At 50.9% G+C, this 60948-nt stretch overlaps 2 protein-coding genes across 2 annotated transcripts; both read left to right on the top strand.

Moving 5' to 3' along the window:
* The first annotated feature begins 16120 nt into the window (after positions 1–16120).
* Positions 16121–27664, top strand: LOC144730686 (putative G-protein coupled receptor 153). Its single transcript, XM_078611364.1, has 5 exons — positions 16121–17879; positions 20115–20295; positions 20845–21092; positions 22321–22673; positions 23617–27664. The coding sequence occupies exons 1-5, from the start codon at positions 17022–17024 to the stop codon at positions 23738–23740; spliced, it is 1764 nt and encodes a 587-aa protein (XP_078467490.1). The 5' UTR covers positions 16121–17021; the 3' UTR covers positions 23741–27664.
* Positions 27665–30694: 3030 nt separating this feature from the next.
* On the top strand, positions 30695–52714 carry LOC144730687 (serrate RNA effector molecule homolog). Its single transcript, XM_078611365.1, has 20 exons — positions 30695–30801; positions 33162–33341; positions 34191–34328; positions 35739–35867; positions 36570–36761; positions 39358–39527; positions 40077–40279; positions 41923–42027; positions 42737–42887; positions 43005–43642; positions 44350–44411; positions 45424–45502; positions 45899–46081; positions 47019–47225; positions 48500–48650; positions 49100–49293; positions 49911–50064; positions 51370–51441; positions 51796–51919; positions 52144–52714. The coding sequence occupies exons 2-20, from the start codon at positions 33223–33225 to the stop codon at positions 52205–52207; spliced, it is 3135 nt and encodes a 1044-aa protein (XP_078467491.1). The 5' UTR covers positions 30695–30801; positions 33162–33222; the 3' UTR covers positions 52208–52714.
* Positions 52715–60948: the final 8234 nt, after the last annotated feature.

Here is a 60948-nt window from a genome sequence, read left to right as displayed (position 1 = left end):
TATCGATGCATCAGTAACAATCATAATAAAACATGCACTTGATTTAAACCGAGTTTGAAGATGTTTTTTTCTGTAGAATCCTTACATTATAATTGTGATATTTGGACAATTCCATTCAATTAATGTTTGGCTTCATATGGGAGGAAATCGGAGTACCCGGAGAAAACACAGTCATTTGTCACGCGACCGAAAGAGGGTGTTTTTTGCCGTTCCAGTTTAGTTCCAGGTAATTTCCTCACTCGTAAGTGTGTGGCGTGAAGAGAAGTCGCGGCGTCGTTACCGGAGCCCTCCGAAATTAATTATCTCTGCCAGTGTGCGTGCCAGGGAGTGCCAGTTTAAAAGCCAATGTACATCTTTTGTTTCCCCCTTGCATGGACCCACTCCCTGGTGGTGGCTGCGCTGCTGCTGCACGTGGCTGCCTGTAATTCAGCGCTGCGGTGGCAGCTGCAGCGAGGGTTGGTGGATCAGCGCAAGCACGATTGTTGCGAAACTCCCTTCCCGTGGGCGTCGAGGAAGAGCTATACCCCTGGCTCGCCAGCAATAAATGTGTATGGGATAGAGCGTTTCCCCCTCGCGCGCGTGGGTTTTCTCCGGGTGCTCCGGTTAACACCTTCACATATAGAGGACCGCACAGTTTGGGCAATGACTCGCGCCGGATGATCACGTGGCGGCTGCCTTCACGCTTGTCCGAGGTTCCTTCTCGCAGCTCCGAGTCATCCTCGCTGTCTCTCGTTCCACGAGAGCGAGCGAATAGTGCGAGGCGACGACGCAGTGTTACAAGTTGACATCATTATCTGGGATCTGCTCAGGTCAGCCACAGGGGCCGGTCCCACCGGCTCTTCCCCTCCGATTAGCACGGTTGGCTACGTACGGTGCGAAAGAAGGTCAAGCTACATACATGCATTCACGTGCCGTGCCCGCCGTAATAGGGTCCCACTCATGCAGCTGAGGCCCCGCTAATGCGGCCTGGCACACCGGTTGAGGTCAGGCTAACGACGAGGTCCGTGTGGCCTTGGGGAAAAAAAAAACCCGCTCGGAATCGCGGCGCGATGAACGAAGCCCTCCGAGTGGCCGTTTGCATTCCAGGCGCGATGCGACTTGCGTTGTTGTGGCCGTAAGACAAATGTTTGCGTGGGTTTTTTTTAAAACGCTACCTGTTGAGTTCTGGAGCGGTTCACAAATTCCGTTAATGGGAAAAAAACCATCACAAACGCGACTATAACCTGCGTGCTGACAATACGCCTGTTGCTTCATGGCCAAATAAAAAACTGATTTAGTAAAAACAGATCCCTGCAATACAAGTCTCTGGTCGTAGAGACCCCGGCTCTTTACGCTGTTGGCTTACGCGTGCACTTGCACAACCCACACGTTGCTCTTCGTGGTTTCAGTCTGCGTTTTGTCACGGCCTATCAACGAATCGTTCAAACAAATATTCGTTGCCATTTTCGGATTCCATAGTGCGTAATCGAAAGCGAGCACAAGCGACTTCACTTAGCAGAATGTGTTGTTGTTGTTGTTATTGCTGTTGTTGCGGTAAATCTGAGAGCGAAATGTGGGAAGAAGACAAAAATGAAAGCAATGAAGCTCCGGACAGCTCATATATTTCAATTACAGGAATCTCAATTAGTCTTCCGAGTGCACACCTCTCAAAGAGTCTACCGGGCTGCTTTCCATTGGAGTGCGGGGACGACTCGGTTCAGCGTTGCCTGGGTTCGTTCCTTGGTGGCCGTAGCCGTCGGCGCAGGAGAGGCTCGGTGGGTGACGACTTCAAAACTTCTCTCAGCTAACCTCAGGGCTACGCCCGGGCGCTATATTGTACATATTGACAAGTTCAATTAGTGTGGTCTCCTGTGCTACGTTTAGTACCGCTCACGCATTCCACCAACTCCAACTTTTTGAATTGGCTCACTAAATTGGCCTGTGACTAAAATCAAGACAAAAAAAAAATCTCATCGTTTCGCAGAAGCTAAGCAGCCTTTAGCCTGGTTAATTCTTGGATGGGTGGCGGTGCAGTCAGCGTCAGAGATACTTTTTAGGCATAAGCAATAAAAAAAATAACACGTACTATCCAGGGATAAAAATTGTGTTACATAGTGAATTATCATCTATGGGCAATGTAAATACACTTGCAATGTAAAGTGTTATGGGCAATGTTATCGTCTATCTATGTGCCATGTCCTCTCAAATACCTCAGCAATCATCGCCTTCCATCGCACTATATCCATGATATTTACTCAACAGCTTGTTAACAACTTAAGAGCAATGTATGCGTGTGGGTAAGGTTATTCTATCTCGCTTTTTGTCCATGATATGACGTCTTTTATTAGTGTTGCCTATAAGGGGAGTGTGAACAGACACAATGTGGTGTTCATGATCTCGTGTCTTCCACCATTAGAGACACAGCGCATTGGGCGGTTGAATAATGTTATTGAATGTTAGTGAATCGTCTTATCGCGTATAAATAATGACGTGGCAGACGTCAATGTCATCAATCCATCGATTAGTAATGATTGTCAATCTGACGATACATGCATGTAATTAGATGTGTTAAGAATCAATGTGGGTTTTTTTGTCCGGTTATCACGTGGTGTACGTTATGGGTACACGTCACTACTGCAGCCACTAGAGGAGCTATCATTCACTACAATGTAAACAAGCCAATATCGTTGTTGAGTCCAATAGTTGATCCGGATTTGCAACGATGTTTTGTAAACGGGTGCGCGGTATAAATCGTTCCACCCCTAATCACCATAAATTATCAACGTCCACTTTGATTCAAATGATATGTTGGTGATGCTGCTGCTGCGTTGTCAGTAGTACACAAACAATAACAACTTTTCACAAGCACATTGGTGAATAACACGCCGTGCGTGTGAGTGTGACCTTATAAGAGAAAGTATATATATATATAAATAAGCGACGTTTTGGGCAATGGTCCATCTTCATAGCACATTAAAAACAAACGTCCCCCCCCTCCCCCAGTAATAACCAGGGCGGCCGCTGGATTCGAACCTCTGCATTGTCGCAGAGCAGAGCTTACACATTAATAAAATACAAAAACTCGATACAAACGAATGTAAATGATGTCTTTCATTTTTACTCCATGAGATACATGTTTTACAAGCCACGGCAGTAGCAGATGCTCAATGCACAAATGTAAAATAAATAAATATCCGCTCGCGTGCGCTGAATGGTGGTCACCACAAAGAACAGAACCGTGGATGCATATAACACAGGACCCGTGGGCCGATTCATCACAAAATACAAAGGTGGCATCATCATCATCATCACGTGCGCGATGACTCACACACTGCTCTCCTGCTGACGATATCATCTAGCGGCTAGATTCTAGCCTCATCAACAACCTCGATGTCGAATTACAACTGCTGCTCTCAACATCGAAAGGGAAAGACATTGGTAAATAATGTAATTCCTCAATTGAGTGCGTAATTAAATTCCTCACCGTATAAATCCTCTCCACATAATTCGCTTCGAACACTTTTGTTTTCCTAAAACAGCTGTAGGTCAACATCAGTGTAATAGGTGGGGTGGGGGAGGGGTGTGAAACAATCTATGTTTGGAGATGTTTCGCGTGACAAATTTTTTCACTTCCACGAGCGAATTCAACTCCGCAAAAATTGTCCGCGAAACACCACCGAGACATCATCGCAGAAACAAACATTCCACAACCAGAATCCTTCCAATTATAGCCACAACTTTACACTCTACACCCAACACCACCACCCCTGCCCGCTCTCCCGCCGTTTCCCTCTGTGCGCCTGGATGTGCGTGTGTCTACGTGTGTGTGTGTACGTGTGTGTACGTGGGTGTCTACGTGTGTGTCTACGTGTGTGTGTACGTGTATGTGTGTGTGGGGAGCGGTAGTGTAGCGGTTAGCGCGCTGCGCTACGAACCCGCCGGCGTGGCCACCCAATGGCACCAATTAGAATGTCTGTGCGCGTGTCTGGTGGTCCATATACGCTACATTGCAGTAGCTGAGCGTGTCTTTGTGAACAGCGGTACTATTGACAACCGCTCTGGTTGTAAGGATTGGCTGGATCACCGTCATGGCAATGTGGAATTGCCAGCATTGGCTTTGGCGCTGCCCAGCTGATGCCCGAACAGTCCTAAGAGCGCGGTCGCCCGGTGTGTCCCCACGTCACCTGGTGTGTCCCCACGTCGCCCGGTGTGTCCCCACGGTGTGTCCCCACGTCGCCCGGTGTGTCCCCACGGTGTGTCCCCACGTCGCCCGGTGTGTCCCCACGTCGTTCACGATCGATCCTGAGCCACGCGCAGAGAGAGAGCTGAGCGGAGTCGGTCATCGTTATTATTTTTTGAACCCAGGACACCACCACGTCCGTGTGCACGGCAGCCTCGTGGACGCCTCCGTCGTCTTCAATTGCGTGGTTGGTGAATCGTGCAAAGATGGGAGTCTCCTTCCAGGATGATGCGAAGAGGAAAAGGTGCAAAGCCAGCAGTGCTGGTGGAGGAAGAGACGATATGGGGAGATCTCAAGACAGCTGAATTCATCACGCAGCAAACACCAACTGTGATGAAGCATGGTCGAAGCTCCCCCACGACCGACACGGACTGGGGGAGCCTTTATTTCATCCAGCAGCGTACGCATGAACACATCTCATGCAACTATGTGACACACATTCCACAGGGTATGTGTGACAGGGGTAGGGGCAGCCGTGATGGCGTAGATTCACCCCGCCCGCAGGACGGGCTGCTGCTGTCTTCTTGTATCCACTGACATTTATGTAGCGCAGTGTATACACATGTCCGTGAAAGTACACATTCCCACACAGCTATAGAGGCCACACGCATACACACACACACAGCCACACACACACAGCCACACACACACAGCCACACACACACAGCCACACACACAGCCACACACACACAGCCACACACACACACAGCCACACAGCCACACACACACACAGCCACACACACACAGCCACACACACACACACAGCCACACACAGCCACACACACACAGCCACACACACACAGCCACACACACACAGCCACACACAGCCACACACACACAGCCACACACATACAGCCACACACACACAGCCACACACACACAGCCACACACACACAGCCACACACACACAGCCACACACACACAGCCACACACAGCCACACATACAGCCACACACATACAGCCACACACACACACACAGCCACACACAGCCACACACACACAGCCACACACACACAGCCACACACAGCCACACACACACAGCCACACACATACAGCCACACACACATACAGCCACACACATACAGCCACACACACACAGCCACACACACACATACAGCCACACACACACATACAGCCACACACATACAGCCACACATACAGCCACACACATACAGCCACACACATACAGCCACACACATACAGCCACACGTATATGGGCCACACACACATCCACACACACACACAGCCACACACGCGCTCACTCACTGACACGCGCTCACTCACTGACACGCTCATGCAAAGACAAAGATCCCCCATATAGGCTGTATCGACTGCCAGCGAACACGGCGCGCGATGTGGCGGTTTGGCTGAACACCACGCCCGGCCGCCTTTGACTCCCTCGTGGCGATGTTCACACATCGCACCAGGTATTAATTTTACGGCTGGGACGACTTAGGGGAGACCCAGAACCGACTCGGATATTCGTCACCAATTTTGCCTAGGAGCGGGAATCTAACTCTGATTCCCGGTGTTCGTAACGCGGTACGCTAACCACTGCGCCACCGCTCACATATACACAAAACAACAAAAGATCCCTCGTATAGCCTAAACAGACTGTTGGGGCAAGCGCTGTTAGCGAGTAGCACCCTATGACGACCGGAACAGCTCACGACGGGGTGGGTGGCCAGCACCACGCCCGACCGCCTTTGTATCTCCAGTGGCGATGTTTACACACCGCACCTGCAGTTTACTCATTTATGGCTGAGTCCACCTAGGCGCGGTGTAAGGCACAGACCCGGTTCGGCTCTCACCTGCCATTGACTGGTGTTGTCCGTGACCGGGAAGGCGAAGGTCCGCCGCGCGGTGCGCTAACCGCTGCGCCACCGCTCCCCACTCAACCCCCACCCCTCCCCCCACAACCAGCCGCCGTCACCGGCTGCTCTCCTCGTGTGGAGCAGCATCGCGGATGAGCCGGGCTCGGTGCGGCATCCGCAGCTCCATCCCGCCAGTGCTGGCTTGTGTCATCATCATCATCATCCTCCTCCTCCTTCGCTTCCTCCAACTGGTCCACCTCTTTATCAGCAGCAGCAGCAGCGTCTTCCTCCTCCTCTGCTCGCCCATGATCATCGTCACATCTGCGTAGGGAGACGGGACCCTGCTCGCTCGGGAGGCGCTGCGGATGAGAGAGGCTCAAAGGCGGTGGAGAGCGGCGCAGCGCATCGGAGGTGAGCCCGCGGCAACGCACGGCGGGGTGGCACGTGCACTGATACGTGCGTGTACTCGCCTGTACGCAGCACTGACACATGCGCACACAAGTACCGCTGTTTAGGTCACAATGCACCGAGTGCTTTAGCTCATTGGGTACGCGTCCGCTGATACACGCACGTACACACGGCGCCGAATGCCGTCGGAGCGGCATGCATACGCTGAGATGTGTGCTCATCCGTGGCACGTGCATACGCAGCAAGGGTTTGTGAGTGAGCTCGTGACTCAGCTCATAGATAACACGTACACGTGTACACACATGTACACACGCGTGTACACACGCGTGTATGGCATGCACAAAGACAGAGATCGCCTTTATAGGGCAAGTGCTGTACGCGAGCACCTATGAAGGCCAGAATGGCACACGAGAGGGTGGATGGCCAGCACCACGCCCTGCCGCCTTTGTCTCCCCAGTGGCGATGCTTACACACACCGCACCAGCTACTCATTTGATGCCGAGTCGACACGTGTCATTGTATGCCAGCGCAGTGCGCTGGGATACAATGACACGTGTGCACGCACACTGCCACACGCACACTGCCACACGCACACTGCCACACGCACACTGCCACACGCACACTGCCACACGCACACTGCCACACGCACACTGCCACACGCACACTGCCACACGCACACTGCCACACGCACACGGTACAGCTGACATGGTGACTTTGTACCCGCGGGCGGGAGCGTCACTGAGTCTCAAGACCTTCTCAGGAGGGTCGGGCATGGTCGGTCAGACGCGTGTGAGTGCACTGGCAGTGCGCGTGCTTTGTGGAGTGCATGCGGAGTGCATGTGGAGCTCTTCCACTGGCAGAACAAAGCCGATAATGTAACGTGCTTGTTCAGGAGCGCCACACTGAGTCCTTCGACTCTTTTTCAGAAGGCTCCCGCTGCTTTTACATTGGACTTTCATTTATTTTAAGATGATTATTTCCAGCCAATTAAGGACGAGTGCTTCTTATTATCGTCATCATTCACGTGGGCAGGAGGTAACCGGATCGCCCGGTGAAAACCTCACGGCTTGCGCAAGGGGGCAACGCTCGATCCCCCGTACAGATGGAATACATAGAAATTAAGAGGAGGTTCTACCCTTTCTGACAATGAAACAAATCTTCAGATGTTCGAACGGCAAATATATTTACATTTTGCAAGCACGCCTGGTGTATTTCTAGAAGGGGTGAACGCTGTTTTTGTCGTGGAGATGAGTCCACACTTCGCTGTACCGCCGTCTCCTGGCGAGCCGGGGTATGGCAGCCCCTTGACGCACACGGGAAGTTTCCTCTTTGTGTGATCCACCAACCCCTTGCTGCTGCTGCTGCCTGCACGGTGGCAGATCACAGACAGCTCCCACCAGTGTGGCCAGTAGGAGGGGTGTGTAGGCAGCATGTTGTACGCCTCTGGAGGCGGTTGCGTGGCTCTGTGGATCAGTGGGCAAGCTGACAATGGACCGCGAGACTCATTCATTCTGCCGCACTTACATAACGCGGCGCCCCGCTCAATCGAGCCAATCTCAGAGTCTCTCATTCGCAGAAAAGCTCCCACCAGGCAGGCAGGCAGAGCTGTCGCGATTATCTTGACAGGCCGCTACGTCGTTCTCCCCGCACGCGGAGAAAAAACGTCGGGCATCGTCGCCGACCAGAATCATCATCATCTTCATTTGTCCTGGAGAAATCCGATGAGCTAGGAATCTTTTTTTTTTTCACAAAAATGTCCAGTAGGGGCACGGGGTCAGAAAGGCGAGCACGCGGCACCACAACCCCTGAATGGTTCACCGAGAACTACACGAGGCAGGGATTCAACCCCTGTTCGCTGTGCCGAGCAATTCGCGGACATTCCACATTCCTATGGCGGAGGAGATTAAGCGTCGTGCGTGGCGCGATGCTTGCTCGGGTTGACGCCGCAGCGACAGGAGGAGGAAGATTAAATGTCATATTGGCTGCTGATGGCACCGATGCGGCCTTGGGTTAAGGCGCATCGCTGGGAGGGAGCTATGATGGCCGATGGAACGAGATTGGTGACGGAATGTCAGTCGAAGGAGGGGGATAAACACGCCAGAGAGATGGATTGTGAGCGTTGGTGACGACTTGGGGAGGCATTGATCCGGCAGCGGATTGACCCTGGCTCATGATGAGGATGGAGGATTGTGGATGCCAGTGTGAAGACGCACACGCTCACTAACTATTGGCCTGTTACTCATCTAGACTGGGACGCGAGATCACCGGGTGACGCGTGCGTGCGGGGGGAGCGGTGGTGGAGCGGTGAGCGCACTGCGCTACGAACCCGGCGAACAGAGTTCGGTGCCTGCTCACGGCAGACACCGGTGACGATTATCTGAACCGCTCCTGGGCCTCCCCTAGGTCGACTCAGCCCCAAAACGAGTACCTGATGCGGTGTGTAAACATCGCCCGCTTGAGAGACAAAGGCGGCCGGGCGAGGTGCTAGTCACCCATCCCCACCTGTGCCATGCCGGCCTTCATAGGTGCTACTCGCTAACAGCACTTGCCCCAACAGCCTGGTGGGTCTATACGGGGGAGTGGTGTCTTTGTCTTTGTGTCACAAGGTGCATCTGAACCTGCCCGGCTCGTGTCGGAGCTGATTCTGTGCAACCCGGGCGAGAGCTCTCGAGACCAGGAGACGAGTCTCGTCCTGCGAGAGTGGGCATGTGTGGCTTTATGCTGCTGCCATCAGGGGGCTGCGGTTGCCTCAGCCACCGCTGCTGCTGCTGCGTGTGCGCGTGTGCGTGATCCCAAGTGAGTGATTTGCGGTGCAATTTTCCAATTTGGAACGCATTTGGAAACAAATGTGGAGCGTGGCGCCGTCACACGATGCGCATGACTCGAGCGAACGACGCCAGGGGGTCTTTAACGTCCCCACTGTGAAGCAGCAAGCGGCGAACACGTCGCAGCAAGTCCATGTCGCCGGGCTACCGTCGGTCAACTCGGCGTTCAATATGAGTACGTGGTGCAGTGTGTAAACATCAGCGCCGTTGCCGGCCTTCACAGGTGCTACTCGCTAACAGCACTTGCCCCAACAGTCCGTTAAAGGGCGGACACGGGAAGGGGACATTTGTGTTCGTGCGTGCAGAATGAGGACAGCGTTGGAACTGCTCAAAGTGAAAATATAAGGCACAGTTCTGCCATCGAACGAGAGAGGATGCCAGTTTGTATAACCCAGACACGTCCTCTCTCGTGTCAAGACGCACACACTCACTAACGCCATTACAGAGGCAGTGCTGTAATGCTGATGCAGACCCAGACGGGTGACGATTGTCTACCCAGACGGCATTCCGGTCGCCATAGACAGACTGCCAAACTGCATCGAATCAAAGTTGATTTCCTGCTGCAAATGAGCATTTGAGGCGGTGGCTCATCTCCGTGTTCACAGCCACGAGCCACTGGGAGACGTTCCACATTCGTTTGTCGGGACACAGTCTATCCCAGGGGTTACCACCTATCCCGAGTTTAACTCCAGCTAGCGGTGCGGGAATTGGCATCTGTGGTGTTCGGGTGGCAACAACAATTGCTTTGCACCGCGAGATCTGGCTTGACTTTATTGCAGTAGACTGCAGCGGAGATTATTGGCAATAGGCCCAGTGCCGACTGACGGTTGTACTGTGTCTGGGTTTGGTCTGCAGTGGGGGGGAAAGGTGGCAAAAACCCTCGTCCGTCCAGAGCACAACCCACGATTGACTTCCCCCACAAATGGGTTCACCGTTTATCGACCCCAGGAAGCGAGGGTTGATGGGCTGAGTCATCCACCCACCAGCCTCCACCAAAACACCACCCCAAGGATTTGAACTCGCAGCTTCCCGATCGCTCACTGCCTAACCACCGGACCCATCCTGGCCGCCTGTGTGCGTGGCATGTGAATTAATATTCCGCACGGAGAGTGCATCTGTGTATTCTTGTGCATCGCGTCTCGCCACCGTGGAGCGTGGCGCACGAGGGAGCATACGCAGAGGTAATCATCGCGACACCAAATGCAAATGTCCCCCGTGTAGGCGTCACAAACTTGGGGCAAGTGCTCTGTTAGCTAGTAGCAGCACCACCTTTGAAGGCCGGCACGGCGCACGAGGGGGTGAGTGGCCAGCACCACACCCGGACGCCACTGGTCTTGGCCTTTGCGTGTTCAAATATTTCCGCACATCTGGATCAGTACAAAATTCATGCCGCTCAGCTCGCCCTCTCCCCCAAAACGTCTTCTCACAATCTCAACATGCAAACGTATTTCTCTGTAATGTGCAGCGTCTTGAGATGACGTTACGTTGAGAATTTTGATGAAATAATATCCTGTTGAAATGTAACATAGACTGGAAATGTTGCGCGACATTGTGTTGGTATAAGGAGGTCGTGGGTTTGAACCCGACCCTGATTCCTGTATATTTGGATTTTGCGTGTCTCTCTCCCCGTGGTCGCGTGGATTTTTCTCCAGGCCCTCCAGTTTTTACACTCCACATTTAGAATCAACGTGCCATTCGAGTGCTTGCCCGCTATACATTTCCACATATACAAGCCACTTAGTTGGTCTGTCATTTGTGATAGCCAGGTCGCTTCTGAAAAAAAGATCTATATAGCTCAGTGGGCCTTACCTGGTAAAATAAAAATGTATAGATTTGAATAGTTTAAATATGTCTTGAGCCTGGCGTTGAACAGGTAAGAGGGGGAAGCGAGTTCCAGACTATGGGGGGGGGGGGGGTGTTGCAGCAGAGCAGAGTGAGCGACCTCCCCACTGAGCGACGGTTGATTTGGTGGCTTGGACAGAAAATGCCTGGGGTGGAGGGGTTGGTGGGGCGAGACGAGAGGGGAGCGTCACGTGCGTGCGTGCGTGGGCGTGCGAGTTGACACTCATTATCTCGTTAATTCCCGACGATAATGAACAATTCCTCGCAAGCGGCTCGGCGTACGTGCCCCGTTTTAATCGTTGCGCATCTCCCTGAGCTAGCCACGTGTAAAATAAATAAATAAATAACCCCCACCACCCACACGTGGCAGAAATATAGAAATATCTAAATGTCGGCGCACCTTCTCGCCGCAACGCGGACCGAGCGAGCACCGCATTGGCACAGTCCTCGCGCAAGGCTCGGGTAGCACGGCTAAAACAACAACAACAACAAACAACAACAACAATATATCGGCACTGCTCCGGTGTGTAAATCGCACGCTCGCTGCCAACGCCGCCAATTACGAGCGTGGCCACGGCCGTGGGGTCCACGACGACTTTGCAGATCTCCTCCTCCATACAGTTGTTCTGCTGCTTCTGCTTCCGATCGAGTGCTGTGTTCATACGGCGTTGGTGTCCCAGTGACATGCATTGTCCCTTGATGGCCTAGATCCGTGTGCTTGAATAATTTTCAGAGGGGCAGGGGGGGGGAGGGCACTTTCGCCGATGCGACGTGATCGGTGCGAGGGCCACCACTCGTTTGAAACCATTGGGGGGGTTTAACGGCACGATGATGATGGTGGGGTGGGGAGGGTGTTCACTCGTTGTGAATTGTCAGGGACCGCACTCAATGCCACCAGGGGTCACCAGTGACCCGCGGGCCTTGCAGTGAAGAACCCTGCTCTAGATGCATCGCCTTGATCGTCAGCCATGAGCTATTTGATCTGTTTAGTGGGTGGGGAACCTTTTCTCTGCCAAGGGCCATTTGGACATTTATAACATCATTCGCGGACCATACAAAATGATCAACTTAAAGACTAGCCTGTTATATTTTATCAAACATTTAATTAACTCACCCCTAATGTGATGGCTGGAACTGCCAATTTATTTCGCGAGCATTATACTGCCCACGGGCCGGACGTTCCCCACCCACTCTAACTCATGTGCTGCGACGAATGGCCATTCTTATAAACGTCGCCGATTATGTGTTGTTGACGAATGTGTTGAGTTGTTGCTGTTCGCTGTGCTTCTGCACTACTGCCAACGCAGCAGCAACAGCAAACAATGACCAAATAATTTGTTTTATCTGTGAACGGCTGCCCAAGCCATCGCCACCTCTCTGGGTGATCCAACGCTACAGCCTAGACCCTGCACACAAGCTGATGCCATTGCTCCATCGCCGCTGCAGTGGATGTCCTTCCGGAATGTTCTTAAAATTGGCTTCGGTTCGGTCCGTCAGTCTCGACCAGTGAGTTCCCATTCACCAATTCTGCTTCAACGTATCGATTCAAACAGATAACTATGCTCACGAAACGTCGAATCACGCATTGCAGGAATTGATGATCAACAATTAATCTGTGTTGAAACCAACGACCAAAGTTCGATTCTCTTCTACGGCTCAAATCAGCAGCAAGTGCCATCTGAACCGGTCCTGGCCCCCCCCCCCCCCCCACTTCACCAGCCCGCACTGACCAGCGTGGTGAAGTATGGTCGAACAACCCCCATGGCCGGTATGGCGTGGGGAGGGCCTTCTTTCACCAGTGGATCAAAAAAAATGGGATGTAAATTATAATTTCATAAACATTTTAAAGGACATTTTTAAACCTATTTCAGCCTCTTCCTTTGAGAATCGGGTCCGTGCCCATTGAGTTGTGTTGTCCCTTTTGGAAGTGGCGTCCTAAGTAACTTTAATTCATCATCATCATCACGGTCCATGCGCAGAAAACCCGTAGGTGTCCACTGCACATTTCGGCATTTGTTTCCACTTTCTTCTGTCTTGTGCCAATATGCTCAAGTAGTGGCCACAGCTTTCTGGCTCCAATCTTTGTCGTCAAGCCATTCTCTTCGAGGTTTTTATTGCTGTCCGGTTCATTCCATGTTTCCAAAACAACAACAACAACACTTTATACATTTTTCGGTTGTTGCCCATCATACGTATGTGTCCAAATGAGGCCAGTTTCCTGCTCATCACTGCCTGCACCGTCAGGTCTTCTTCTGTGTGCAACCTTTTTATTGCTTTAATTAGGACCAGTTCATTCCTACTGTGGTGTTAGGCAGCTCACTTTCCCGATTGCATGCTTTTATTTTACTTCGCCACCAAATTCTACGACCGTCAAACGCCTCGTTTGTGAGTTGACCAATATTCCTTATTTGTTTTCTGCAATTGTGAAGTCGTTGTCTTTGTTTTTGCTGCTGTGGTCACAACACCACGGCTCTCCCGTCTAATATAGCCAGGAAACTGGTGAAAGGGGATCATCATCCCTGTAGCAAATCAAAATAAACTCAATGTGTATTTTTTGTATTTGCTCTTGTCTGTTCCAGTGTTTGTTGTTTCACGAATGACAACGCTGGCATACTCTCTTGTTGATTCCTAGAGATGCGAATTTGTTGGCTCGGAATCAGGGCCTGAATTCTGTTGGCTTGGAATGAGGGCGTGAATTCTGTTGGCTTGGAATCAGGGCCTGAATTATGTTGGCTTGGAATGAGGGTCTGAATTCTGTTGGCTTGGAATGAGGGTCTGAATTCTGTTGGCTTGGAATCAGGACCTGATTTCTGTTGGTTTGGAACGAGGGCCTGAATTCTGTTGGTTTGGAATGAAGGCCTGAATTCGGTTGGCTTGGAATGAGGGCATTAATTATGTTGGCTTGGAACCAGGGCCTGAATTCTGTTGGTTTGGAATGAGGGCCTGAATTCTGTTGGTTTGGAATGAGGGCCTGAATTCTGTTGGTTTTGAATGAGGGCCTGAATTCTGTTGGTTTGGAATGAGGGCCTGAATTCTGTTGGCTTGGAATGAGGGCCTGAATTATGTTGGCTTGGAATCATGGCCTGAATTCTGTTGGTTTGGAATGAGGGCCTGAATTCTGTTGGTTTTGAATGAGGGCCTGAATTCTGTTGGTTTGGAATGAGGGCCTGAATTCTGTTGGCTTGGAATGAGGGCCTGAATTCTGTTGGTTTTGAATGAGGGCCTGAATTCTGTTGGTTTTGAATGAGGGCCTGAATTCTGTTGGTTTTGAATGAGGGCCTGAATTATGTTGGTTTTGAATGAGGGCCTGAATTCTGTTGATTTGGAATGAGGGCCTGAATTCTGTTGGCTTGGAATGAGGGCATTAATTCTGTTGGCTTGGAATCATGGCCTGAATTCTGTTGGTTTGGAATGAGGGCCTGAATTCTGTTGGTTTGGAATGAGGGCCTGAATTCTGTTGGTTTTGAATGAGGGCCTGAATTCTGTTGGTTTGGTGGCGCAAGGCCCCGCAAGAAACATGCAGTGAGATTATTTAGATTCATAATCGAGGTTTTTTTTGGGTTAGATTGCATAAATATACAAAACATGCCAATTCGAATTGACAATTCGAATTGGCATGTTTGTTTACGTGACAGACCTTACTAATTGGCTGCATCGGGTGGTGGCGGGTTTGACGACGCCATCTAACCCTTTAATGGATAATATCGGTCGCGAAAGGCTATGTGTAAAACATTCTTAAAATTTTTTTGCTGCTATAAATGTCCAAATGATAAGACACTTTGTTGAGCTATCATTTATGGCCAGATCGCTTCCCGTAAAAATAAGTTAATACCTCGGTGCGCTTTGCCTGGTAGGATGGGGATGGTTTAGTTGAATTTGTTTGTGTGTTGGGTGATTTGTTTACATTTCTTGAACTTTGCACTCCTATCATGTTGTTGTATTGTTTGTTGTTGTAGCGTTCTTACCCCGTGCCCCGACTGGACATCTGTGAAAAAGAGCTTTATAGCTCATGGGATTCCTCCTGCAGAATAAATACATATTTTGATTCTGATGTTCTCTTCGCGGCTTCAATGGCCCTTTGCTAGTCCATCCAGCAGTTTTTCGTATCCCAATATGAGATCTTCCTCTTGATCCGTATCCCAATACAAGATCTTACTCTTCATCCGTATTCCCCATATAAATGGCCACAATACTCAATCCATCTCTTTTTTTTTGTCTCTTCTACATCCATCTACAGCTTATCGTCCTTGCCTTGTATCGCCGTTGGCCTTGTGTTACCACTTCCTATTTGTGCCCTTGCCTAGTTCGTACACGTGCCTGCTCTTGTATCCTCCAGCGCAGTATTCAACGTCCGCTACATTGCTTCTCCAGCCATTTCTGCCGATGTCCTCACCTCATTGCACAGCTGTTCGTACTTCGTCGCCATCTCGTACGATACCTTGATCTTTAGCCTTAATCTGTCTCTTTTTCTGTGCAAGTTCCAAGGTTTTCTCAGCTACCCGTTTTCTTTTGGGTCTTCCGTGCCCATGCTGCGTTAATCCCCCCCCCCCCCCCCACAAATTGACGGCGGCGTCACTTGGACCGTGCAAAAAAAAGGAGCCGTGGCGATTGCGAGCACCCCGTCCGGTGGGCATGCAAACGAGCAGCCAGTTCCGCCGCCAGACACGCAAACAAAGGTGCATAACAACAACAACAACAGCAGCAGCAGCCATTCGCCACACAAGTGCGGGGGGGGAGGGGGGGCGGAGGAAAAATCTGGGCCAAAGCGGAACGCTTCTGGGGCGTTTGGCTCCGAGCGTTGCGATCGACGGCGGCCGTCTTGAGCGCACGAGCGGCGTGCGATGCCGGGCGGAGTGGTCGGCCCGGCCGGCGGGAACCGAGCAGGCGAGAGGCTGTGGTCCCCGCTGCTCCCCCCCGATGGGTTGGCGCTTATCCCGCGAGCGACTGGACGCCTTTGTCCTTTCCTTCCCTCCTTCCTCCCCTCCCTTGTTTCGGAGAGAGCAGGCGGACGCGTGTGATGCTGCCGCTCGATGCTTCTGGCCCCCCGCGCCGTGGTGGTGGTGGCGGCAGCCGACCCCGCCGCCTGCTGCCAGCTGTGTCCCCGCGCCCCGCGTGACCCACATCTCCATCTCCTCCGCGCTAACAAAAGGAGCGCTAATGAATTGACAAGAGTCTCGCTTTTGCAAGGCGCGCTCTCGCCTCGTTGGAATAGCGATTACCGAAATATATTATTATTATAATTCGCATTATCGTCGTTATTAGGTTTCTAATTTTAGCATCGGGGCTGCGTGGCGGCCTGTGGTGGGGGAAGGAGGGGGGATTGTTGGAGCGAGCCGGAGCGAGCGAGCGAGAGAGGAGAGACTCCGTTGGCGGGCGACGCTCGCCGGGGTGCAGAGAGCGCACGTGAGGAATGGAGAAGGGGATGTAAATCGATTCGATTAATATCTACCGCTTTTCATTTCGGAAGCTGCCACCAGCGTTCAAGGATTGTGCGTCGCTGCTAATTGCTGCCGTAGCCCCCAGCCGGTTGAATTCTCAGCGGCGATGATCGCGCCAGGAACTTGAATTTCCCTTCGCCTCTCAAGGTGGCCTGGAGAATGTCGCGCAGCTGTGGCGCTCGCCGGCAAACCCGACGAAAGCGGCCGACGGCGAGAATCCTCCGGCCGGCTTCTTGCCAATCGCCTGCCGCAGCCCCGGTCGTGGCGTTCGCTTGAACCGAACCCGACCGACCGCATCGGCGAATCGGATGCTTCGTCGGGGTCGCGCCATCCGCCGGCTCGCCACCGGCTCCCCGTCGTCGCCGGCACCTCAGGACGCCACCGTCCGCTCGAGCGTCTTTCGGACGCCGCCGTCGGCCGATCTTCGCGCCCCGAGGCAGCGGCTGCCCCCGGCCGTGCCGGGACTCCCCGCTCGATGCCGCCCCTGAGCAAGTGGAGGGACCTGAGCCACGCGCCGACGATGAGCGCCGACGAGCCGCGGGCGCCCTACAACCAGTCGCTGTCGTGGCTCATCTGCGCCCTCGTGGCGTTCTTCGCCAACGTGTGGGGCATCCTGAGCGTGACGGCCAAGCAGCACAAGTGGAAGCCGCTGGACATGCTGATCTGCGCGCTGGGTGCGACGCACGCCCTCAACGCGGGCGTCCCCATCGCCATGTACTCCGTCATCCAGATGCGCAAGTACTCGTCGGACTTCGAGTGGAACGAGGGCGTGTGCAAGGTGTTCGTGTCCACCTTCTACACACTCACGCTCGCCACCAGCTTCACCGTCACGTCGCTCTCCTACCACCGCATGTGGATGGTGCGCTGGCCCGTCAACTACCGGCTGAGCAACGCGCGCAAGCAGGCGCTGCAGACCGTCGCGGGCGTGTGGACGGTGTCGTTCGTGCTGTGCGCGCTGCCCGCCGTCGGGTGGCACGACACGGCCGAGCGCTTCTACCACCGCGACTGCCGCTTCATCGTGGGCAAGATCGGCCTCGGCTTCGCCGTCTGCTTCCTGCTGCTGGTCGCGGGCAGCTCGGCGATGAGCGTCGCCTGCATCGGCGTCGCCTTCTTCCAGACGGTGCGCGCCGGGTGCGGGCGCGGCCACGCCGCCGCCGCCGCGGGCGCCTCGGACGCCGCGTTCACGGTGCCCGCCATCGTGGTGGAGGACGCGCAGGGAAAGCGGCGCTCGTCCATCGACGGCTCCGAGTCGGTGCGGACGTCGCTGCAGATCACCTACCTCGTGACGGCCGTCGTGGTGCTCTACGATGCGCTGGCCGCCATGCCCATCATGGTGAGCGACGTCGTCCTTGCCATCCCCCGACCCACCCCTCCCGTGAGAATCACGCCGGCTAAGGTGTATTGTCAGCCTGGGCGCCACGGTGGCGAGATGTTAACTGCCTTGCCTGGTATACAGGAGATTGTGTGTTCGATCCCGGCCCTTGGCGCCTGCTGCTGTATATTTGGAGTGTTCATGTTCTCCCCCCGTGGTCGCGTGGATTTCTCTCCGGGGTCCTCCGTCTTTTCCCTCCACAGTTATTTGGCTGCTATTCATTTCCACCGTCATGACGAGCCACTTCGTTGAGCTGTCATTTGTGATAGCCAGGTCGCTTCTGGTAAAGAGCTGTATAGCTCAGTGGGCCTTAGCTGGTAAAATAAAATAAAATATAGTCGATCGTTTTTCTATACTGTGGCCTTTTCCCCAGCCACTCTGCTTGATTTGCACGTGGTGCCAAATGGTCGCGAATGGGAATTACTCCCAACGACCCCGATTGCAGGAGAGCCGTGTTTCTGGACAGTGGTCGAGCTGGCCATAGTGAGCGAGTGCATCACCGACACTTGAGATTATTTTAATTGTGCGGTCATTGGTGACCGGGTTGAGTCCGTCAACTCACTGCCCCGGAGAACCCGATTTAATCGCAGCGGGTGGCCGAAACCTGGATTATTTTTAAACCCAGCATTTCGACAGTGCCGGCTCAGTGCTCCGATCTCCGCTCCATCCTAGCCACCTTTGTCTCTCCCGAGTGGTCGCAGCTGACACGAGGAGCGTCTCGAGCGTCACACCGTGCGGTGGACTTCTCCGTGTCGTCCCTTCCCCTTGCCGGTCGAGCGTGCACCCTTCGTCGTTGTGAACGCTCATTAATTGGCCGATAACGCCTTTTATACTGTATACATATAGAGAGAGAGAGAACCAGCGGAGCCGCGTGTCTGCCACCTTCCCCGGGTTGTCTGCGGCCTCCTCTCGTTCTCTCTCGACGACAGCGGGCGATAGACTGGGCCGTGCAGAGACGGCCATGCGAGCAGCGAGCCGCTCGCTGGGTGTAAAGTGCTTCATTAATCGGAAGCTACCGTCCGCTCAGCAATGTCACAAATTACACCAGAGGTGTTCAATTAAAAGAGGAAGGAGCTACTAATTTTAGACCCCGGATCGACGACGGAGCGGAGATGCTCCCAATAATTTGTTTCTTTGCTGCGGCCTCGTCTGTGGAGGCTCTCTCAGGACGCCGCGTGTGCTTACCCAGTAAGCATGCAAGGCGCCACAGTGGCGAGATGTTATTTCGCTTGCCCTAGTATGGAGGAGGTCGTGGGTTCGATCTCAACCCTGACGCCTGTATATTTGGAGTTTGCATGTCTCTCTCCCCGTGGTCGTGTGGTTTTTTTTCTGGGTCCTTCGCTTTCTCCAACCACATTTAGAAACGTGCGTTCAGAGTGTTTGGCTGCTATAAATTTCCACACGATGATAAGCCACTTCGTTGAGCTATCATTTGTGGCCAGGTCGCTTCTGATCTAAATATATATAGCTCAGTGAGCCTTACCTGGTAAAATAAAAGATGTGTTTTTTTCTAGTTTATGCAACGTTGGCCCAATCTTCTCTCTCTATGAGTCTGTTCTCTCTCTCTCTGAGTTTTTTATCTTTCTCTCTGAGAGTGAGAGGATACCGTGGAGAGGAGCGTTGCAAATTGAAATCGTGATTTCTGCCATCGGTGTCGTCATCGGCCACTGGCTATCCAACTGCCGGACGAAATCCATTTCAATGCAATTGTTACCACTCCTCAGTGTTTTCCAGTTGCGTCCCTCCAACGCATTGTTTATTTATTGTATTTCACTGATGAACGACAACAACGACAACAACGACAACCACCACTTGCGTTGAGATGGCGCGGTTAGAGTGGCGTCACACAAATTGGCGGATGCGGCCGGGCTGGCAGATGTCCTCTCACCACAGCCATTCGAAGCAAAAATGTTATCCAAACCAATCCGTGAACGAATAGAGCGTCGTCTGCCTCTGCTTTTGCTGTTGCCAATCGTTACAATAACCAATAATTATAACAACCAATAGCTACAGCAATCGACAGCGTTTGAATGGCAGGAAATGACCGCGGATGTCCGCAAAGAAGGCCACAAACGCTGAGCACAGTACAAATAGAAGAAAATCCAAAATTCGATAAACGTCGTGATTTTATTTTGCTTGTGCCTCTGTCGTTCTCCCCGCACCCTCCCATTGTCCCCCCGACCCCCGTCCCTCAAGGCCGTGAGCTTCGTGAGCATCCGGCACGACGCGGCGCGACCGTGGATGGTGATCGCTTGCCTCTGGTGCTCGCTGGTGCAGACCATGCTCTTCCCGGCCATGGTGTGGCTGTGCGAGCGCTACCGGGCCGACTGCCGTGCCATCTGGGACAAGTGCCTCGCCCTGCTGGCCAGCGACGAGGGTGCGGAGCCGATCGCGGGTTTGGCAACTGGACATCTGCGTGAAAGAGCTTGACAGCTCATCGGATTTCTCCAGGATAAAAGAAAAAATTCCGATTCTGTTATTGTTTTTTGGATGTTGTCATCGTTGTTGTTTTCCGCCGATGCGGAATCTGTCACGGCTCTCGCAGGGCGACGCGAGCCGTTGTGCTAGAGGACGTCCCGCGGAAGTGGATGTCGTGGCGCTGCCTCTGAGGCCCCGTGAGGTGGCTGCCGCTGTGCCCGTGTGTGGCGACGCTCGCCGGCCCAGGAGACCTTTTGACCCGGTTACCGGCAGCAGATGCTCGACACCCCATTGTTGAGTCTGAGCCAGATTGGCAGCAGACGTAGCGCAGCAGCGTTGATGCTGTTGTTGCTGTTCCAGAGACCGTGCGGTCAGAATGGCGCGTCCCTAAGAGCGCGCAATGATGGACGTTCAGACCTACTCTTCTCCGCATCTGCGTGTATCTCTTATCTCTCCCTTTTATCTCTCCCACCTCTCTCTCTCCCCCCCGCGCGACCGCCGCGTGCAGAGAAGTCCGCGGGCTGCCCCTACGCGTCCCCCTACGGCTCGGCGCAGCGCTTCGACCCGCTGGCCCCGCCCGAGACGCTCAGTGTGGAGCGCTTCACGCACGGCGGCGGCGGCGGCGGCGGCGGCGGCGCCGATGGCTGCGGCACCGCCGGGGAGCCCGGAGAGCCGGGGGGCTCCGAGCTCCACCTCGGCCTCGACAGCTTCCCCCTCTGCGAGCTGCCGCAGGGAGACCGCATGCAGTACCTGCAGGTGGCAGTCGCACACACACAACAGGCAAACCACCGTCACCGTCACGATCCATGGACAAAAATCCCGCAGGTGTCCACCGCACATGTTCCTCTCTGTCTTGTGGCATGATGCGCAAGTCGTGGCCACATCTTTCTGGCACCAATCTCTTTATGCCATCGTGAAGCCATTCCCTCTGAGGCCTTCCTCTCTTTCCAGTTCCCTCCATTTTTCCGAACAACACGTGTTACATTGTCCTGCCCGTTGGCCATCCTACACGTGTCCAAATAGTGCCCGTTTCCTTCTCACCACTGTCTGCATCATCAGCACCACGTTGTCTTCTACGGTGCAACTTCTTTATTCTACACTGGTCACTCTTTGGGTCCAGCTTAGATGCAGTGTCCTTCTGTAGAAATACATTTTGAGTGACAACTATATCCCATCAGTCTTTTTTAATGTGCGAGTCTCGCAGGCAGACAAAGCTGTCCTGAACACCGTATAGCCTCGAACAGAGACTGCTGTTAGCGGGTAGCAGTACCGATGAAGGCCGGCACGGCACACAAGGGGGACTGTGACCAGCACCACGCCCGCCTGGCCACCTATATCTCCTTGGTGGCGATGTTTACTACACACCGCACCAGGTACTCATTTGAGGCTGAGTCGACCTAGGGGAGGCCCAGGACCGATTAACGTAATCGCTACTTTGTGTTGACCGTGAGTGGAAATTGAAGTCTGGTTGACGGGTTTGTAGCGCAGCATGATAAACGTTGCACTCCGCTCCCCTCACATGCACGTACACAGACAAAGATCCCCTGCAGAGCTGACTGTTGTAGTGATGTTAAATGATGATCGATGATGATGACGACGACGACGATGACGAATATGGTAACAATGACAATGGAAACAATGACAATGAGCAATAACAGTAACGATGGCCATGACATTACAATAACAATCACTGTAGAAGATGATGAGGATGATGACAACAGTCGTGAAATCAATTACAATGATGAAACACGATGACGATGATGGTGACGACGAAGATGTTGATGGTGATGACGATGACGACGACGACTATGACGATGGTGATGACGATAACTATATTGACGATAAAAATGGTGACGACGAAGATGGTGACGACGATGATGGTCACCACGATGACGATATTGCTGACGATGATGGTGATGTCGACGATGACGACGATGATGATGCTGACATCGACGATGCTTGGGCCGCCGCGCTCTCCCCGCAGGTGCCGCAGACTCGCCGCTTCTCCCACGACGAGGGCGACGTGTGGCAGGGCGCGCAGACCGCGTACCTCCAGGTCTGGGCGCCCACGGGGGGCTCCGGGGTGATCCACATCCACGGCGCCGTCAAGCCGGGCGACCTGGGCCCCGGCGGGGGCTACCTGCTCGCGCCGTACTCCGACCCGCAGCTCGCCGGCCACCCGGCCTACCACCACCACCACCACCGACGGCGCCGCCTCTCCGACGACTACGGGGCCCTCATGCGGCAGCGGCTACCGTGCGGCGGCGGCGGGGGCAACGACGTCGGCCAGGCGGGCGACGAGACGGCGCCGGTGGCGAGGGCGCCCGAGTCGTCGCGGTACGTGAGCCGCGAGGACGTGGCGCGCTTCATCGACAAGACGTCGGTGACGCTCGGCGGCGGCGGCGGCGGCTCCGGCGCCACGGCGACGGAGCCGGCCGACTCCGCCGAGCTGCGAACGATCGTGCTGGCGGACTTGGCGGAGGAGCCGCGGTGCAGGCACCCCGCCCCCCTCTCTCCTCACCCCAACCCCAGCCCCGATCCCGCCGCTCCCAGCGCCGACGCGGGAGGAGGAGGCGGCGGCGGCGGGGACGACGGTGCCGCGGAGCGGACTCGGGTCTCCGGCGTCGACGGCTCCGCGGGTGGAACTCCGGCGCGCGACGGCGACGCCTGAGGACTTGCCGTGCCGGTCGTCTCGGTGTCGCCGGCCAAAGAGGCCGCCGCGAAACCGTGCGGCCGAGCGGCCGGCGCGACGCGCGACGGGTCGGACGGCGCCGCCGCCGTCGCCGCTTGCGCTCGATCCGCGTGCGAGCGGGGAGCGCCGGGGGAAGCCGGCGCCGCGGCCGCGAGCGAGAGCGCGGCGTCGTGAGCGAATACGTGCGAGGCGGCGAGCCGGACCGACCGACTCGCTCGCTGACCGTGCGGAAAGAAGACGGGCGAGTGGCCGTTGGTCGTCGCAGGCCGTCGCGTCGGCCCGGCGGTGACGTCGGAAGCGGGCGCTCGACGGAGCCGAGCTCGGATCTGTCCTCGCGACGCATTGCGCGAGCTCGGCATTCACCGGAAGCGTGCGAACGAAAGCGAGCGGAGCCGCTGTTGTTGCGATGTCGCGACAAGAGGCCCCTGTGTGCCGACGAGGGTCGTGAGAAATGTCACGGCGTGTCTCGTTTGTGGGAAAAGAAACACGTGGCCCAGAACAAGCTGTGAATTTTAATGGCAAGGAAACGTATAAAACATTTTTTTTTATTGATTTCAGTTTTCTTTTTTCTCTACTCCTTTTGCACAGGGCTCAAGTCTTGCATCGACGTGAAAAAAATGTAATTACAGAGCAAGAAGTGCCTGGGGTGTGCTGGAGAGAAAGCCATTGCTTAAATAAAATAATTGCTTCTCAAAAACAAGAACGCTGGTGAACGTCCGGCGATCTTACAAAAGCCTCGGGCAGCTGTGTGCACAGGCACATTGATGAGTGGGTGAGACTGTGCTAACAGTCGTTGTATCACTCTGAAAGGCATACCCCGTGATCATCGTCATCATTATAAGCCATGGTCTATCCACTGCTGGATGAAGGCTTCATCACGCTGTCACCATTCCTATTGGCCCTCTGATAAGAATCTGAATATTTATTTTTCCTGGAAAAATCCGACGAGCAATTTTTTTCACAGATGTCCGGTAAGGGCAGGTCAGAACGTTACAACAACAATACAACAACACAGTCCATCTCACTTCTTCACGCGAACCGGTCTAAACGCTGCCATCTCCCCGGCGACCGACGTGGGACAAGTTCTCCCCTACGCGTTGCGGCCGCCGTTCCTTCGTAAGGCCTGTCCATGGGTCGTCATCCCTTCTCGTGGATGCGTCCTGCCCAAGCCCATTTTCTGTTCCCAAGAGTCCGTTTGCTGTCTGTGATTTGCAGTTGTTCACCGATGCTCCTCTTTCTGTCTTGCAGTTTATTTCAAGTACAAGTATGGGCCTTTACATTCCTCTTCAGCAGGTCCCAGAATTCCCACTTATCGAGCAAAGCCACACTTGAGTCCAAGGACTCATTATCAGGAGGGTGCTGCCACATTTGGGTTATTATTTTAAGATGTTTCAGCAAGTTAATGGGTTGTTTATTATATGTGGGGGAGGAAACCCGCGAGGGGGCAACGCTATATCCCCGTACAGATAGAAACAGATGGCGATTACTCCACCGCCTTCTCCTGTGCACCGCCTTCTGGCGAGCCAGGGTATGGCACCACCTCGTCGCCCACGGGAAGGGAGTTTCACAACGCCATCTGTGTGGTGATCCACCAACCCTCGGTGCTGCTTCCACGGCGCTGCTGGGTTACAGGCAGCCACGTGCAGCGCAGCTACCACCGCTGCCCGGCTACCCGCCGGTTACCCTCAGAGCGGAGCTCGTCAGAACCCAGCTGTTGTCACGGCTTGCCGATCAGGCGCGGGTCAGCTCATTTTTATCGCGTTGTCGCCTGACCCGAACCCGAACGGCAACCCGTCAAAACGTACAATTCCGACCTGCATCGTGGGTACCCGTGGGTCGCCGTGGGAACCAGAATCTGTTACCAATTGCAGGACCGCAGCGTTTCCCTTGCTGCTGTTAGCCACCAACTTCAGGAGGATTTCTTCATCGACGAATTCGGGGTTTTTTTTGTTAATGGGAACTGAATGGCCTGAGCATTCAGATACCCTCGTGTGAGTTACCCCATCCGGCGGATTTGAGTCTGACGTTTTTAAATAATACAACGTGTGTTTTCGGTGAAGTATTTGGAATCGCATATCTGTTGTCAGATATGTCTCCTCTGCAATGCACTCAAAACGACGTCTCTCTCTGGGCTATTATTCATGAGGAGGTGTGACCTTTGTGACTGTTTAACGATGAATCTTTACAGGAATCGGCGCGATTAATCTCGCTCCGGTAACGTCTGAAAAATATTAAGCTGATTAAAACAAAAGAAACCCGTTTCGTTAGTATCCCCGCTCGATGTTGTGCAATGTTTATAATATACGTAACGTTTTTTTTTTGGTACATTTTCCTAAAATGTAAATAACACAGTGAAATTTGTTAGGTGTAAAAAAATATGTAAAAAAACACGAAACGAAAACTTTTGTACAAAAAACTAAATCCGTTTGCATGCTCTGTCTTGCGAACCGATATCAGTTGCAGCGTTGGATTCACAAACCCGCGAACGTGCGCGGTTCGTCAATTCGTCCGTTTATCGAATCGTGATTTTGACATCTCGAGTCTTTGCAGTGTCGCCACAACAACGGCACGGTTGTTGTATCTTTTACCCTCCCCCCCCTCCTCGCGCTGTTGATGGCATCGCCGAGATTTCACGGTGCACTTACGAGATGACTGACAACACTGCCGCGTGCCGCGTGCGTGGAAGACACCCACACCGTGCTGTGACGATGGAGTGCGCTCGCTCTTAGCGTAACGTGGCGCTTCATGGGTACAGACAAGTCTACGGACTGAACCTGCCATTGCTCGTTCGCAGCTATGCCAGCAGCTCTGAAACAGCAGTCCTTTATTCAAAGGCCACTCCCCAACCTCTGCCTTTCCACAGTCTACCAAATCTTCTTCTTTGCTGTGCCCACGCAGCTCGAGGTGACGCTTGGCAGGTGAGCGGAGTGATGCTCGTTATCAGTCTGGTGCTTGACTTGGGATGATTGCGTAATAGGGGGTGAATTTAAAATCGCCGATTTTGAAACAACGCAATTTAATCGCTCCGGCAGTAATGTTTCGGTCGGGCGGTTTCAATGGCAGAATGTTTGCATATTTTTTTAGCGCAGAGATCCGATGCGGTGGTTCGTACGCTGCACCGCAAACCTGGTGTCCTGGGTTCGATTCCCGGCTACGGCTAACAACTTTCACTCGTCACTTGATGATAGCCTTGGAAAACAAACGTGGCTAACATCACTGGCGTGTGATATGTGGACCAGTCCCGGCAAGACCCCTCGTCGCTAACCCGCGTTGACCAGCTTGGCGAAGCATGGTCAAAAAAGCCACATGACCTACACGCCATGGGGGAGCCTTCACCCAGAAGAGTTGCCAATTATGATATTTGTCATCTGAAAATCTAACGTGATTGAATTTGTTTTATATTACATGTGCTTTGATTTACATAGAAGCAGTGATGAGTGGCATCTTTAAAGTTACAGTCTCCTCATTTGTCATCTACGGATGCCGATGCTGTGATGATGAATCCATGGACCGCGTGCGTTCACCTTTATAAAGAGGCTGACTGTGTGTGCGTGTATAGCCCTGACACGCAGTCTCTCGTGTGCGTGTGTGTGGAGTGGTGGCACTGATACGCACCCTGGGCGACACAATTCGTGCTCACAGCCGACATCGGTGATGAATACCTGAACTGCTCCTGAGCCCCCCCCCCCTCGGTCGACCCAATGAGTACCTGGTGCAGTGCGTGAAACGTCAGCACAACGAGACGAAGGTGACCGGGCGTGGCGCTCGGCACACCAACCGCCTTTATATGCGCTCGCTAACGCCACTTGATAGACTACATGGCGGATATTCGGTTTTTTGTCCAGCCATAAATATAAAATAAATGATTTTGCCATGTGACGAGCATCTGTATAGCTGGCTGTGTGTGAAATGTGTAGCAGTCCGAAAGTGGATCAGATGTAATTTGCAGTGAACTGAGAAGTCGTTTTCTGATATCTGCGGCCATTCTGTTCACGTGGGGAGCGTGCCCTGCTCTGCGAGAGTTCCACATGTAGTAACGTGTGTGTCGTGACATTCACCCGAAAGTGCAATCGCATCAACATTGGAAGTGCTGCTCTCAGTCGCGTGCGATCGTGCTACATCTTCAAACAGGAACACTTTGCATGCCCAATTTACATCGGTTTGGAGATTGTGGCATACGCACTCAAACACGCGGATGCCAATATGAGACTGCTTGCTTGGATCGTGTCTTTAAATAAAAGGTAAAATATTTGCATTGTCACAAGATTGGAAATGTACCTACTCATGCACCGTGGGCTTATTTCCGTTCACGCACTCAATATTACCATGGTTTTAGAATGTGTTTTTTTTATATCTTTCATAACATGTTTAAATTGTATTATTTCATGCGATCTTTATGTAATTTATTCAGTTTTATTTTCTTACTATTTATTTTCGGAATGTGTGCGCAATGGTGTGTGATTATTGCTCTTGTCGTGTTGTGAATTAATGGGTTGTGTCTGCGGATTTTTTTTATTTTCTCTGACCCAAGTGGAACTGATGAGCTGCTGCCATCTCTGTGAGAGTCGCCTTGGACACGTGTCGTGAATCTCAAGGGTCCGTCCCGGTTAAATAAAGATCAATGAAAAATAATGTATATCTTGTGATAATATCAAATCCAAATATACACGCTTTGTAATATTTATGCCTTGATTAAAAAAATATATATAATTCTATACGCCAGAGCGATCGACTAGGGGATGTGGTCTCTGGATTGATGTTGAGGTCTCGACAGGGGAGGGGGGTGGGAAAGTGTTTAATGAAATATTAAATTAGCTTATTATTGAAAGCCACAGCAAGTGCCCTCGAGCAATTCGGTTGTTCACATTTCAGGCTCTTGTTGGCCGGTGTATCCAACGGTGGTCAATATGAGTAGGCCGACGTAAAATGAATACGGCCGCAACATTTAACGTTGTGAGGTTAATGTGTCATCATGAGTTTTGTTTTGTTTTCGTACTTTTGGAAAATCGTTGCCCCCCCCCAAAAAGCATATGGTTGTTGTAAGATTGTTAACAATTGTAGTAAAGTTTGGGTTTACTGTTGCTTGTTCCACATGAATGTTTGCTCTCACTCTTAAAATAAAATGAGCAGCGACATTCAAAGAATATACAAGTGGGGAAATTATTTCCTGAGTGGTGGACGCAAAGATATGTTTTAAGTTCCAAGTTCATTTGAGATGAAGAGACCAGGTTAGTCTCGCCAAAATTACAAAAAAGTATTAACTTAACGTAATGGGCTCAATCAACAAAGTGGAAAAAGGTGAGTGGACTAATTGACCAAAGAGATCGTGTTTGAGACATTGGGAGCTGCACACGGTAAGGAGCGGCATTTGAATTGCGCAGTTGACTACGTACGGTGAGAAAGAAGTTCCACATACAACCTACCATGCTGATTGCGTCGATGACAACAACAGCTCTGTGGAGATGACAATGCCACGGCCTTCAGATATTATTCACTGAGTGCAGAACTCCGCTGTCCTGTTTCACACGACGTAGCCATAGCAGCTCTCTATTAACTTTTATCCGAGGGTTATCTGCATTGTTTTTTTAAATAGCACGGTTGGCTACGCACGGTGCGAAATAAGTTCAACGTACATACGAGTAAAATTCACGTATAAACCCCACGGATAATGGGATCTGCAGTTAAGAGTTGTGTAAAACCACACTTTTGTAAAAAAAAAATAGTTGGTGTCCACGAGCCTATTTTTTTTGTTACCAGTGGCACACCACGGCAAATGGAATAGTCGAGGATATAATACATGAAGGGAAAAGGGAAATACGAGGAAAAGGTATGGAAAGGGAATGGAAGAACGAGAGCAAAGGGTCAGGGGAGATTTAGATAGGGATGAGGAAGAGGCGACATCGGGGATTCCACGCTGCTGCACAGCACAGCATCTGTTTTCACAGTGGGCGGGGCGGGCTACGCAGAAGTCACGTGGTCTACGGGAGATTCGAGACCGATGAAGTTCGACGTTTCCGGTCCATGCCCACAGCAGGTCATGTGCACCAATTGAAACCTGTTTCTCGAGGCACGCTGTTGGTTACCAGTTAGGGTACGCCGGTTTTCATTGTCGACGTCGGTTTTTTTTATTTCCCCAAAAAATAAATCCATGAGACGCGCTTAGAACTACGCCGAGGAAGAGTGACACTTAGATTCGAGGACATACACGGGTTAGTTAGACTGTTGAGGAAGGCGGTGTCTTCACCCAGGCTGACATTCGTGGTTGGATGACGGCCGGTGGACCGGTGATCGACGCTCGTGACTGAGCCGAAGCCAAAATGAGTTTACTAAAAAATACCACGTGGAGTAAACGGAGCGGTAGCATCAAAGGCGCTCTCGGTGGATGTATTGCATCGCAAAACCGCGAGAGATGGCGACAGCTTCGGGAGGAGGCCTTCAACACAACAGTGGATAGACCACGGCTGATTGCAACGTGAAATAAGAGCTGCATAGCTCATCGGATTCCACCAGTCTGAAGGTTCCGATTGTGAATCGATTCTGAATGTTTAATCGATTCTGTATACATCGTGTGTACGTCCATGTATCTTCTTGGTTCTTTAGGTAAAGTCACGTAGAAGGGAGGTAATAAAATAATAAAAATAAAACATAAAATAATTCTCACGACGTTTCGGCCACAACGCAAGCAGCCGTCCTCAGGTGAAGAAGACCAGGTCTGTCGGGGAGACAGCGTCTGAATGAAACAACACCACGCTTGGAGCGTATATTTATGCTGGGTTGGAAGGGGGGAAGGGCGCCTTGACAAAATAATTTGCATATCAAGAGGAATTTAGCATATTTATGGAAATGCAGGTATGTGATTAGTACTACTTGTGAAATGCGTAGGAGGTGGTTGGGGGGGTTTCAAAGTCATATTATGCCCGTGCATTATGCAGGATTAGCAGCATCAAAGGGAGAGGATAGGGGTAGCATTAATAACAGTATGTAGCTGCAGTGACTAAACAACCACGTAAAAAACTAAAGTATAAAATATGTCCATGTAGTCCCCGAGTTACGGTGGTCCGACTTACGATATTTCGTTCTTACGATGGCGATACGACAACATCGCCATCAACAACCTAACATCGTTCAAGTATGCAGATGACGGACAGAATCTTGGTGAGTACAGTACAATATGATAGGTTACGATACGTTCAATGCATGTGTGATACGTAGCTTTAGCGATTTCATTTCAAGGTTACCGCGATACGATACGTTCAATGCATGTATGATACGTAGCTTTAGCGATTTCATTTCAAGGTTACCGCGATACGATGCGTTCAATGCATGTTAAAAGTTTTTTTTTATAGCAGATAGGATTGTTTCCTGAAAAAACTTTCTATTAAATTGCAGTTCATATAGGTAGGTTAATAATTTACCTTGTCTTTTTACTTTACATTTTACTGTAAAATACAGTATTGTAATTAGTAAATACATACATTATATAGTTTATACAGTACGGTACTGTAAATTTCTCTGTTTTGTTAAATTATCACCATTCTTTAAGACTCCTGGGGAGGCGATAGGCCATCTTCGACTTACGATGGGGTCGCCGGAACGCATCTCCATCGTAAGTAGAGGACTACCTATATGCATGTATCGAATCGCGTGTGTGATTAACGAATTTTCGATTCAACGTACTATATAACAGTAAAAGGGAATCGATTTGCGAATTCGCTAATCGGTTGTGAATAACCAAAGTGTCGATTCCTCATCGCGATTCTTCCAGCTTCTGTGGTAAGCGTGCGTGCCATCTCTCGCTCCCGTCAACATTTATGTATTACAATTCTACCGCTGTGATTGCCATTCTTTTTCCATTTAGTTATTTTTAAACGTTCGTAATGGGCAGCTGCAGTGAAGAAAATGCGGGAAACGTGCGTTCTTAATCAAGATTCTATTTTAAAATAAAAACGTGTGGCCTCGGCCAGGCTTCAGGCCTAGGCGCATGGGTCTCATTACCATTGTTATAAATGTAACTTATATAATGCGGTCATCGACTTACGAACGCACGTACTTACTAACCAGCTTCTATGAAATATTTGTAAAATATATATATTACATTGATTTACAACGTGAACTCGCAATTGCAAACTGAACCGCGTAACTAGTTTGTGCAGAGGAGCGATCCTCGGCGAGCTGTAATGAGTCGGCCTCGCGCTGGGAGTGTGCGTGTGTGTGTACACGTGTGTGCGTGTGTGTACACGTGTGTGTACGTGCGTGTGTGTACGTGCGTGTGTGTACATGCGTGTGTGCGCGCGCGCGTGTGTGCGCGCGCGCGTGTGTGCGCGCGCGCGCGTGTGTGTACACGCGTGGGGACACAGGGGCTAGAGAAGAGATGGAGTGGTTTGGTCCATGACGTGGAGTTGAGTGGACTTGCCGGTGACTGGTACCAGCAGTGTCTCAAGAACTGTCTCTGTGGAGGAAGCTCGTGAATGACGCTCCTGGGCAGTGCCAGGCTAGGTGCACCGTGAGGCTACTGGGAAGTTTGAGGCAGTCCCCCTCCAGCTACAACGGAGGGCAGAGGAGCGACGCTCACAACAACGAGCGGAGCGCCGGGTGGCTAAAACACAGCAAATTGGCACAGTAAGGGGCACAGGTGGTGCATCGGCCAGTCGTCTAAGTCGGTCAACTTATGGGTCTGCCCCGTGACCTGCCGACGGCTGTTCGACACTTCACGTGGCCTTAACGTGCACATCGCCTGGCACAAGCACTTAGTGGCGAATGGCGGGTGTTGTTGTTGTGGGGAGCTCCTCCAGCAGGCAAGGCTGCGTTGGCTGGGTCATGTTGCCCGCATGCCCAAGCAGAGGGGGCTAAACGGGCACGACATGGGCTGGAGAAGAGATGGAAGTGATGCGGTACGGGAGGATGTGGAGCTGAGTGGACTTATTGACGACTGGTATCGGCGGTGTCAATATTGGCTTCGATGGAAGAGGCTCGTGAAGGATGCTGCTGGGCAGTTGGAGGCAGTCGCCCTCCAGCAACAACGGAGGGCAGATGAGCGACGCCCACAACAACGAGCGGGGTGCCGTGTGGCGAAAATGCAGCAAATTAGCACAGTAGTGGGGGGGTACACCTGGTGCATCTAACCGGTCATCTCCGTCAGCCAACCCATGGCACCTGGGTTTGTCCCGAGACCTCCTGTCAGCGAGCCTTTGACACTTCACGTAGCCTCAAAGTGCACTTGGCCTGGCACAGGCGCCATGGTGACGGCCCCGTCACTTACTGGCGAATGGCAAGTATTGGTGTGTGGGGAGCGGTAGTGTAGCGGTTGCTTGCGCTACGAACCTGCGACCCGAATTCGATTCCCGCTCACGGCCAACATCGGTGACGATTATCCGAACCGGTCCTGGGCCTCCCCTAGGTCGATTCATCCCCAATTAAGTACCTGGTGCGGTGTTTAAACAGCGACGAATGCAGCTGGGTGTGGTGCTGGCCTCTCACCCCACGTGTGCCGTGCCGGCCTTCATAGCCGCTGCTCGCTAACAACACTTGCCCCAACAGCCTGTTAAGGTCATACATGAGATCGTTGTCGTGATATTAATTTTGCGTTGTCCACATTTGTGTAGCTGAGCCTCTCTGTATTGCACAGCATGGATTATATATGGACTGGGATATGCCGTGGGAATCTGTAATTTCCATCACTGGCCCAGGTCTGAACAGGAGATGCCACCGCATTGCTGATTTAACCAAGTAGACATTTTTATATTGAAAATGTATTCGCAAATGTTTCATTTGAGTTATTTGACTAATTGTGTGCTTCATTTAGCCACTCTATAACATATCGTCGATGACCAAATCGCCTGGAACATGCCCAACTTTGTCAAATCTCGAAAGCTAAGCAGTATTGAATCTGGATAGTGCATTTTATGGGCAAACACCATGCACATATCGCTATAAGCTGCGTGGCTACGTGGATGGGCAGTGCAGCAAAACCCATTTGCTTTCTGCATTTTTTTCTTCCACGTCTGTGCTGTCTGACTTTCACCGCAGGACCTTGGAGATATGGATTTATTGGGGCTAACAATGACCCAAGTTGTGCTTAGTAATTGTGTGTCGCAGGCCGTTTACGAGTGATCGCTTGACTTTATCGTTTTCAGGCCGGTGCTGCCGAGGTTGACACATTGAGAGGCAGCGCTAACCGGAGCTCCGTGCCGGGCCATGGCGGAGAGCGACGATGAGTACGACCGGCGGAGGCGCGATAAGTTTCGCAGGGAGCGCAGCGACCACGACAAGACGCGCGACAAGGACCAGCGGAGGAGGAGTGACGCCAGCTTCAGGTGCGTCTCTCTCTCAAACACAAACCACGGACACGTTTTAACTTCAACGATTTGCATTTTTTTATATTTACGTTTGCAGCCCCTTCTGTCAATCCGCTGACGGACGAGGGCCTTTCCACACCTTGTGGGGTCATGAGGGTTGGTTAGTGCAAGTTGATGAAGGCGGGGGAGCATAGACGTGGAGGGCATAGAAGTACAGTACAATAATGATTTTTGCTCCACTGTCACCTGCTGCCCACCACCACTTCGTGGTTGTATGAATTATCAATTGTATCCATGAATGTAATTATACATCCATTCTCCCCTCCATACAATGCAGTGAATTGTAAAATCTGGGTCAAGTTTAGTTTCAACAATAAATTGTCTTTTGTTTCATTTTTTTCTGCCCTGCTATTGAAATATGACGCCTTGTTTCATTAATCTAAATTCTATATTTTGAGTGAATTTTAATTAAGTAAATATTATGAATATGATTTGGTGGAGATACATCATAAGTGACATTTTCTTAATCGTAGAATCCAAACTTTCCAATAAAGAAATGTATTTCTGAAATTATTACAGTAAAGCCAGGGGTCACTTCATTCAATTGGCCTCATCCAATCCTAGATGGCATCCCTTTATAAATAAATACCTAAAAATGAAAAATCATTCAACTCAATTTCTAGAACTGAAATAAAATCCGTTTGATGAGTGATTAATGCTTTTCCATAATGCTGAATGTTTTTTTTGGTGGGCCTAATTTCAGCATGGAGCCATATTTGTCGGCGAGTAAATGTACTTTTTTGTTTGTTTAACAGCTACAATGCAACAACGAATGATGTCTTTGACCACTTTGTCCCCGCCGTGCAGTCGGGATCATCGTAAGCGAGAGAGCGAGAGGGACAGGGGCCGCAAGGAAGACTACCGTGACTACGACCGCAATCGGTGGGAGAGATACTCTCCCCGACACGAGATCAGCCCCCCACCCAAACGCATGCGGAGAGAATGGTGAGCGCTTGATTGTCCCATTACCTCAATGTTACACACTCTTGATATAACAATAACATAGTGTACAACCCTCTGTTTGATGAAGGCCTTCCTACACCGTTTCGGTGGTGGGGCTTTCTTTGCATTCACGTTGGTCACTGTGGGTTGGTGAAGGGGGGGTGGGGAGGTGGTGGGTGCTATTTCAGTTGTTACTTCCTACTGATGTTCGCCATGGCTGGGAATCAAACTCGGGTATTCAGGTTTATGGTGCAGTGTGTTAACCACCGTCCCATCCGTTTCACGCTTGACAAAGCTGAAATGGCTCTTTTGGCATCGTTAAGGCCCCAAAGAATGGGTGTAGGACATAATTTGCATCTACTTTTCAATCATGGAATAAGGTTTACTGGTTTTAAAATATGCCTCCATTTAAAAAGTACTCGTTTAAATTTTGGTCAAATTTCTAAACGTCTTTTAGTTTCAAGTTATTTACGTTAAATGTGTCAAGACGTGTTCAGTGCTCCCATAATTAACCCAACCTACGACTGTTTAAATTAACTTTACAGCTTAAAATTGCGGTTGCACGTCTTTGTTTCGCTTTATTTTTCAGCGGTTGATGCTGTATTGGGTGGCAGGTTGCAAATTAATCAACGATTTTCATGGCAAAACATGTTTCATGTTAATAAGTGGTAAGACAAGTATTGTCTCATCGCCTCCAGTTTGTGAAGGCAATTTATCCAGGTGGATTTACTAGCTGGAATATGATGTAGCGATGGCTTCATTAAATTCTTTTCACCAGATGGGTGCATACAGACCCCATGCATCTTTGCAAAATATATGCTCTGGTGGGAGCCCAGTAATGTCCCACCATCATCGCATTGCTTCATAAAAAAAACATTTTTAATGAAACTTAATTCTTCACCACGGGTCAATTTCACAATGAACAACACAGTTTCATCCTGTCACAACACTTGAGTCATATATTTCTGTTGTACATTGGTGAGTGAGGGATCACTGAACCGTGTCACGTGATTTAATGATTTCGTTCTATACGGTCTGTGACATTTGACACGAGTTTAAAAAAAACAAAGCAGTACAGCAAATTGTGCACAAATATCTTTGCCTTCTGTACGGGATCGAGTGTTTCTCCCTCACATGCGTGTTTTTTTCTTTGAGATTTCCAGTTTCCTGCCATATGTATGAACACTCATTAAGTGTCTGAAAACATCTTCATCTATTGAGGACCGCAGAGCTTGGACAATTGTCAGCTCGCTCACCATGTGACTGCCAGTCTCTTGTAGAGAGAGTGCGAATTCTGTGCAGCGTGTTACAATTTAAAAATGATTATGGGTGACCCACTGTGGACGGGTTCACGCTAAGTATTCGATATTGACCTCGTGCACGTGTTTCTGCCCTCAAATGTTTCCTCTGCAGGGAAGAGAGACCCGTGGAGCCGTATCGCCCACCCTACGACTTCCCAGCCGCACCTCAGCACTTTGTCCCCCCGTGGGGACACCAGGAGATGCACCCCATGCAGCACCACGGCATCCCTGTGCATGCCAGGTCCCTATGCACACAACACACATAACACACACACACATGTAAACGCAAACATACGTACACAAACGGACACAGTGCATAGGCATATAACACACATGTAGGCGTGTAAATAAACACACGGAGGGACTTTCATGCACATGAACAAAATACACATGATTAGACAAATATCTCAATTGTCTTTAATGGACTAACGGGGAATGTACAGTTAGCGAACGCATATGAAGGCTGACAAGACTGCGGGGAGATGTGTGGTGGGCAGGAATGGGTAGGGCAGCCAAACAATTGTTGTGCTGTTTATCAGCGGTCCCAGGTTTGCTTCCTACTTTCACCAACCTGCACTGAATTGTGAAATTATTGCCAAGCTCCACGTCCCTTAAGAGTGTGCGAAGGCCCTCCTCCAACAGTGGCTTCATCAAAGGGCTGTGCATACATCGAGTCATTGATTGAAAGACATTCCACGTTCATTCACAATCCATCCGGTTTTCACCTGCTATAGCACGTGTAATAAAAACAATGGCTGATGATGGGTGAGCCAAAACCAGTGTTGGAATAAGAAATGAAGCACACAGTGCATTCAATAGGCCATGGAATAGTGTCGTCGTGTGCAGAGTAATGACAGTGGTTACAGGAAGCAAGCTCACGGAATGACGGAAAGTTGCAGAACTAGGGTTTGGCTCACCGCATTTCCACCATATTTGTCGGCAGGCTTGGCAACATGCCGCCGGAGATGGAGATGCCGCCCCCTCCGCCAACCATGAAGTCTTTCAAGGAGTTCCTTGTGACTCTGGATGATGCCGTCGAGGAGACCGAGGCCGTGAAGCTCTACAGTGAGTACAAGCAGGAGTTCCAGCAGCAGCAGATGCAGGACTTTTTCCTGGCGCACAAGGGCGAGGAGTGGTGAGTCGTCCAAACACACACGCCCGCCCGACCGCTCGTTTGCCCGCTCTGCACACTCGTTGAGTGACGTGGCGGTACCCTTCGCCGGTATCTATATATTAGGCGATCGTAGAAACGAAGTGGCCGTGGGTGTAATCATTAGTGCTCTGGACTTGTAATCCAGAGGGCTGCGGTTTGATTTCCTGCCGTGGCAGTTGAAACAAGGCACGGGTTTCTGAAATCCCCTCCACCTCTGTTCACCCAGCAGTGTAAATGAGTACCCCGCAATTGATGTTGATCTGCAGGTCCACGTGGTGGGATACACCAAGCAAATACATAACTACCTGCTTGAAGGGCTCTATGCAGCTCCCTCTAGTGTGGATGCCTTTCCGCCAGCAGTGGAGTGAGCAAGGAAAACTCTCCGGCTGATTTATTATGAAGTCATCTCCGCTGCCGAGCTGAAAAGAGAAGAGGGCCTGTGCCTACAGAGGCAAGTGCAGTGGTGTGTCATGTGATCCTTCTCTTCTGCAGAGGAGGACTTTCAAGTCCCCACTGCAATGTCACAAGATGACACCTTGGACTCACATTGATTGAATAAAATGTCGTGCAGCTCTGATTATTTAAAGGAAGATGCAACCCAAAAACTAAACCAAAAAGCTCTACTCTTGCAGACATGTAACCATTCTCTTGTTTCCCAGCATGTCTGACACCAGTTTGAAGGTTTCTTCATAGATAAATACTTTAAAGTGGATTGCAGGGACACCATGATAGCGTTTTAGTGACATCACTTTGATTTAACTTCCTTTAAAATTAGCATCACTGAAAACAACGTCGGTTAAGTGGCGGTTTAACGCCGCTTTAATAAGTGCCACTTTACCATGTATACAAGTCACTTTTAATATATATTTTGTAACGAAGCTTTGAATGTATGTTGGACAGCATGGGACACATTTTCTATGCCTCTACAATATCAGAGCCACTTGTGTTTTGGGTTTTCAAGAAGATGGATATAAAAACGCATTTATATAATTTAAGCTTGAACACAGTTAATTTTATACTGTCCAAAGTATGTCGACTTATTTGATTTGCTTTTAAAAATAAGCATTTGAAAGTTTATATGGATAAGTAATGTTGCATGCCTTGCATGAATGTAACTCTTTTTGTTTATAGATACTGCCTTAAAATTGTAAATTAGAATTATAAAAATGTTAAATAATTGACAGCACTAGTTGGCATTGTCAATTGTACTCAAATTTTTAGGGCATCTTGGATACTGTTCCAAATATTACACAGATGTAATACTGTGCCTGCTTCTTGTTCAACAGCCATTTGTGAAAATGCTTTTCTGATGCAAAGAGCAGTAAGATAAATCCCTTTGGATAATTTTGTTTTGGTTTGTCTAAATTGGTGCATAAATTCTAATTTACGAAATTTGTGAGCATCTCTTTCACGGTGCTGGGCAGTTTAATTCTACCATCGTGCGGAGATGTCTCATTCGAGATAAGATAACTAAAAAGGCACGGCTGCAATGTAAAATGTGAACAGCAGCCAACTCGAGGCTCTGTGTGTTACAGCGGAAGCGGTGATGTTTGTTTTGATGCCTGTGACTAATTTGCATTTGAACCTAATTCTTTCCCCCCTTGAAGATCAAGGTGTCGACACCAGCCAACGGGACGCAGTGTAATGATGTCTCTTCCACTGGAGCACGTAGCGTAGCTTTAGGGTCCTCTCCCCAACGCTGCGCACAATGCAGCGTTCAGACTAGCCTGGCTAGGGCGCAAAGTGTCGTCGGTCAGCGCGTTAGCAGTCGGACGGCCACTCACGCTAGCGTTTCCTTTGCCCTGCGAACAATGCAGGGCGCTAAACCGTATTTCCCACCTCAATACGTTCGCTCCACGTTTTACTGTTTGTCCTTCCTCTGGCGCTGTGCTCAACGCAGCGCCGGTCCCCCGATCTCCAATCTTCCTTAAAAAAAGCAAAAAAACAAAGCCTGCGCCCCACCGAAAACCCGTAGTGTGTGGCCGATTGCCTTCGTGCAGAGCTAGCGTTGTCTTTCTGAGCTCATGCCCAGCGAAGCACATCTGCACTCACCCCGGTATTGCTCCCACTCATAAGTACGACACTCATGAAGGGAATCAAATGTTAATTGACAAATGACCACAGACTTTTTAACAGCTCAGTTGTGCCATGTGTTACAATTAATTTTACCCACTGATGCTGTAATCACATTTACCTGTGCTGTTTTCCAGTAAGCTATGATACATCGTTAAATTTGTTTATTTTATATTTTTTGCTAAATTGAGTTAACATGCATTTATGAGCAATTTAAAATGTTGAAAGTGACACAAATAGATTTACTTGATTGTATTAAACTTGATTTACACACGAAGACAATTGCATACAACAATTAAACATTCACAGTGATCCATTTGAATCGCACACCATTGAACAAATTGAATCTTAACTTTATACTTTACTAATTTGTGAACGGCAGTTGTGTTGTTTGGATCAGAACAAAAAAAACGCATTGTCTCAAGTGCCCTTCTCCTGTTCCCTTGTGCTCCTGCGTGCGCTCGCCCGCACACGCCGATGCCGTGCACGCGCGCCGTCACCGCAGGTTCCGCACGCGCTACCACCCGGACGAGAGGGAGAAGCGGCGGCGAGACATCATCGCTTCGGCGCGCCACCGCGTCGCCGTCTTCTGCATGCTCAAGCAGCACAAGTGGCTGGACAATGTCACGCTGGATCTGGACAAGACCGACCAGATCGCTCACTTCCTCGATGCTGGTGCCCAATCACTTCGCTCACTTGCTTGTCCGGTCGGGCGGCGATGACGTTCGACAATTTCACTTTTTAAAGACGATAAAAATCTAAGTAGATGTATCGGTCATAATAGAGTTTTTTTGGGTCAGATCGTGTAAATATATAAATGTGTCGTTAAAACTCGCCACCACCCGACATAGCCACAACTAGTAAGGGTTGTCACGTAAACAGAATGTGCCAGTTCGTCACTAGTACAGCACACCGGTGTGTTGGAGAGCCAAGCCACAACATTTACAATCTGAGTACGACTTTTCGCCAGTAATTACAACTAGCATCATCAGGCGACAGCTAGATTTGGCCGTACCTACTCAGGCCCGAGACTTAAGACTTCCACCCAAATGCAAGGTTAAGCTTCCACACCTATCTGTCGCGACCCTAGCACCGTCAAATTGCTGTCATATATTGCTTGTTTCCTTTCCTGGCGTGCTCGAGACGTGCGTGGTGACGGTGACGACGTTACCGGCGTAAGCGTGTGACCGACTCGTGATGCGACTTTTGTCTTTGCTCGCACAGCTTCGATGCTGATGGAGGGCGGCACGGCGGAGGATCTGAAGGCCCTGGAAGTGAAGGAGGAGCCCCCGAAGCCGGTCATTCCGCCGTGGGTGCCCCTGGGGATCGTGCCACCGATAGTTGTCAAACCTGTGACCCCCACCCCTAAAGCGAGCGTGGTGGAGCCCCCCAAAGAAGAGAACGTGGCCCCAGACATACCCAACAAGGTGCCCGTCTGCTCTGAATGGGTTCCAATGTTTAAGAATTAATGCCTCTATTTGACAGATCTGCGCCACATTGATGGACGGGAGTACGTAGCATTCTGACTCTATGTGCGAATTAATTCTCAATAGGCCACTTTGAGAATGCTGCTGTCAGTCTATTGATTGTGTGGGGGTTGGGGTTTTTGTCTAAATGATGGGCTGTAACAGCCACCATGACAAGTTGTTACAGTCGAGTAAAAAAAACAATGTAATCAGTCGCTTAAGAGCCTCGGCGATGTTGACGGTTGAGAAAATATACTTCAAGAGATTATGCATTTCCACGGCCCCCGAATCGTGACAATCGAAACATCAACATCTATGTATCTCTTGTAAGTGGGGCAAATCTACCCTTATCTGTGAACCACTACATTAACTCGTCCTCGTGAAAACAATTGAACTTATTGCCCTCTATATTCTAAAATGATTGTCTAAAAATAGTCGTACCTCGGCTAACAGTGACATCGACTTGCGGTTTTTCGGTTAACATTTTGCCTCGTAGGAGCCGCCCATGGTTTCGACTAACGTTAACATTTTGACTAACGGTGTGTTTACGTTATGCACGCGGGCGCCAATTTTGGCCAATCCGAGCGCTCGTAAGTGACCTGAAATGCCTCAGCCAATCAGCTACGCCCATTCTCGTTTAACCCTTGATTGGCTTTGTTTACATTTTACTTTCTATTCTTGCAAACACTAACAGTTATTTTCGTAAACAGTTTTCGTGGAACGGATTAAAAACGTTAACCCGAGGGACTATTTTCGTATTCCAGTTGAATTGGACCTTTTTATGAGGAGCATCCCACGTTTAGATGTTGTACTCATGTTTGGCCAAACTGGAGTGTCGGGGGGAAAACCTCCATATATAAAAGACTGAATAACTAAATGATCCGCACAGATGGGCTGACAAACATACTTCCTGTACTACTGTAATACCGTTGAGGACTCTTAGACACCCGGGGTTGAGGCACACGTATTTATTCCGCAACAGTTGTCACAACCGCGGACATACAATACTGGAGGGGGTATCGGCCCCCTCACCCGGCTAGCTGGGAATACACTGCTAGCTATCTCTGACCTACCTCCTAGTCCTCCACTAACGGGCTAGGGGAGGCTGTCTGGCCCGACACTGGTAAGTCGGGCTACGGTACCCGGAGTCCCAGAGCACTAGCTCTGGTTCTCGGGACCACGCCGCTGGCTCGGTCCTGCGCGGCCCTGACAAGGGCGGCGTCCCAGGGGAGTCCAGGGCTCTAGCTAGACGATCTTCGGTCTTCACTCGTTTAGCTTTAACATTCTGCCCCGAGCCCTCTGACACATCCCCCTTTATACTCAACCCCCGCTGAGGGGTGGGGCCCCGGGCTGCCTGGTGCGGACGTCGTTGAGAGCACCCCCCCCGTGCACTCACGTAGCCCCGCCCACTGTGTTTGTTTCCCATAAGCTGCCATGCATAACGGCTCTCTCTAACACCCCTACACTACCATCCCCTGGCCACTTCACATTTGAGAGTCTCACAAATCCACAAGGTCCACCAACCCTTGCCTCCTTGAGGGCTGGTTCACAGGCGTGTGTGTCGCCGCGCTCTTACCCTTCACCTCCTCGCCGTGTGTGTGCAGGAAGGAGAGCCAGCTGCTGCGGCCGAGATCAAGGAGGAGGCACCAGATGCTGTGGAGGAAAAAAAATCCCCGGGGGAAGATGCCAAGCAGAGTTCTTCACCGGAGGCATGAACCATAAAACTCGCGTGTAGAGTAAACACAACCACAGCAACAAGGCGATGCAGGGTTGTCTATATAGCAGGAGCGAAGGTTTACATAATTGTGCATGACAGATGGCTATGATTGGTTTATAGCGTGAAAGCTGGAGCTTTCTTTGCCATCTGACGACGTTGGTTGGCCGTCGTGTGTTAGGGCTTTCGCAAGCAAGCGTGGTGGTGTAAGAAACTATTACAATCTTACCCCAAAAAAATATAAATCACAATCTTGGTCGTGAAAGTCTTCCCGTTAAATTTAAGAATCTTTCATTCTTCATTTTTGGATGTTATTGCTCTCTAAATTCTCAATGTACCAGTTCGTAAAAAATGAATAATTTGTAAACACACTAGTAACCTCAAATAATAACAGTTCATTGGATTACAGAGACGAGTGAATGGTTACATCTGCACTGGATATAAACCGTGTGAGTGTCGCACGCCTGCGTGTGTGGCAGGTGGCACAGTTGGTGCGTCTGCCAGTCGTTTCCGTCAACCCATGGCACTTGGGTCTGTCCCTTGACCTACCAGCGGGCGTTCGGCACTTTACGTGGCCTTAAAGTGCACATAGCCTGGCACAAGCGCCGTGGTGACGTCACCGCCATTTAGTGGAAAATGGCAGTTGTTGTTGATCCCAGGTGCTAGAGAATCTGCTCATCGCTGAACGTCTCGTTCTTTAGAAGGAAACGAGGAAACGTAAGTGTTCCCGAGGGTCTGAAGAGGACGAGGATGAGGGAATAGAGGAGGAGGAGGACGGGATGAGCTCTTCTGAATCGGAGGCAGAACAAACAGCTCCCCCCATCAAAGAGGAACCGTCGGACGGCACGCCTCCCGGTGAGTGGGTGAGAAGTGGGCCACGCACTTGTCTCGTTTGCCCTTGGGCGTGATGTTCAATTGCCCTTCTTCTGCCTTGCTTGTTTTTCATTGCGACTTGCCGTTTCCGAGTTTCAGATGAGGAAAAATCCAAGGAGGAGGAGGAGGAGAGTGTGGAACCGGAATCGGTGAAAAGCGCCAAGCAGGAGCAGGAAGAGAGCAAAGAAGAGTGTTCTGAGAAGCCAGAGGAAGAGCCCAAGGAAGAGCCCAAGGAAGAGCCCAAGGAAGAGCCCAAGGAAGAAACGACGAAGGGACCTGAAGAAGAGCCCATGGAGGTATCCACGGAGGAATTGAAAAAAGAATCCAACGATGAACCCAAGGAGAAATCCAAAGAAGATCCCAAGGAGGAATTGAAAACGGAATCTAAGGATGGACTCGAGGAAGAATCCAAAGAAGATCCCAAGGAGGAATCCAAGGAGGAATTGAAAGGAGATCCCAAGGAGGAATTGAAGGGAGATCCCAAGGAGGAATTGAAAGGAGATCCCAAGGAGGAATTGAAAGAAGATCCCAAGGGTGAATTGAAAGAGGAATGCAAGGGTGAACCCAAGGAGGGATCCAAGACCGCGGGGGAGAAGCCTGCAGAAGCGAAGGTGGACTTTGTGCTGAAGAGGACTCCAGAGCAAGGTCTCCTGCCGAGGCCACGGAACTTCCACCGAAACATGTCCATCTTCCTGCGGAACATCGCGCCGTACATCTCCAAGGCAGAGATTGTGTCGGTGCGTGTGGGGGGGGGGTGGAACGCACTTAGTCATTCCCAGTCTCTCTCGCTCGTACCCGTCGCCACCACCGCGCCTACCCGCATTGCCGTGTTTCACCTTGCCTCTGCTAAGTACAGACCTGGCCTCAATTCCTATCGCAGTGGTGTCATTTGTAATGAATTGCAGTGACCCTGTGATTGTAATATCATCTAACAATCTAACCTGGAATTGTAATTCTAATTGACTGCATGTCTGCTGCCAACACTGCTAAAGTAACACCATTAACGCAGCCTTATCTCTCCTCGACTGTAAATGTATGAATTTCACGCTAAACCTCCATGTCATTGTTAGTAGACCAGTCACTCAAATGATGTAGGTCTTTTCTCTCTGAAAATTTTCCTGTTTTTATTTTTACTTCACATCACAATCAATTTGAGTGACATAGCTTACTGTGGTCATCTCAACAATCGTCACCCGTCGAAAAATATTATCCTAAACATCAATGTGGGGTTTTGTTTGTAAACCGAATCTTTATTGCCGCAGTTTAATTGGGGAATAAAGTAGCAAAAACATTTTTGAGAAGAGAATGCAGACAGAAACTACCCGTGCTGATCCCAAATCTCTCACCGTCAGTCGTGGGAGGGAGCTGTGTGTGGGCGTGCGTGACTAAAGCGGGGAGTAACTTCTCGTGTGTCGTGTGTGTGTGTGTGCGTGCGTGCGTGCAGCTGTGTCGCAGGTTCCCAGGCTTCATGCGAGTGGCGTTGTCGGAGCCTCTGCCAGAGCGCGGGTAAACACACCCTCTGTTCAATTGCACTCGCTCACAACCGCCGTGTGAGAAGCGCCGATGTCCTGGGGCATCGCTGCCTTTTGACATTAATTGCATTTATTGGATGTAAACTTTTCATAGCTCAGCTTTTACAACCAGTGCTATGATTTATAAGTCGGTTTTGCTTTTGGGGAGTTAGATCGTGTAGGTATAATGTCAATTAGAGTTAAAGCCAATATATACCGGTTTCTTGATAAACTAAATCGGTTATCAATCAACGACACAATCATCGATTTTTCGATCAAAATTGGCTTCTTAAGTTCGTGACGCACGCTTGTGATCATCACGTGTGAGAGCTGATGATCTACATCTTATACAAATTAGGTGCACATTGTATTCTCGTGTTACATTTAGGCTAATGGTGCAAAATAAAACTACAAACGATAACAACAAAAACTTCGGGAATACAAAATGAGACAGTAAAAATTTAGATAATAATTTTCTAAGGTGTACTGTTCAAGACCTCACCCAGAATTGTGACAACTCGTCAAATCCCTGGTTGGTAGGAGGCGTGGGGGGGAAGGGAGCTTTTGGGTTAATTCTATTTCTAACTAACCTTCACCACACAACCCCTGCCTCGCTCCGGTATAAATTACCAGGGATGTACACGACTTTTCCCACTGGATTGGAGTGCATTGCTTGCAGCAAGCGGTTAGCCGTGAGCGTGAATCTTACCCTTGTTTGTGCTTGGTGTGGCTGCAACTGCCCTCTGTGCTGAAATGACTCGTACTTCTTGTGACCGGCTGAACAAAGGCGTGATTCGCCAGACCGGGAACGATTTGGCAGGTGCGCAGGTGTAAATGAATTGGCAAGGCGCTTGAAGTTACCGGCATTCACGCCTGCTGTCGCACGTAATCAGGGGCGTCAAACATACAGCAGCACGCTGATGTGTTTGTTTTAAAATGCAATCAATCCTGTCTGCAAAACATCGAAACCAATCTCTTAATTGGTCATCTGTCTGTTTGCTCGTCAGGTTTTACCGGCGTGGTTGGGTAACGTTCAGCGGCCATGTCAATATACAGGACATCTGCTGGAACCTGCAAAATGTGAAGGTGAGAATGTACATGTCATGACGACACAATTCCGTTTTAAATTATGAGCACGACTGCCATACTCAAGAATAGAATAGTTTGCCTGTCAGCAAGAGACCCAAGCATAACAAACATTCCTACGGATTTGTTCACAACCCATTTGCTGAACTTGCGAGATCCTGGCCTCGTCACGACCCAGCGGGTTTGAGAATGTCAGCCCTCAAAAAAAGTGAGCGCCACGGTGACCTGTCTACGTACACCTTCATCCTACGCCTGCCCCCGCTTAAACGACCTTTAATAATTGAGTCTTTTACTCGTACTTTCCAGCACCTTCTCGGAATCTTTCATCGCAACCTATAATTCCTGCCCCCCCCCCCCGTTCCCATCTTCCCCGTTCTGTCCCCGTTCTGTCCACAGCTTCGGGAGTGCGAGCTGAGCCCCGTGGTGAACCGCGACCTGGCGCGGCGCATGCGCATCGTGAGCGGCGTGTCGCTGCACGCGACCGTCGCGCGCAACCACCTGCGCCTGGCCCTGAAGCTGGTGCACGCCCTGGACCGGCGCGCCAAGCTGTGGGAGTACACCGAGGGCACCACCATCCCGGTGAGCGCCGGCACGCACAGAGGTCACACCGCACTCCGGTCCCCGGATATGCCGCCTCGTGTCATGTGCGGCAGGGACAGGGGGACCTATTCTTTCCGGGGAGCTAAATAGAACTGTCATATTCCTTTTGGGGATTGGGGGGTGTTGGCGCATATTAACATCAACACCTTGGCGTTATCTTAATTTGTATTGTTAAAACGCATTTGTGTCAGCCGCCGAGAGTAAAGAAGCCGTTGCGGTGGCGTGACTTGAGCAGCGTGATAAACTATGAACAGTGTTGTTGCCCGGTCATTGAATGTGTTCTTCTGCAGCAGACTAATAGTGCAGCTTCTTGGTTCTTTCGGTAAAGTCACGTAGAATGGAAATAATAAAATAATTAAAATACAACGTAATAAAATAATTCTCACGACGTTTCGGCCACAACGCAAGCAGCCGTCCTCAGGTGAAGAACAGGTCTGTCGAGAAGACAGAGTTTGAATGACACACCCCAGGCTTTATGTTTTATTTTTATTATTTTATTATTTCCATTCTACAGGGCTTTACCAAAAGAACCAAGAAGATGAATCCCTGCAGTCACGAAAGCTTTAAATCGAAATTTATTAGTGCAGCTAATAGCCAACCTTGCTAGCCGCAGGTGCGAGGGAAGGACAAAAAATGGCAATTTCTGGAAAGATGTTTGCACCGACTTGCGCATTGACGTTGTTTGCCGGTCGTCTCCACGTGGCGTTCCTCTTGTGGTCGCTTAGCTCTTGAAGATCAGGAGCAATGCAATCGGCAAGTAATCAATACGTCAAAAAGCAGGTGTTGTTTTCGAACTGCGACGCACGCTTCCGTATCGGCGGGCCGTTGACCGAGAGCCACGAAATCACGACAAGACCCGTTGGTGCGCGCGGCTGTGCGAGGCGCTTTACTGAGCGCGGTGTTGTGTGCTGCCCAGGGTACCAGCGACGGCGCTAACCCGCTGTTGGGAGGCCTGTCCAAGTACCTGGAGGATGGAAAGGTGAACGTGGATGAAGATGCTGCCAAGAAGGAGCAGGAGGCCGCGGTGGACCAACCGGCACCGGCACCAGCACCGGCACCTGCACCGCCGCCGCCGCCACCGAACAAGGAATTCTTCCTTGAGAAAAACGAGGATCTGCTCAAGGTGAACCTGCCTGTTGCAAGCATGGGGGGGGGGGGGCGGGGGTGCTCTTCTCTTTAGAAAAAGTCTCTAAATCGGTGGGATCGTGTCTGTGGTAAGAGGTAATTGTGCTGCCTCGTAATTATTTGCTTGTGGCCCTGCTGACGGAATGGCCTCCACTAGAGGGAGCTCTATCAAAAACCATGATCATTACGAATATAGTATTTTCTGGCTTATTCTTCATGCTAGCCAGTCATCTCATTTTTGTATGCGTCCTGATTTTATAGGTAGGACGACATTCATTTAACTTGTACTGGAACGTATTGCGATGCCCTCTTTAGTGGGGGCGAGTTTTTACAAAAAAAAAAAAATTTGAATGAATCTTGGAAGAGGTGGGACCACCTCCACTCTACCCCACCACATACGAACTGGTGCTCAACTTGAATGCGGTGCCTAATAATGTTGCGGTGGGGGGGGGTGACTATGGGAAACTTGCACCATAGTTTCACTGCCACACTGGGAGATGGACCCAAACCGATGGTCCAGTGCGCTCACTGCTTGCACAAATGGTAGCATCCCCTCGCCTTGATGAAGCTGATATGTATGCATGTTGAACCTTGGGAGTGCCTGATGAAAACCCATGTCTACGAGGGAATAACATTTCAACTCTGCATACAGGGCAGCAACCTATTTGCTGCTCTGCCTGCCATGGCGGGGCAGATGCATGTACGTTGAACTTCTTTCGTGTACCATATTCTTTTGGTCTTTCGCTAAAGTCACGTAGATAGGTTCGAAGAAAATAACAAAAACTACTGAAAGACCCAAAGAATATGAATTGATTCTCACCGTACGTAGCCAACCGTCCTTATTGGAGGTGCGGGGCAAGGACAACAAACTAAAAACACTAAAGCAGTTCTAAAGAAATTAGTTCTCAATCTAGATTTAAAGTGCATCGTTCCAGTGGCTTCCTAATATCGGAAGGAAGAGGCTGTTCCAGACGGCCGCAGAAGCGCATCTGAAAGCGTGCACGATGCGAATCGATATCATGTTTGTCATCCTTCCCTGACACTTCCGATTAGCACGGTTGGCTATACGCAGTGCGAAAGAAGTTCACACATACATTCTCTCTCTGTCATGGTTATTCTTAACAACATCATTGAAGGTTCTCTTTTTAAAGATTGCGACGCAAGAATCTCGTTTCGTGCTTTTTTTTTTGCATCCTTGTGATTAAATTCTGATGTAAGTTCAACATACCTACATACATGTTCCCCCCCCACCCGGCCTGCCGACCCTCGCAGATGCTGGACCAGCTGCTGTTCTATCTGCGCATCGTGCACTCGGTGGACTTCTACAACCACACGGAGTACCCGCACGAGGACGAGATGCCCAACCGCTGCGGCATGGTGCACGTGCGCGGTCCCCAGCCCAGCAAGCTCAACCCCAATGAAGGTGCTCGTCCATTACAGCGTCACGGCATCAACACCGGCGGCACGCTCGCACACGCGTGTGTGAGCGGCACGCTCGCACACGCGTGTGTGAGCGGCGCGATCTTTGAGGGGGCTGGGGGTGGATGAATGAAGGCCTTCCCATGCCTTGTCTGTCATCATTAAGGGTTGTTTGACCGTACTTCACCACTTTGGTCAGCGTAGGCTGATGAATGGGATTCTTGGTATATCACTCGCCGCTGATTTTAGGCGCGGCCAGAAATGGAAGTCGGGTCGCCGGCTTCATGGCACAGTTGCGATAACCAGCCCGGATAACAGTCCACATTATTAACACTGTTATTGTCAACCACGTCACCGACAACTCTACGGTCGTTCAACACAGCGGTGTCTTAACCCCCCCCCCCACCCCCCTCTGACGTCATTCGTTTCTCCCCTTGTCCACACGCTCCGCAGTGGCGGAATTTGAGCGTCAGTTTGAGACCAAGCTGCGGCCGCTCTTCCTCCAGCGGGACACGCTGGAGGACGAGGAAGCCGAGGTCATGGGTCGCAGGGATCCCGAGCAGGAGGTGGAGAAGTTCATCTCGGCCAACTGCCAGGAGCAGGCCAAGGACAAGTGGCAGTGCCCACTGAGCGGAAAGAAGTTCCAGGTGCGTTTGGCCAGACGTGTTGCGGAGCCTGTCGAACACCGCCGGGTAGCCGAGCGGCGGTCGTGTGAATGGCGCTGCACGCAGAGAGCGCTTTGCGTGTTGCCCAGAAGTAATGGCCACCACGCGCTGCACACTGTTGTCACTCACGCCTGGTTGCACGCACCCCGCGCGTGTCGTGCAACTCGATTGCATGCAACTGAATCGCTTGTACGAGGACTTCTCTGCAAGCTGTTCCGAGCAGTTGCACAACTGGTTGCTTCGAGACAGACTTATTTTAGTCGATTCTCTCGGCGATTTGGAGCGGACGTATTACATTGCGTGTTGTAAATTTGCGAGCTATTGTTTTTACAATGCTGCATGTGCCATTTAATTTCCTTGTTGTGCAAAGACTCTCTTAGATGTGGACAAAACTGCAGGCAGTTTTAAATGTTGCAAAGTTTTGAGAACAAATTGGTTGTGCGATTTGAGCAATCGTTTCTCGCAGTCCCAGGTCACGATTCGATTCCCTCGAGTCGAATCCGTACTGGCGATCGCTGTGCACGTGCAGACTCGCAAACGACGAGCCCGGCCGACGCGCTTGACCCGGCGGCGTGGTCCTGCGTGTGCTGTGCGCCCAGAGCCCCGAGTATGTGCGGAAGCACATCATGAACAAGCACCTGGACAAGGTGGAGGAGGTGCGCAAGGAGGTGGGCTTCTTCAACAACTTCCTCATGGACAAGCGGCGGCCGCACCTCATGGAGCCACGCTTCACCATGTGCAACATGATGCCCGGTATGTTCGTTGGACTCCTGTCGCACCGTACTTGGCCAACCATGCTGGTCGGAGGTGCGGGGGAAGGACAACAAACTAAACACACAAAGCAATCTTCAATCTAGATTCAGAAAGTGCATAGCTCTAATATTGGAAGTTACACGCCGAACTCGGCTCGCTCGCTCGCACTGCGGGAGGGATAGGGCACCGCACTCTCGGGCTGGTGGCACACGTCTTTGGTCCAGCGCTTGGGGAGGCACCGAGGATTGGTGGATCGCAGCACAAATGTGCGAAACTCCCTTTCCTACGGTTGGCTATGCACGGTGCGAAAGAAGTTTGCACCACCATACATACAAGGGGAGAGCAGTACAGCAAGTAGATTGATTTTAAGCTCAACACGTAGTCTTTCGTGACCAATATCCATAATAAAGTGGTGCTTTTTGGATTAGATGGCAAAAGTAGGCATTTGTCGATTCGGGCAAATCGCCTGGTGAAGCTTGTAATCAGCCAAACGTCGTACTCATTGTAGATGTTGTGGGTTTACTCTCCAACACACTGGTGTGCTGAAGTAGTAACTAATTGGCACACTTTGTTAACATGACAAACCTTACTAATTGGCTGTTTTGGATGGTGGCGGGTCTAACGACACATGTATAATTGATGCGATTTTACCCAAACAAAACCTTTATTATGAATTGACTTTCATTTGAGCGTTACTCCCCCACCCCTCCCCTCCTGACACACGTGGGTTTTCCTCCGGGAACTCCGGCTTCCTTCCACGTATATAAACGCTCGTTAATGGAGTTGGCCAAACATCCCAGTGTAATACCCACAGCACTTGGGCAGTCATTGGCACCGCACACAAATCACACGAGGCGCAGCCACGCACGTGACACGCACGCGCAAGCGTCCACGCAAGCGTCCACGCACTCAGATGATTAAGATTACGCTCGTTTACTCAAGAGAGCCTCGCTGAGTCTCAAGACTTTTGCAGGAGGGTCCTACCAAGTTTTCACAGTAGGGGGCGATGTTGCTGTGTGTGTACGTGCATGTTGAACTTTTTTTTGCACCGTATGTAACGAACCGTGGTCATGGGAGGTGCGGGGAAGGACGAAAAACTAAACACAAAGAGAAATTCTCAAGAAATTCGATTTCAATATCGATTCAAAAGTGCATAGCTCCAGTGGCTTCCTAAAATCCCAATTGAGTAATGGCGATCAAATGTCTCATCATTGCGTGTTTTATATATACAATTACAATATATTAGTGAAGTTGTCATTCTGTTGCAGTTTACAAACAAAAAACAATCACGTGTCTGTCTCCCAGGAATCTTCCCAAACCCCCAGGCTCTGATGCCCAGCTACAACTTCCAACGTCTTCCCATGCCTGCGTACGGAGGTGAGTGTCAACGTCGTCCGAATTATTGCTCACATTTTTATTGTTACACCCGGTAAATAAGAGCATTAACCTGAACTATGCATCGAGCTCATCGTTTATGAGCTTCCGCATCCACCAATGCCATCCAGACGAGGTGCACATTTGACACTACAAGCCATCTTACCAACCCATATATATGAAGTTCATCACACGGCATGGGGGGGGGGGGAGACCTTTCGTGCACCAGTGGACTGACAGAGATACTGTTCCCTTGTGTAGTGTTCAAGCTAGCGTGGTGACACGGCCTTCTCGCATTACAATGCTGGCTCTCTCCCTGTTCTAACGAGGGTGTGCGTGCGTGTGTGTGTCACGCAGGGTCCCCGTACCCACCACCGCAGCAGCAACAGCAGCAGCAGCAGCCGCCTCCACAGTTTCCCCCTCGCGGGGGCTTCGACCCCTACCGGGGCCAGGGTTCCAGCCACTACATCAAGAGCAGGAGGTGCGAACACACCGTCACACACCACAGCCCCCGTCTTCACACACACCATAGAATGGTGTGCAGGTGTGTGGGGAGCAGGCGGCCGGGCGTGGCGCTGGCCACTCCCCACTCCCTCGTGTGTCTTGCCGGCCGTCATAGGTGCTCCTCGCTAACCAGCACTTGGCCCAACCATGTGTCCGATGGCTATGTGGTTGATTGTTGTTGTCTTTGTTTTTTCCCTGCAGAGATTTCCGCCCAATGATTCAGTACACGGATTTGGATGCCCCCGAAGAAAACGATTTCTTCTGAAGCTCCTGCGCATCACGGACGTAATCAGTTCACTCCTACTCTTGCTAACTATTAACTAATAGTATTAACAATTACTATAGTAATAGTTAATACGAATAGTGTAGCATCACAGCTATAACGTAGTCTACTACACCCCCATTGTCCATTACAGCGTCGTAGGCAGCTTGCCGTGTTGTGTTCACTAATTATGCCGGCCACGTTTATTCAAGTCAACCGTTTGTTGCGTGTGTTGAACATTAAAAAGGTGTAGTGTGTTGAACATTAAAAAAAACAAGCAATGCGTTGCCAGGAGACCCTTGCCGGCTGTAGACGTTTCTTGTTGCTTCGATTGGTTCTTGCTTTGCGAGCAACACAGATTGACGTTGGTCGAGTGAAGTGGCCCAAGCGTGTTTTAGTTGTCGTTGCTTGGCCATCGTAAGATGGAAAATTGAATTGTGAAACAATGCGTAGAATACTCAAGGCCGTTATATATATTTTTTTGCAGCGCAGCGTAAAAAGTAAACAATTGTAACCGCTGTTGTTTTCTGTCGAGTATTCATTGAATGTCTGTCGCGGTTTGGATGTGAAAGTATTTTGCGGGCTGCTGGTGCGTTGGGAAGTAATGCAGCCAAAGGGAGGGAAGACGCCCGAGAAGGCGTTCGGCTCGGAGATGGAGTGAGGAAATCAGCTCGACTGTGAGAGATGATCACTGCTTGCGGAGGCCTTCATCCAGCAGTAATGTGGGGCTGGGACGCAGGATTGGTGGATTGCGCTGAGATCACTTGCCATACATCTGCATCGCACGCTTTCAGATGTGCTTCTGCGGCCATCTGGAACGCTCTTCCGATATTAGGAAGCCACTGGAGCTATGATTTTTTTTATCTAAATCGAAAATAATTTATTTGGAACTGCTTTTTTTGTTTAGTTTGTCCCTCCCGCACCTCCGATTAGCACGGTTAGCTATGTACGGTATGAAAGAAGTTCAACATACAAGCTACCTGCCATGGCAGACAGAGTAGCAAGTAGGTTGGCCTGCATGCGGAGTTGAAATGTTATTCCCTCGTCGACACGAGTTATCAACAAGCATTCCCAACTTCCACGCAAAAAAATAAAAAACGAATCGACTAAACTAATTATTGTACTTCATAACAGTGTAGCTTCGTATTTTGCTGCTTGTAGATTTGTTTAAACGAAGGAGAACTTACAATTAGCGTATTTATCAGCCTCAACAGCTGGGACGCATGTGCTCTTGAGAAGAGGATCGGCACTTGATTGATGCAAGCCACTCAGCACAGATTGACGACAAACTTTCAACTCTCGACTTGTTCAATCGACATTCTCCGTGCACCCCCCCCCTCCCCGCTGTTCTCTTGTTGCCCAGCAGCTCACCCCTCTCCATCGCCAACCCCACCACCAACCTTTTCCAACCGCAGCGTATCAATCTTTCCAATGAGTCGTTTGCCCCCCCCCCCTTCCCCCCCCCCCCCACACAATTTAATGCGACGATCAAAAGAAGTCCCTGGCTTTCTTTTGGCTGACAAATGGGCGATCCGCTGTCAATTAGCATTCCCTTCGGAAACTTTCGGGGGCAGCTGTGGAGTTGCAGCTTTCCCCGTGGCAAAGTGTGTGCCCTGTGCATCCCTGCCACCAACCACCACCGATGTAGGGAAACAGCTTTGCTTAACAAATAGCAGTCTGCTGTGCCTCTGGCTCCCAGCTGTTGGCCAGTTAAATGAATAACGGCAATATATATATAAAAAATGTGTAATCTAGTGGAGATAGCGTGGGTGTGGGGGTTGAGGGAGATTGATCCAGCAGTGGTTTGATCACGGCTGACGATGGCGTCGCCTTACAAAACTGTTCATGGCTCTGTACCGTGCAGTTTTTTATTAATTAACTTTTGCAAAAGGACAATTAGGTGATTTGGTTTAAACATTTATCCCAGGAGGTCTTGCAGTAAAGAAATGAAACAATTCATTAAAATACTGAAGGCATATTGTAGTTCAATGTGTCATTAGAGTTCCAATACCGCATTCGCAAAGCCAGCCATGTGGGATGGGGGCACCATACACACAACGATGCAATGCCCGATCCACAAACATGAAGGAGACATCGCAGCGATGATATGCTCCACTGCTCCTGACGCGCTTATCTGGGCTTGGCCCCACTGCGAAGTTGAAGTCGTTGCTCTGTACCTACATCAGCCGCCGTCCAAAAGAAGAAAAAAATAACCCATAAAAACAGTTTTTCACTATAAATCGTTTATATGCGTGGTGGCTAGAGTCCTCTCGTCCTCTGGCTTGAGATGGCTGCCACCTATGGGTCAGATGATTGCCTGCCACCATTAAGCAATTTGTAATTAAATATAAAAAAAAAAATCCTAAAAAGTGTAAAATTTGGGAAGATTTTTTTAATTAAAATACATTTTCACGCACAACGAGTCTGTGCAAAATGTCAGCTCGATTGGATCACGGGAAGTGGGTTAAAAAACGACCGAAAGATTTGCATGGTCGTAAGCGCCGCAAGCAAGCAAGTGAACTTAATATAAAGGATTTAAAAATAAGAAGTTTGCAAGGCAGTGGTGAAATACAACTCGGGGCATGCACCCACGTTCACCTCTAGCTGCTGAGATTGAAGGCCGAGAGCCATGGGGACCACACCAGCCATTGGGGTCACAAAAGACCGGCAGGAGGCCCCCTCTCTGCTGGGACGTCACCGCGTGGTGCCTACCACGTGGCCTGCTGGTGGCTCTGGCTTGGACATGCAGGAAAAAGTGCTTGCATGACAAATCTCCGCTCCCAGGAGGGCCATGTGACACGCCCGGGCTGGAGTGGGGGGTCTGGCTTGTGTTTCTCAAGTCGTGCTCCGTGGGGGGGTGGAGGGGGTGAAGGAGGGCAGCGTTTTGTTTTCATTGCAATAAAGCGAATGTGGTGTGCCGCGCGCCTCAATGTGTTTTTGAGTGCTTACACGTTTTTTATTCAGTCTGACCGCGATTGACGCGGGTTGTGTTTGCACCCCCTCGCCTTCGATCGTTGGGATGTGTGCGCGTTTTTGCTGGATCAGAGTTATGGATGCTGGGCAAAGCGCGTGGTAAGTGCGCCAACTATGAAGACAATTCGTGCACTGAGATGGGAAGGGGAGCGCATGGTGTTACATAACAGACATTGACTTCAGCAAACGTCTGCTTTATGCACGCTATAAATAGAGTTGATGGTCAGTGGACAAGACAGGTGATGGAATTGCAGGCAAAGAAGGGAATGACCACAAAAACGGACCGTTTTGTGTTGCAGGGGTGAGATGGATTGTGGCATCGCAGCGTGTGCCCAGACCAGATCATACTCCACGTATCGACATCGCCTGCAGTGTCGGTATCGCCTTTAGCGGTTACAAATTCTGCATGTGGACAACGGTGAAATATGTGATGACCAGGGCGTCACGTGATTAGATGTTAACTCCCTTGCCTGGTATGCAGGAGGGACGTGGGTTCTACCCCGACTGACGCCTGTTTGTGGTCGCGTCGATTATTTTTCCGGGTCCTCCGGTTTTCCCCTCCAAATTTAGAATCAACTATCGCGCGTTTCGAGTACAATATATGGTTGCGAGATATTCCACGTGATCAGCCACTTTGTTGAGCTGTCGTTTGTGATACCCAGGTCGCTACGTAACTGAGTGGGCCTTACCTGCTCAAATAATAATAGTTTGTGATCGTTTATTTGAAATGAGCGGGTGGGGTTAATAAAGAGTAAACTCGCAGTAGTCGTCTAAATATATTGCTACTACCCAATGAAGATTTGCTTCATGGATGGTACTGATTTTTGCTCCGGCCAATAGACTCCGGCGATAGTCCGGGGAAACCATCCAACAGTGGGTAGACCACGGCATATGACGGTAACGACATAACCACCTACACAATTTGTTTTGCATATGGTAATGGGTATCATACTGTTGGTATGCATAAACACTCATTCAATGGTTGAAAACATTTCTAATACACAGAGGACTGCAGAGCTTGGGAATTAAAACGTTGGAGCCAGTTGCCGCCTTCCAGCTGTTCTTCCGCGATCGTGAGATTCAATTAGCATTCAGGACAATAAAGCAAACTCAACATTATTTGTTTTAACATATGACCATCATTGTTCATTCCATATAATTAAGAACAATGGGGGGGGGGTGAAAAAAAAACCTTGCGCTATTGTTGCTTCTACTGGCACGCCGGCGGGAGACTCAATCCAGCCGGTGACCTGCGGTGACCTGCGGTGGATTGCAAGTCCGGAGCGCTCGGCAGACCTCGCCACGCCAACAGCCGCCGCCTCCGGCATTGACTGAGAAGGCCGCTCGATTTGATAGCGCGGTGGATTGCAAGTCTGCTTAACGAGCGGAGTTGCGGTCATCGTTTTCATCGCTCGAAATGCTGGGGCGCCAACATGCTGTGGTCGCAAGCTTTTTTGCAGACAGGTTTCGTGGTTTTCCTCCCAGACGTGTACTCATCCGAACCCCGTTGACGAGGCTTCTTCTCGCCATTCGCAGATGCGCTCGAGGCCACGAGATGTCAGTTTCTCTCCTCCTCCTCCACTAGCCCATGTGTGGCCATCACATTCATCCATTCGTCACGCGCAAGCCGGCGAAGGAGCGTCACGCGCCTAACTTCGCCTGACCTCCTGCGACGGCGTTCCGCATCTACCGCTCCTTGCTGCCCTGCACCGGAGTCTCGAGTGATCTTTGTTTGATCCCCGGATCACGGGGGAGATGGGGGGGAGGAGATGGGGGGGGGGATTGGGGGGCATGGGGGTGGGGGGCATGGGGAGATGGGGCGGCGGAGATGGGGAGGTAGATGGCGGGGCATGGGTGGCGGAGATGGGGGGGCGGAGATGGGGGGAAGGAGATGGGGGGCATGGGGGTTGGGGTGGAGATGGGGGGGGGGCATGGGGGGGAGGAGATGGGAGGATGGGGGGAAGAGATGGGGGGGACCAGGGAGGCGGGGCCATTCCTTTTGAGGGGGGGTCGCAGTCCTCCGCCAACTGAAGTTGCGCCACGAGGTTTAGCTGTGGGGGGACACTTCGCGTGACACCGCGTTCTGCTTCCGTCTTCACGGCACGAACGCCGGCGACTCTACCTGACACGCTACAGAACCCTCAACTGCTGACTGATGAATTGGTTGTTGTTATTATTATAACTCCTCTAATTGTGAAAGAGTCTCACGACAAATCACCCAGAGAGTGCTCGTACGTGTCGCGGTGCTCAGAATCTGAGCAGGGCTTTTGAGCCTGGCGAGTGCTTGAACGGGAGAACAGCTTACGTAACCCACGTGGTATAATTATAAGGATCATGATGATTATAATGATTATACGTATTATAATCATTCAAGGGTGCTGCTACCGCGGGGTAATGTGGTGGGCAGCAGAGGGCAGAGCAGCAATTTCCATTGTCGTGACGTTTATTTCTCACTCACCCACCCACTCATCTCATCACTCACCCACCCACTCACCCAATCACTCACCCACCCACTCACCTAATCACTCACCCACCCACTCACCTAATCACTCACTCATCGCACTGTAGGTCACGCCGCTTCTCTTTCTCCTTCTTCCCTCGCACTCCTCCCATCGCCGTCTCTGTTCCCCAGCGCTTCATCATAACAATGGTAACTGCTATCAATTCAAGAAAAGTGTTCACAACTCTCACGCGGGATATGCCAACGTTGATCATCGTGCCGTGTGTTGCTAGCCGCTGGACGTTTTCGGTGCATTTGGCTTCGTGCAGATGACCCCCTGGGGTTTGATGTCCCACGAAGCTCGTGGTCCGCCCTGACCCGCACCCACTGCACAAACCGTGGCAGTCGTAGATGTGGACACCTGTGGTGATGCGCACATGGAAAATGAACACCTCTCCAGTAGTAGCGGCGTGCGACTGTGGTCATCCAGAACAGACCGCACTACGACGTGTCACGACGCAATGCCCCGATCCACAAATACGACGGAGACATCACAGCGACGACGACGACGATGATGCTGATACACGACTCTGTTACTCCTGACGCGGCTGTCTGGCTTGAGCACCTGAATGTGGTCGTTTGTGGCTCTGCATCTACATCAGCAGCCATACGAAATAAGAAGAAGATGGCCCTTTGCTCGGCAACTCTATTGAAAAAAAGAACAACAGACCCCCCCCACCCCACTCTCTCACACACACATTATGTATCACTATGAATATATGCGTGCGAGTCGGGTGGCACCGCCATTCATCCACATCACGACTCGCCCACCCCGGTGGCAACATCTGTGTGCCGCACAACAAGAGGGGATTCGCCGAATAAATACATACATACATCTCTCTCTCCCCGCCGCCGAAACCAATCCACAACCATTGTCCCCTGTGGCAGGCATGGCCAGGCTTGGCCACCCGAGCGAGAAACTGCGTGGGTGGACGCGTCTCGATCAGTCTTCATGCGCGTCCACCCCGAACCACGCCGCGTGTCAGCCCACCCCTACCCATACCCACGCCCCTACCCATCCCCACACCCATCCCCATTGCCCCACCTCCCTCTCGCTCTCTGCTTGCGCAACTAATTGAATCCATCCCCGTGCCACGGGAGGGTTGCCGGGCGAGCCGCCCACGCACGGCGCTGCCCAGCGCCGCCTTCCCGGCCAGACCGCCGCGGGTTGGGACCCCAAATCTGTGGGTGGCTCAAGGGGGGACGGGAGCGATTCACCCTCCCTAGCGCTCCTCAGCCTGGCTCTGCGGTCACATCATCTTGATCGAGACTAGAGGACTCCGATGAGCTATGAATCTCTTTCTTTTCTCTCTCTCACGAATGTCCAGTAGTGGCGTGTCGGCAAAGTTACAGACTTCATCCCGAAGTCTAACGAAGTGGTTGCAGTGTCGACCGGTGGTATCTGAATCTCAGCAGTTACCCTCAACCCGCTGTGCGTGAGAAGTGTGTCGCTCAGACGCTGATGGTCTTGCGAGCCACAAGTGAACTCACAGGAATCAAACGCAACAACCACGTAAGATGACTCAGGATTACTGACTCCCGATGTAAGAGAGGTCGGACCACATGATGATATAAAAAAAAATATGTATATATATAATTAGTCCCAAAATGAATATTTTTACTATGATTACTTTAAAATAATATAATTCTCTCATTACTTGTTCACGATTACTTAGCGTGTACCGGTATTTTGTTTTCATTCGAACACGACGACTCACATTGAAGGAACTCCCTCTCGCTCTCTCTCTCTCACAAGTCTCCCGTAGCCAAACGCTGCGGTGACCTCCAGTGGAGGTTGGCACACTGCACGTTGCCATCGGCCGTGTGGCTCAGCCGAATCTCGCCAGGGGTAACAGATTTGTGCATTTCCTGCGGTGCCAGGGAGGATCTGCCCCACCAGTACTTACACTGCCAGCGCCTCAAACCAATGTTCCGCCTTTTGGGGGATATCTTCAGGAAACCGGGGGTGCCCTTCTACAACAACAGCTTCGTATATGGGGTGGTGCCTTACCTGGCTAACAAGCGCCATGACCTCGCCAACTTCGCCTGTGCTCAGGCGAAGGTGGCGGTGACACTGACGGCTTCTCTGTGCTTCCAGTGTTCACGGGCCTGCTTAAGGCGCGGCTCCGGCTGGAGCACGCCATGTACCACACACATGCCGGTGATGTGCACGTCTTCCTCGAACGCTGGGGAGCCGGACAAGCCCCTTTCTGTACCAGCGTGGACGACACCCTCGTGTTCACCTTCTGAAGCACTCGCTCGTCACCGTGGCGTGCGCGATGACCACCACCACCACCACGTGGCTTTTCTTTGGAGTTGTGCGCGGCGCATTTAGCGCCACAGCGCGTGGATGGGCAGTGTTGGTTATGTGTGTTGCTGGTGACTTTGTGTGTTTTCGTATCGGGACCGCCGCCAGTGCTGTTGCTGCTGGCGGCAATAAACGTTGTTTTAAAGTCTCTCTCTCGCACACATCGTCTCATCGAGACGAGAAACGTCTTCATCCGCCCGCACTCTCCCCCCACGTGCGCTCTCTTTCTCTCTCCCCCCTCTTTACAAACCACGACGCGCAGGACGCCAACTTCTGTGTGTGTGTCCCCCCACCCACCCGCCTTTGTTTTAGTGTTTAAATGTTGCCCAGCATCAGCACGAGTCTGTGGAACAAGAGCCCCGGGTTACTGCATCAATTAGCGCAGCCACGCATGACAATGAAGCCGCCGACTCTCACGTGTGGCTCACCCCCCTCTCTCCCTCCCCTTTCGAGATGTCGACAAAGACCCCCCCCACCAATACCCCTCCACCCCCCTCCCCACCAACACTCCCCCCCCCACCAAACCCCCCCCCCCCCCCCCCGTGTAGCCTACACCGAGTGTTGGGGCAGCGAGTGCTGTCAGCGAGCGCCTATGAAGGCCGGCACGGAACACGAGGGGGTGGGTGGGAAGGCACCACGCTCCCCCCAGCCGCCTTTGTCTCCCTAGTGGCGATGTTTTACGCCACACCGCACCGGCTACTCGTTTTAGGTTGAGACGAGCTAGGGGAGGTCCAGGATCGATTAAGATAACATCCTCACTGGTGTTGGTGGCCGTGAGCGGGAATCGAACTCGGGCTGCCGCCAGGGGGGCAGGTAAATGCGACCCAAACTCTGGACCCTGAAGTTAGCCACCTGTAGTGGGCGCTCCTTCAACAGAGGAGGAGGATGAACATCTAAACCTGACGGACCCTCTCTCTCTCTCCTGAAGCCCTCTCGTCGTGTATTGCCACATGGAGGAACGTG

Source organism: Lampetra planeri, chromosome 36, assembly GCF_965212315.1.
Source record: "Lampetra planeri chromosome 36, kcLamPlan1.2.h2, whole genome shotgun sequence".
In the NCBI taxonomy this organism is placed as follows: domain Eukaryota; kingdom Metazoa; phylum Chordata; class Hyperoartia; order Petromyzontiformes; family Petromyzontidae; genus Lampetra; species Lampetra planeri.
The sequence above is the reverse complement of the archived record's forward strand: the minus strand, read 5'-3'. Positions and strand labels throughout refer to the sequence as shown.

Excerpts from the sequence above, each read along its gene's own strand:
- LOC144730686 (XM_078611364.1), top strand. The coding sequence starts at position 17,022 with ATGCCGCCCCTGAGCAAGTGGAGGGACCTGAGCCACGCGCCGACGATG. Across the intron at positions 17,880-20,114 it reads TGGCCGCCATGCCCATCATG|GCCGTGAGCTTCGTGAGCAT; the intron begins GTGAGCGACGTC and ends CCGTCCCTCAAG. Across the intron at positions 21,093-22,320 it reads ACCGCATGCAGTACCTGCAG|GTGCCGCAGACTCGCCGCTT; the intron begins GTGGCAGTCGCA and ends CTCTCCCCGCAG.
- LOC144730687 (XM_078611365.1), top strand. The coding sequence starts at position 33,223 with ATGGCGGAGAGCGACGATGAGTACGACCGGCGGAGGCGCGATAAGTTT. Across the intron at positions 46,082-47,018 it reads CCGAGGGCACCACCATCCCG|GGTACCAGCGACGGCGCTAA; the intron begins GTGAGCGCCGGC and ends TGTGCTGCCCAG. Across the intron at positions 50,065-51,369 it reads CATGTGCAACATGATGCCCG|GAATCTTCCCAAACCCCCAG; the intron begins GTATGTTCGTTG and ends TCTGTCTCCCAG.